This window comes from Oratosquilla oratoria, chromosome 6 (genome assembly GCF_046742065.1).
Source record: "Oratosquilla oratoria isolate Oo_2021 chromosome 6, ASM4674206v1, whole genome shotgun sequence".
Taxonomy (NCBI): Eukaryota; Metazoa; Arthropoda; class Malacostraca; order Stomatopoda; family Squillidae; genus Oratosquilla; species Oratosquilla oratoria.
In genome coordinates this window covers 37,029,840-37,092,779 of record NC_134782.1, presented here as the reverse complement: position 1 = coordinate 37,092,779, position 62,940 = coordinate 37,029,840, and the positions used below count along the sequence as shown (strand labels likewise).

At 42.1% G+C, this 62,940-nt stretch overlaps 2 protein-coding genes across 4 annotated transcripts; both read left to right on the top strand.

Moving 5' to 3' along the window:
* The first annotated feature begins 15,803 nt into the window (after positions 1-15,803).
* LOC143025993 (uncharacterized) lies at positions 15,804-16,337 on the top strand. Its single transcript, XM_076185977.1, has one exon. The coding sequence runs from the start codon at positions 15,804-15,806 to the stop codon at positions 16,335-16,337; it is 534 nt and encodes a 177-aa protein (XP_076042092.1).
* Positions 16,338-18,810: 2,473 nt separating this feature from the next.
* LOC143026397 (serine/threonine-protein kinase Chk2-like) lies at positions 18,811-51,366 on the top strand. 3 transcript variants are annotated; one of them, XM_076186698.1, is made up of 12 exons: positions 18,811-18,998; positions 19,333-19,442; positions 22,040-22,133; positions 25,125-25,233; positions 29,222-29,376; positions 29,660-29,781; positions 30,642-30,767; positions 33,254-33,457; positions 39,607-39,821; positions 39,926-40,124; positions 44,374-44,629; positions 49,715-51,366. In XM_076186698.1, the coding sequence occupies exons 2-11, from the start codon at positions 19,404-19,406 to the stop codon at positions 44,617-44,619; spliced, it is 1,509 nt and encodes a 502-aa protein (XP_076042813.1). In that variant the 5' UTR covers positions 18,811-18,998; positions 19,333-19,403; the 3' UTR covers positions 44,620-44,629; positions 49,715-51,366. The 3 variants fall into 3 exon arrangements, with proteins under 3 accessions (XP_076042813.1, XP_076042812.1, XP_076042811.1); XM_076186697.1 differs by having other exon boundaries at positions 18,811-19,189; XM_076186696.1 differs by having other exon boundaries at positions 18,812-19,442.
* The last annotated feature ends 11,574 nt before the right edge of the window (positions 51,367-62,940 follow it).

The window sequence follows — 62,940 nt, the reverse complement described above, 5'->3', positions numbered from 1 at the left end:
GAATAAAGCATTCTTTACATACTAACATTCACATGTGGTTTGGTTCGGTATGGACAAGCCAGGAAAATGAGACTCACAATAACACTAACACTAAGGTTTAATGGTTAATAGGCTCGGAGGTCACGGACGAGGGCTCGTAGTGGGAAGGTCCGGAGTGAGAAAATTCCCCCTTCTTGTGGAATCTCACTCTGGCAGGATTATGTACCGGATAACTCTCCACGTACGATCGGCATAGCCCATGTGGTTCTTTTAAAATTTGCCTTTACGACGGGAGAGAAAAGCCCGGTCTCGCGCGTCTAGGAGCAATCGGGCCTCGCATTCTCGTATTCGTTGACTGCTTGCGAGGTAGACGGAATTCGTACATTAAGCGACTCAGTGCCAACGCGCTCGTAAGCGCCCGCGCTCCCTGCCCCCTTAGATTTACGTTTTTTTTCTCTCGCGTTAACACCGTATAGCGACTACAGTTCAGTGTTATCAGTACCGCCATGGCGGCTACTGATAACTTGGCTGGCGTGCCGAAACGACGGCGCTGCGCTCCAGGTTCTGAGCCTTCATCTGACGTTGAAGCTGCCGTGGTAGTGGCCCCTCCTCGTAGTAAGGGTGGCAAGCTCCCCACATTCAAGGTCGTACCCTCGGCAGGATACGACACTGCGTTTGAGGTGGTAAGAGCTCTGGAGAAAGGCCCCCTCCATGGCAAGCTGATATCCCTCCAACCCCTTGGCGATGGTAACTTCTGTTACCAAGCAGTTACCAACTCGTTGAGGAGCTGGAGGCGATCACGTCGTTAGATGGTAAGCCTCTGAACCTGGAGCGTCTCAGTCCTGAGGACAGAAAACACAGACTCGTGGTTCACGATTACCCGACCTCTTATATGACCGAGGCCATTGAAGACCATGCTCAGGTAATCGGGGCCACGAGAATACGTCGTTGGGACAAAACGCCCACACGTCAGGTTCTGATTACCATCAAAGGTGAACCTTCTGGGAATGTATGGCAGATATGATGTACGAACGTACATCCCTGATCCTCTCTGTTGCTTCAAATGTCAACGCTATGGTCATCACCAGGCGCGGTGCACAGCGAAGCAACAAATGCGGCATTTACAGCATGCCACTGAGACTTGCCTTAACAAGTTCAAGGCTGACACCGAGACTATTGCCAAGTGCCCCAATTGTGGCAAGAAGCACCACGCCTGGAATACCTCTTGCTCAGTACGTAAAGTCCAGGCCATTGCCTGTAAGGAGAGGACAGAGAAGCGACAGGACTTCATACCTGCCCCCCCAGGAACATTTGTATGGGGCAGCAGGAAGCACTCTCCTACCGTACCACAGCCACCGGCACCTAGTGCTCCTGATCTGAACAATCAAGAACACTTCCCCGCACTCAACTCCGCTACAACACACACACACACACACACACACACACACACACACACACACACACACACACACACACACACACACACACACACACACACACACACACACACACACGAACACAGCCAGCTCCCAAAAAAGTCCCCACACCTAAACCTACGCCCAAACCCACGCCCGCCCCAAGCCCACGGCCACGCCCCCAGCACCAACCCCACGAGCACGAGAACGACAGCCCCCCTCCATCTCAATATCCGTTTGATATCATCCCACTGCGGAAAGATGATATCAGTCTGATTGTGACTGGCGTCGTCGCTGGGATTACAAGTATCCTAGGGGAAAATGATGCAGAGAAGACACTAGACATGGTGAATAAGGCTGTCACGAATGTGCTCAAGCTATTAAAAGAGAAGAGGAACCCTTCCAAAAATCCTAGGCGAAAGGAGAGGACTCCCTCCCCCTCCACCTCTTTATCTCCCACCTCCTCCTCCTCCCCCGCCTCTGCCTCCTCCTCCTCCCCTTCCACTTCCCCCAAGCCAGCCACACCCACTTTTACCATTGGGAAAGCGACACCCACATTATCGAAGACGAGGAAAGTGCTTGCTGCTAAGTCCCAACGCCAATGTGCTCTTCGGCTTGAAGACTCCTCTTCTGATGAGGAGGAAAATGTTACCACTGTTAAAGAGTCGCAACCCATCTTGTCTTCTGACCGGGGAGGACAAGATGAGAACGTAATGGACTCGACAGGGAAGAAAGTCGCCCTGTTCAATAGTCAATTAAGGTTGCTACAGTGGAACATAAACGGGTTCCGCAGTAAAAGCTCGTATCTCCTTGCGCTTGCGCAAGAGTATGATTACGATATCATACTTCTCCAAGAGACATTGGTGAGTGATGAGGTGCGATTTCCGGGATATTGCATCTTCACCTTCCTTCGCATACCCACTACTAGGGGGTGCATGATCTTAATCAAATCATCTATCCCCTGTAGTGAAATCATGGACCCTGTATCGTGTAGAGATGGTGTAGAAGTTCTTGCGGTTAGACTCCATCGAGCCCACGAAACGTACACCATCTATAACATATACAGGGGCCATAGTGCAGAACTGGACCTTGGAGAAGTGTGTGCTCTTGTTGCGGACAGGCTCCTCATCGTAGGAGGGGACTTCAACGCCCACCATACAATGTTGATGTCGCCCCAAAGGCCCAATGTCGCTGGGCGCCACTTAAATTACGTGTTAGATGAATGCCTTGACATTGCGTTGTTGAATAATGGTAATCCGACGCACGTGCAAGGTGGACGACTTGATCTGACCTTGGCGACGGCCACTCTCCTCCCTAGGGTAACCTGGGAGGTGCATCCTATTGTCACTAGTGATCACTTCGGTGTCTCTGTGCACATACGGGATGCACCACCCATACCGGCTGTATTACCTGTTCCCAGGTGGAAGACTGCTCTGACAAACTGGCCGGCCTTTGAGAGATCTGTTGAAGAATGGGCAGCGTCCTACCTTCCACCACAGGACGTGGAAACGTTAGAAGCTGACTTTTCTGGAGCCCTTCAGGTGGCTGCCAACAGAGCCATCCCAAAGACTTGCCAGTCCCCCAGGGAACATAAGAACAGTTGGTATTATACCCCCAAGGTGAGAGAGGCCAACCATCGGGTCAACATGCTTAGGCGTGTTTTCCGACGGCGCCGAACTTAGACCAATTTGGCCAACTTGCGCGCTGCAGTCCGTGACGCACATGTCACGGCTGCAGATGCCAGACGAGCAAAGTTTCTTGAATGGTGTGAGGGCTTTAACGCTCACACCTCCCTAGCAGAGCTGTGGTCCAAGCTCCGTAGAGCAACTGGCAGGACTCAACCGCGACGCACTTATCATGTCCCTGATGCTGAGGCGCAGCGGCTGGTGCAGGAGTTTGTCTCTCGTCCCAGCGGCACCTCACTCCCGCAGTGTGTTCAAGACACACTGCAGGAGCTCCAAGGAGTGAGGCGCCATGGTGTTGAGGACATGATGAGTCGGTCGGATGATACTGACACTAGCTTTACGCTTCAGGAGCTACGGGTCACACACAAGACCAGCTCAGACACGGCACCTGGAGAGGACCTCGTCACCTATTCCATGCTGACCCATCTTGGGCCAGCGGATGACAAGGCACTTCTAAGGGTGATAAACGCGTCTTGGAGGACTGGCTCGCTACCAACAACCTGGAAGACGGCAATCATAACGCCAATTCCAAAGCCAAAAGAAGCTGGTGCCTATCGCCCCATCAGCCTGACAAGCTGCATGGGGAAGACAGCGGAGAGGATGGTGCTAAACAGGCTGCTGTGGAAACTGGGCCCAATGCATGAGCATATACATGCTTACTGCAAGGGCACTGGCACAGCAAACAGTATAGCAACACTCCTCAATACTGTCAGTGGCACACCGTCCATCGTGGTCTTTTTGGATTTGGAAAAGGCGTTCGGGCTGGCCAATCCACTTGTGAAATTAGACACCCTTGCTCGCAAGGGTGTAAAAGGCAAGCTGCTTTATTGGATTGCTGACTATCTCAGTCACCGGTCTGCGAAAGTAAGATTTCAGGGTCACATATCAGAGGCAAGAATGCTGGAGAATGGCACTCGTCTCCAACATTCTGGAACTACCTCTCATAATTACTGGAAGGCGGCGGTGCTTCAGCAGGGCCCAACGCCCTGCCATACATTCCCAGGTCAATTTTGTTAAAAGGTTCACCTTTGATGGTAATCAGAACCTGACGTGTGGGCGTTTTGTCCCAACGACGTATTCTCGTGGCCCCGATTACCTGAGCATGGTCTTCAATGGCCTCGGTCATATAAGAGGTCGGGTAATCGTGAACCACGAGTCTGTGTTTTCTGTCCTCAGGATTGAGACGCTCCAGGTTCAGAGGCTTACCATCTAACGACGTGATCGCCTCCAGCTCCTCAACGAGTTGGTAACTACTTGGTAACAGAAGTAAGTTACCATCGCCAAGGGGTTGGAGGGATATCAGCTTGCCATGGAAGGGGCCTTTCTCCAGAGCTCTTACCACCTCAAACGCAGTGTCGTATCCTGCCGAGGGTACGACCTTGAATGTGGGGAGCTTGCCACCCTTACTACGAGGAGGGGCCACTACCACGGCAGCTTCAACGTCAGATGAAGGCTCAGAACCTGGAGCGCAGCGCCGTCGTTTCGGCACGCCAGCCAAGTTATCAGTAGCCGCCATGGCGGTACTGATAACACTGAACTGTAGTCGCTATACGGTGATAACGCGAGAAAAAAACAACGTAAATCTAAGGGGGCAGGGAGCGCGGGCGCTCACGAGCGCGTTGGCACTAAGTCGCTTAATGTACGAATTCTTTGGTGTTATATGAGAACTTCCCCGTTGTTTATCTAATCGAATCCAACGCCATTTTCTGACTTCTTTTGTTGAGGCAGGCGGGGGAAGGAACTGGCACAGAATATGGTGGTTAAAAGATATTCTTGAGATTTTGTCTCTCGCCAAAATGTTAAAGAGGAGCGGAGGGTTACCAGGAATATCCACTGCAACGTATGAAGGTTGGCCACTTCTAGCTAAGTTGATCAGCAAGACCGCTCCCAGCAGGGCTAAAAGCATACCGGTCATCCCTGACGCCATGTCGTAAATTTTCACGAATATACACTATTCACGGCAGGATACAAAGCACCGATTGCGAACTCTTGAACTGGATACACTTAAAAACCGCGTACTCGCAACAAAAACTTCGGCCCCACTTGGTGTTTAAACAAATCATTTAAGATCACTTCCCTGTACCAGGTTTATCCTTTCCGCCCTTTCCACGATGAGCAGTGATCTCAGGGTGATTAAAAATTCGGAAAAGAAATTGGAAAGAGTAGAATACGAAGGAGGAAAGAGCAGGGAGGGGGAGAGCAGGGATGAGGAGGAGAGAGGGAGGAGGAGGAGGAGGCCTCAGTCGTCCATAGCCGTTTACTCGTCGTGCGAGGTAGGTCTGGGGTGATTTTTTTTTTTTTTTTTTTTTTTTTTTTTGGGGGGGGGGGGTGAAATGTCACTCCCACGGGCTTTGTTTGAGCCAGTGCGGTGGTGTTTATGTAAGACACACCTTGTGGAGAGGAGGTGGGATAGTGTAGCTAGTCAGAGGAGCATAGGGGCAGTGGAAAAGAGAGGCTGCAGCTGTTAGAGCGGCGGTGGACGCTCTAGTAGCTGACGGAGCTCATAGGGGCTTTGGAGGCGGCAGAGGCGGCTCACAAGACCTTCAGGGGGTGCCGGTGGTCCTCGTCTGAGGAAAGAAGTGGCGGGGCAATCGCTCAGTTAGTGGAGGAGGTCGGCATTTTCCGCGCGGCAGTGTTTGCACCGGAGGTCTTCTGTGGTGCTCTACGGATTAAGTTCCCAGAAACAACGGTCCTCGAGACACAGCCTGAAGAGCAGCTTTTCTACCCTTCTGGGGGTGGAGCGGGGCAGGACTAGAGGTTCATATGCTGTCACCTTTTTCTACCACCCCGCCCGTTGGGAGATCTGTGCCTCCAGACTGTGTTGGAGGTGCAATTGCGTGCGTGCTGATGCCCTGGTTTGAAGTTTGAGCTGGCTCCTGCTGGGAGGGGCCTGGACGTCGACCCTGGGGCGCTTGTGAGTAGCCGCTGCTGTCGCATCGGCAAGGTCGTTTCCATGCATACCGACGTGAGTGGGCACCCAGTTGATAATGACATTTCGTCTAAAACTTTGTAATTTGTGCAGGAGCGCAATGATATTGGTGAGGAGATGGACATTATCTTCGGGCTTCGCGCGTTGCAAGCAGCTCATCAGGTTCAGGTAGTCGGTGTGGATAACCACAGAATTGGAGTGGGATACGAGGGCATGTTCTAGGGCCCCCTGCATCGCCACGGCCTCGGCTTGGAGAGAGGACTCTCCTGCCGAAGGTGCATCCATCAGTGACGAAGGCAGCTCCGGCCTTGTGTGGGCTATTTGTTTCTACTGAGCCGTCCGTAAAATACGTCGTATGACCAGGTCGCGTCAGTGCCCGGATGGTGTTGTTTGCCGACACGCGTGCATCGTCTGGGTGGCATGCGCCCTTTTTCCCCGGGAGTGACGTAATTTTGAAGGTCACAGGAGCCGGTGCCCACGGCGGCGGACATTTAAAGTCCGGATGGGATTTTGGTATGCTCTTCTCGAGGAGAGGTTGACGCATTGAAAGGAACCAGAAGCTTGGCCGCGTGAGAGAGCCAGGTGTTGGGGCGATGCGGTGTGGCTGCACGCTGTAGGGAGGTGTAGATGGCCCGACGTAGGCCTGTCTCCTCGCGGGGGTGGAGTGCACAGGCAACAAAGTCCGCCCCGACCATTTTGATCCTAAGTTGGAGAGGGGGAAGCGAGGCTTCACGCTGGAGGTTGAGAATTTTGTACCACCGTTGTGCTCCCAGGATGATTCTAGCAGCTTCGTTGTGGCTTGTCTCAGGCTGCTGGAGTTTTTCCGCGGTCACAGTAAGGAGAGCCGGGGCTGCGTAGTCGGCGATATAGCGCACAGCTTGTACATAGTACGTGCGTAGGACTTGATGTGTGGCACTAAGTGTCCTTCCACACATGGCCCTCATCACTGTGGTTCTGACCGTTATTCTCTCTCTGAGGTGGAATATTTCCCTGTTGAAGGTGAGGCCCTTGTCAAGCCATACGCACAGGTACTGGAAATGGGAGACCCAGTCCAGCACGAACTCCTGAGTAACGAGGGGTTTCTCTCCCCGCCCGAGAACGAATGCCATGGCTTTGGACTTCCGAGGGGTTATTTTGAGCCCGATCCTGACTCATTCCGCTGCGACGGCGTCGAGGCAGCGCTGTGCCCTGTTTTAGCATTGCTGCCTGAACCCCCTTGATAACTGTGGAGAGAATGCCTTTGAGGTTACTCTCTTCCATGACAATGGCAGTGGGTGAAAGCTCCACAGTGGTCGTGGGTGTGGGAGCGGGCATGGGTGCGGGAGTGGTTGTGAGCTGGTGTGACCCTGGGGTGTGTGTGGCGGCATTGTTGGGAGTCGAGGAAGCAGAGGTTGTAGGTGACCGGCGGTGGACGTCCATTTTAGCGGGGTTCACGGCCGAACGACGTGTTGCGGTCACTTGCTGTCTGTGAGATAAGGGAGCCGTGGTCGGAATGGGATTGGCCGTGGGAGGGCGGGGTGCGGGTAGGTCGGGGAAGGTTCCTTTGTCATCAATGTTGGGCGCAGGAGTAGGGGTTTGTTTGACCTGAGGTGGGGGGGCTGGTGCTTCTTGCTCCCCCATATGAAGGTTTATGGTGGTGCTGGGATGAAATCCACCCGTCCCGCAGCCCTCTGATAGCACTGCGTGGCCCCAGTCTTCCTCACCGTGCACCGAGTATTCCATGCATGGTGTTTCTTGGCGTAGTTTGGGCATCTGGCTTGGAGGTCAGTGTCCCCTCTCTTGAATTTTACGAGGCACATGTCTGTCAAATGAAGGCGACTGCAGATGCCGAATCGGGGAAGACGTGCTCGACAGTGATTCCGATGACCATATTTTTGGCACTTGAAACACCCGAGGGGATCGGAAGTGTACATGCCAACGTGAAACTTTACCCACCCCCCTAATTCTAAAGTGCTGATGGGATCCCCCTTGACGTCAATAATCACGTGAGGGGGTTCCTTTTTGTATTGGTCGAGTAACCACCTAGCGTTGGTGATCATGGGCTGACGTGTGATTAGCCCCAATCTAGCTGCGAAATTGTAGACCACCATTTTGGTCACGCTATCTTCCGGGAGGAACTTCGTGATGTTCAGACGATGTCCTTGGATCTCTTTTGCCGCGTCGAGAATATCGACTACATTTTGGTGGCCGAGGGTAAGGAGGACCGTGTCATCCCTGTCACGTACCACAAAGTGTGACGTGATTTCTTTCGTGATGTGGATGGTCGCACACAGTCCACATGCACGTCACGTCACCCCCCCCCCGCACACACCTGGTCAAAGTTGACCCAGGCAGGGTCAGAACAAGGTCAGGTCTTGGCTAATCCCTTTCCTTTGGGTCAAGACGGGCCATAGCATAGCCGTCTGCGTCGTCGCAGCACTTATTGCCAAGTTGAATATTTTCTTTTATTTTTAATTTGAAATGTCCCTTCTTTCTGGGTGTAACCCAAATCACTTGTAGCGGGTCATTGGTGTATTCAAATATGTACTTCTGTAATTAATATCCATTTTGACAAGACATACGTTGCGTCGCTGTCTTGATATTTTCAAATAATAATTTGTAAACTTAATTTGACCGCGTATGGCAACACTCGATCGCCCGGCCGTCCGACTGGGTCACATAATTATGTCAGTGTGTTGCCATTACAATTGTATATTGTATACTTTTTATTATGTTAGAATTAAGAATATTTTGTATGTTTGTACTTGCATTTTGTTTGTGTTTTGGTTTGGGTTCCTTAAAAAGGTTCTTGTATATGGGTTTTTCTTACCGTTTTCGAATAGAATATGGAAAATCTTCCTGTTCTGTACTTTTGGCATTCTGACCACCTTAGGTCATGGCGCCTTTATAAGCAGGACCCTCTTGTCTCTCGTGGCTTGTCTTTTTCTTTCGCCTCGGCACTTGGTCGAGATTCGGCCGCTCTCGTCTCCTTGAGGGAGACTTTTCCCCGATACCTAAAGGTGTGCAAGGCACCTAGGTAGTATAGTGAGTATATTTTTAGTGGGTGAGAAGTAGGATCCCCTTTTAGAGATACCAATCCTGGACCTGGCGTGTCGGAAGGCTTTTGCCAGTGTTCCTTTTATTAATCCCTGTTGGAATTTTCCTTTTCCTTTTTGGGTTAAGTTAGATTAGGTTTTCTTGTGGGCGATCAAACTACTATTTGTTTCCTATTTCCCGTGGTTGGAATACCTTTTGGGATAGGTTTTTGGAGTTGAACGTGTCAATTAGACTTTTGTTCTTCCCTGTTTTTCTCTCCACCTTTTTATTTTAATATTTTCACTTACGTTTCATTTTTATTAAGGGGTTTTATCATTTTTTCTATAGATCGCATTTTGGGTCTTTCTGGCTTATCCTTTTCTCACCCGTATGTGTCTATTTTAGTTTCCTTTATTTAACTTCATTAAGTATTATTTTTCCTACCTCTGTCTTGTATAGTTTTGAATTCAAATCAATTCTTATTCGGGTTTTCTCTTCTTATATCTCACGTGAATTTTAATCTAAATTTGAATTTGTAAAATCTTCATCTTTAGAATTATCTTTAATATTAATCTAATGTTCATTGATATTTCATACAAGTGATAGTCAAAGTCAGATGTGTATAATATATTGGGGGTTTGTTTGTTCTTGTTTTTGTTTATTTTATTTACTTCTTGTTGTAATAAATAAATTTAGAAAACTTATCCCTCTTTAAAAGAACCTGGATACGATTGGCATAGGGGTTTGGGGATTACTAGAAACCAATTCCCATTTAATCATCAAAGATCTAAATATCCTCATATCCGCCTAATGCCAATATATGACAGTACAGTAGCCTAAAGCAGAGGTTCTCAAAGTGGGGGTCCCGACCCCCAGAGGGGTCGCGAAATAATTTTGAGGGGTCGCGATTGAGATCGAGATCCATACAAGCTTACATAAGTACATGCATATATACATACATACATAAATACATGCATACATAGACAGGCAAGTAGATACACGGAGACAGGGAAATGCGTTATAATGATTGTCAGAAATTCGTTGTTGTTGGGGAAGTGGGTCGCGACTCTATCGAAGTAATTTGTAGGGGGTCGCAGCCAAAAAAGTTTGAGAACCCCTGGCCTAAAGGAGGCTAGCTTTTCTTGTAGGAGGCCGGTCTCGAGGGATCGGACGACGTCGAAGGGCGAGTCGAAGCCGTCCGAGGGGTAGACCTTGTAGGTGGGGAGCCTGGAGATTTTAGTGTTGTGAGTTAGATCCGGTGCTCCTTCCTCGTCGTCAGAACCAGGAGGTGAGCCTGGGTCGACTCGGCGTTTCTTTCTACTTGGAGACAGGGAGACCGCCATGGCCTTTGTCCCGGTGGGGGTGGGTTTACCACAGTCTTGCGATGCCCTATGAGCTCAACCTATGCCGGTGCGCTAGGGTGCACGAAAAAGTAATCAGGAATGTGAGTTCCCCACGAATGCAGTTCCAACAATTAAAAAAATAAATAAATAAAAAAAAAGGGGCTATGTTGTAGTGCAAGCGCGTTATGTGAGGACAAGGGTTGGCAGTGGTGCCAGAGTACAGAACCCGCGTCCTGCTCTTACAAGAGTGAGCGGGAGACTGGAGGGGGAAAGAGGGGTAGGTTGGTTTATGACCCTCAAACACTGGCACCCTTCTTCAAATTGTAAACAAGCTCGAGCCTCTGGCGTATCGATTCTTCATTTCAAATTTGTTTTCCTAATTGTAGCTACCACTGGCTCAGCTAGTCACTGCAACTGTGAGCGATGCATAGATTATCTATTCACAAATCACTTAGAAACCTATCCCCTCCTTTGGCACTCACCCCACGCGATAAAACCCCCAAAAACACGAGAGCCACGTGCACACCGTGCCAAATGCTTTATAGTTTCGGTCACACAAGCTACCAAAATTTTTCTACAATTGTATTATCCTATAGGTTTAATCATAATATTGGATTTCGTTCCAAATACCTGTGTTCAATTATGAATGGTCTTATTCTATCTATCCATTTGCAATGAAAATATAAGTGAATAAATAAAGAGTATTGACAAATAAATCTGATTTCATTTAAATAATATATATATATATATATATATATATATATATATATATATATATATATATATACACACACACACACACACACACACAGAGTAGGGTTAACACCACCACTTTACCTTGCATAAAATTAATGATAATGAAATTTATGGTATCACATAATGATAATATAACAATAATAACAACATATCATATACACAAACCCAATAAAAACACAATAAATACATAGTAATTCATACCCGGCACTACACCTTCATAATGTCTCTACAACATAATCCATATAGTAGCAGTGTTTAGTGGGTGGCATTTTGAAAAGTAAAACGAAGTCGGATCCCGTCAATAGTCGATAAATGTGGATATTTTTCACAAAATAATAATAATAATAATAATAATAATAATAATAATAATAATAATAATAATAATAATAATAATAATAATAATAATAATAATAATAATAATAATAATAATAATTGTCACAAAATCCCTGGACAGTGGAAGGAGGAGGTGGTGGTTATGGGGGCGTGGGAAATACCTACCTTGGCTGAGATGAAGGGGATGGATAACTGCAGTGGGAAGCCGAAGTCCAGGAGATTTGAGTCACCGACCGGGACCACGCGCGCTCCCTTCTCGGCGCGCGTGTACATAAGTCAAAGAGGTGGGCGGGGGGACAACTCATTAAGTAGACCGTCCTAGGCTAATCAAACAGATCATCCTATTGTGAGGTTTAATGATCTAGATTAGTTCTACAATCAAAAATTGTAACCATGCTACTCAATACTTAGTAGGATATTTTAACAGATAACCTAATTTCACTTATGTATCCTACCTAATCCCTGCGCAAGCCTAAGACATCTAACTAATACTTAACCACTAAGTCGACATTTTCTTTGCTTCTCTTAGCGTCTTCTGCTGTTTGCGGGGATGTCTTCCAATAGGCGCGGGTTCCTCGTTCCGGCAGGATGCATCTGGGGTGCGGATGCCTTTGTGGTTGAGCTCGGCGGGAACTGACTGACCTCGTGAGGTAGCACTTCACGGTGGGAGTTGGGATCGGTACGCAGGCGTCTCTCCGTAATTATGCCAGTTCCTTTTCGGGCAGGATGTCCCGAAAGGGAGCGCTTCTGCACCTTCTAGTGGCGATACGGCAGAACGATTAGGTTGGGCAATCACTGAAGGCGACACTTCACCGACATGTTCCTGGTCACGGTGGCGCTGAATGTCGTAGCACTGATATTCACGAGTTCTCCGGGCACTAGTCACTTATAATTAATCAGCCGTGTATGATTGACGGTGATTAAACAGTTCGTATTAATGAGTGGAATTCGTAGTGACCACTCTACGAGAGAATGATGCACATTTGGACCTTCCGAGGACACGTGTGTCCCACCTCACTCTGTGTGAACCCAAGCCGCACTCCTGGTCAAGCACTGACCTCTCAACTGCCTCCCATACTGTATGGCATACACCGCTGCCGTTTTTCGCAATGTCAACTCAATAGTTCCGTAGGGGGCGCTGTGCAATGTTTATGTGGAATTTGAAATAGTTCCAATTGTTCCTTGTGGATAGTCACTACTCACGAGAGCGGAAGATATGATCCTAACTAGTCTAATTAAAACTAGACTAAACAATAAATGACAAGCGCGCAGGGGGGGGGCGAAACCGTCAGAACTAATTCGAACGGTAACTCTTGAATGTAATACACTAATTCTATTCACAAAATAGCAACTTACAACTGCAAGAAGGAATAGTAAACATAAAAGGATGTGAAATCCCACACTTAATATTAAACATTCGTGTCTTTGCTCGCAGGCATATGTAGACACCTGGAACTAAAGGGGGGGAAGGGTTTCCCTGAGCAACTAGAAGTCTCTCTCAAATTCGTTAAGGCACTGTAATTGATTGCCAAATTGGCACAATAGTTAATGAGGATAAGGAGAAGGAAAAATATCAAGAAGTAGTTGCTAGAGGCCTTAAGAGTTCCAGAGATTCCAAGGAGTAGAGGGAATTGATAGACGAAAAGGGCTGAAAGAAGACGAAAAACTGTGGAGCTTGCGTCGGCTAGGCCCTTGAGCGAAAGTATTTGGTAACTGTGGTTTGAGAACAGACGTAAGAAAACGAGAAGGAATAGGCCGTGTGTCACAACCCAAAGTTGTGACAATAATTAATAGTAATAATTGTGTAGCGAGGCATACATAATCATTTGTCCACATGGAACTTCCTTGCGCAACTACTACTACTAGTCTACAGAGCATGATAGGTAAGGTGGAGGAGAAGTAGGAGGGGAGGAGGGTTTAGTGTAGAATAAAGAATTAAATAGAAGGAAGTTGAAGTTACAATAATAGGTGTGAGGCAGGCCCACTTGCTACATGTGAGTCGTGACGTTATAGCAATGTTTGTTTCTAATTTTAGGGAACTGTGCGGAGCTATAGGGATCTATAGTACCTAAACCGTATGCTCCCCCCCCCCCTATGTAGGGCATTTACCCACGATACCGTAACTCCGTTTTATTTTTAACATAATCATATTGATTACCTAAATAAATCAACATAGAGCAAATAAAAATTGATTATATGTCGGCGGCTCTACATCGTACACTGATTAAAAAAAAAAAGAAGTCTGGATCGAGCATCTATTGTTTCAAAAGTGAAGTCACTGAGAATTCGCTGCGGCCATCTTGATGGGACCAGTTTTGAGACCTCAAGACATTGTTTAAAATGAGTCATTTGGGTAAAAAGTCACTCAAATATCTGTTTTTCCTTTATCGATTGAAAAAGTTTCGTGAACTGTTAATGAGTAGCTTCATGAACCATTACGAGATATCATAGACAGGGCCGTAGGCTGACCAAAATGCCGGGGAGGGGAGGGGGGGCGGCGGCAGTAAACAGAGGAAAGTCTGGAATGTGAGGTATCACAACCAAAATATAACAGGCATTCAATTCTGTATTCTAGTCAAGATGTAACATATTAGAACTTAACATATAGCAAAGTTGTCTGTTATGCATTGTGCATACATCAATGTGCAACAGAAGAGTATGAGACAAGGGGCTTCTCTGTTGCAAAAGCTATGGGGTCCTCTCTCCCCACCCCTAAAAAATGGAAGTTAGTATTGTGGTATGAATGTGGTGCGAGAATGGGTGTGCAGCCGGCACGGGGACAAGAGTCACCCTGTTAAGGCCCGGTCCCACAGGCCTTGCGGGTGAATTGCAACTGAATTACGCACGAAATTGGTAGGCAATCGCCAAACATACTCAGTATTCGTGATTCATGCTGAAATCAGTTGGCCAACCTCCGCACATGTTCCCAATGCATTTGCACTGGGTGGTTCTTCCGCTCCCAGATTTTTTAGCTGCACAAAATTTTGGTTGCGAATGAGATTTCGTAATACATTCGCAATACGTACGCAATACATACACAATCCATACGCAATACATCCACTGGTATTCGCTATGTTCGGCCTTTATCCGCAACTCACGGGTAATTGCGTGTTGGAATGGGAGCGTAGGTATCGTGTATGTATACCGAATGTATAGCGCAAGGTAAAACTAATACTATAAGGTACGTTGAGCACCCCCACTCCGCGCACCTCCACCGTGACGTCATAGGAAATTCAGAGGGGGAGAGAGTGACAGGTGAAAGAAAATGTAAACTTTAAAGAAAACCATCTGTATGTATGGTAAACTTTAAAATTACACTATGATGTTCACATAATACTGAAATTACGCAGTATCACTTTCTTATCCTCAAATTATCAGTATCTGAGATATGACCGCCAGATAAGCTATAAAAATGTTTTCCATGCTTTCATATTAGGTGGATATTAATATGACGAGTTATTAGATGGGATGACATGTCAACTTATATGTAGACCTTTATCTCCACCAAGCTCAGTTATGTTTTAACCGGATTCTTTAGTCTGTTTATTTGCAATTGAATGAAAATTTCAGGAAATGTTGCTAATAAATAGTTACTTTCAAAATGACGGCTGCATACATATCCAGATGACCGAGTGTTGTGTGTGCCACATAATTCAATCCATTTCTAAGTTCTTTATCTTTGGGTAGTGAAAAGAAATGTATATTTTAATCACCTTTTAGTCTAACGGCATTGCACTTCTGCACTATACAAACTGTTGGCATTTTTATATGTTATTTGTCTGCCTTAGCTACCCCTTTAATCAGAAGATGGAGCTTCGCTCTACACACTGGTGTGTGAGTGACTGACAGCTCTCGAGTCTCGACCCGCGGAACCCTGGTCTCGATATTTCCGTTGACGTCATCATCTACCTGCGCAGTGGAGAGGTTTTCTGGCTCTCCCTCACCCGCCCGCTAACGTACCTTATAGTATTCATTTCACCTTGGTATAGCGTACCTATCATATCCATACTACGAATTATAAGAATGCATTCCAAATACATAGCGTATACAAAGTGTATAATTTGCGAACCAATAGCGATTGGATAACGATAACCCAAGATTGTATATAAAGTGAGCCAGAACTGAACTCACGTCGATTGTTATCTGGTTCTGGAGGGGTATATACTTATATACCATGGACTCTCAAAGATGCCGTCTGATTGTTGCTTTCACCCAACAACATAACAGTCAAATTGCACAACTCTTGCTAGTGCTCCAGGAAAGAAGAAGACGAAGAAGACGGTCAAGATCGGTCTGGGTCAGACCCTAGATTGGCAGAAGACTGGAGCTGGGGATCTACGATAGGCTGATGGTGGAGCTGCGACATGAGGATCCAAGTTCCTTCCAGAACTTCATGAGGATGTCTCCAGCCATGTTTGATGAATTGCTAAACAGGCTAACTCCAAGACTCACCAGGCCAAGCACCAACTACAGAGCAAACTTGGAGGCTGGACTCAAGTTGGCAGTTACCCTGCGGCACTTGGCCTCTGGAACCAAATACAGGGACATGGCGTATGGCTGGAGGGTGCCACACAACACCATCAGCAAAGTTGTAAGAGAAGTCTGTCAGTCTGTCAGTCTGAAGAAGGATGGCGCCAACTCTCCAATGAATGAATGCAGAGATGGAAATTCCCCCACACCATTGGGGCCATCGATGGCAAGCATGTCGCATGAAAATTCCCCCAAGACAGGCTCTGAATACTACAACTATAAGGGCTTCTTCAGCATCATACTGTTGGCCATGGTCAGTTCAGACTATAAGTTCCTGTGGGCAGACGTGTCTGGGAATGGTTCACCATTGGATGCCCAGATGTTCAACCACAGAGCTGAAGGAAAGCCTTGAGAACGACAACATCACGGGTTGGCCACGTCCTGACCCCGCCCAATGACACACAAGATGTTCCCTATTTCATCGTGGGTGATGACGCTTTCTCCCTTAGGACATACCTGATGAAGCCTTACAGTGGCAGAAACATGACCAAGGAGGAGCGCATCTACAACTACAGGTTGTCAAGGGCCAGGAGAGTGGTGGAGAATGCCTTTGGCATTATGGTGAACAGGTTTCAGGACATCTTCCTCCTTCCAAGTTGGCTGGCGTACTGGTGAGAAACGGAGCGCCCGCCCTGTTTTAAACCTCCGCAACCCAAATGCCACACATGCGCAGTGCATCCGCAATCTCCGGAATACATCCGCTCTACATCATCCATGCTTCCGCGACGCGTTCGCTATTCTTTCGCTTTGTTTGCAATGAATCCGTTCTGCTTTCGCAATACATATGCAAAAAATACGCTATTTTCCGCATTGTATCCGTTTTATACTCGCAATACATCCGGCCTGATATAACGGTATTTTTCACCCCCAGACGGCTTCCGCAATGCTTTCCGCTTTTGTTCGTAATACATCAACGACATATTCTCAATACATGTGTAATTCATACGGTTCATATCCGCACAGTATTGCGGAAAAAGTCCAATTTTGCTGCGTATGATTGCGGACGGCTGGAATCCAGCAAAATTGTCATCCTCGATTCATTCGTATTTCATCCATAATTCTGTGGGACCGGGCCAATAGAAGGGCGTGTGTCGTCGGCGGAGTGGGACGCGTCAGCATCAAGTGAACGAAGGGGAGAGAAAGAAATGAGTGAGAAAAAGTGCTGTGGAAGAAGATATAGAGAATAATTAGCTAAGATAGTATTTATAGGCGTTATTAGTGAAAGATAGACTAGCTCGAAGAGCCTTGATCATCGGGTCCTGCGACGATGCAGAAAGAACGAAGAACAGCGCTAAGTAAAATTCGCACCTCATTACACAGGTTTCATGTGCATTCTGACAATGTTCCAGGCCTTCAGATGGAAGTACAGGGTTTAGGGGTAGATTTAAGGTCCAGAAAAAACATTAATTATGAAACAAAAAAAGATAGGAGGCCCATTGGTTTTCAGAAGTGAGAACGTTATTTTTCCTATCATACATTATTTTGTTAAATGTTGCATACATTATACATTTGTAATCTCTCTCAAGGCACGTGCCCTCTAAATACCAGTACCCAAATGCGAAAAAAATAAAATAAAATAAAATCCAGGGGGTGAGCTACAAACGCCCTCCCCCCGTTAGATTTCTGCTCTCGCCAGCCGAAACTGTGTCGGATCATATTCTACTGCTAGTATGCAAACGGAGGGTAGGCCAAGTTAGGCTTTCAATTACGTTTATTTTTATGCCGTCATGTATTTCTTTGAGTATTTTTGTCAGATCGATGAAAGGTGCTCTGAGATGTCCAAAAATGGATTATATGAACAGTATTCAACAATAACCCTTACCCAGCAATTCACATCAGCGTGCATATGATACCTTGGTCACTAAATATGCTACTACAGCCTGCTTATAAATGAAAAGTACATATAAATTGTCATTTTGACTTTGACTCTTCACCTGCGCTGCATTCACTATTACTTTGATTATTCTACTGTTATCACAAGCGCGAATGGTCCCATCAATCTGGCGCCGATTAAAACACACGGGCTTCTCACTTTGCGGACGGACAACGCTAGGATGCTCGATCCATTTTTTTTTTTTTTTTTAGATCCATGTAATCGTGCGGCAGGCAGAACCATGCAAAAATTAACAGTTTGGTTAAGATTTTTTGAAGTGAGATTTATGTAGGCCGAAATCCTGACTTTTATGAAGATAGACTTATTTTTCATATTTCCAACACAATTGTATAGGACCAAGGCATGATACTGATTCTAAATTATAATTTTATTTCCTTCCATGAAATAAACTATGGTGCTACGAAACACTGTAACTCTGAAATTGCATAAAATATTAAAATATAATTACCTTCACTTTGCTACAATAGTAAAACGACAAACAACTAATCTTCGAAACTACTTTGAAGTTTGCGGAAATAATTTTGAAGTTTTATAACGGCCTCATCAAAGCTACTTTACTAAAGAAAAAATGATATGAATGAGACTGGCAAAAAATAGAAATATTAGGTTTCATGAACATATGAAATAATTTAATTTGGTAACATCAATCGGAATGATAAAAGACTTCGTTGACCAGTACACAGTATTCCTATGTTACTATGTACAACAACTCGTTTAACAATTAAAACCAAAATAACACTAAAGAACAACTTCTACTGTGTACTAAAGCTTAACCTAAGAAAAAATCGTAGTTTTTTATGCAGCATATAACCTTGAGAACAATGTGAAATAAAGAAAAGCAAGATATGATCTCGTAAAGAAGCGCGCGAAAAAAACCCCGAATGCCAACATATAATATATTTTGTAATAAGACAAATGAAATAAACGGTACAAGAACTGCATTAAAATATTTTACTTTTCAAATGCAGAGTTAGAAGAAGGATTTTACATGAGCTGTGGACATAAACAACGCAACAACTCTTGTCAACAACGTGAAGTCAAGATAACTAATCTCAAGACAGTTTATATTCCTCACATTGTACCAACTCTTGAAACTCAATGAAACCAGGTCGTGTCTAAGTAATAAACATTGTTATTGCAACAAGAAAGTGGCAACGTAATTTCAACTACTTGAAATTGTTACTATTTTGCAAATATTACAGAACTGATGTCCAACATTTTGAACATGCAATAACACTGAGATGAACATGAAGTCAAACAGATTTAAGCAACAGTTTTTCTCATAGATATACAAACTAGTTGCATTTACTGTAAGTGTATGTCAATAATTATGATAAGAAGTACGAGGGAAATAAGGTCTCGTGGAACCGTCACCAACTTTATTTAGTGCTACAGCTGAGGATAAGAACGATATCGAATGCAACCTTGATGTATAACTTGGATTAATTTTCAGTTAAAGTGTGAAATATAGGCAAGGACATTTATATTTTTGCTGGAATTTGGTGTTGCCAATGTAGAAAGACCATGACTGATTCTTTTCCTCAGAGTCAAGCAAGTACACAGGTGAGAAGAGTCTTGTTCAAATTTTCTACAATCGTGTATTATCATAATTATGTATAGTACAGTACAGTATACCTACAATTATGAAATTAATTTCACAATATCTAAGATTTATGTAATTTTATTTTGATATTCATTTTTGTTGCAAACCTACGTTCTCTTCATCCCCACTGAACAAAGGAAGAGAGAAATTTGAAATGGGGGAAGGAACAATAAGATTTACTGTAATGGCATGAACATCTACTACTGTATTACATAAGTTTTATCAGTACCCCAGGAGTAAATGGACCCTGTCCAGCAATGTTATTTGTTCCATCACCCCTCCAGTGCTAAGTGCGGCAAAATAAATTAACAATCTATTATGTATTCATACAAGAATAATTTGAGCATTTGGTAATAAAATTTAATATTTTCTTCTGTGTATTGCTATGGAGGAGTTAGGGGAACAAATTGTGTTGTGTCATTGGACCACTATATTTTAGAATTATTGGTAAACTTTAAACCTAAATGATATAGTAATAGAAAAATATTAGTTTTGCAAATTACAGTATATCAATATACGGTTCTCTTGGCGAAACTTTATAAAAAAAAAAAAAATTTGCTTAAAGCGATACACTTCCGAACGGAGCCATGACAAGTACTTCCAGATACCAAGTTTGTTTTCATAGATGGAGAAGACAAAGAAATTAAAGTATGAGTAATTGTTCTGTCCTAACCTAACATAACTTGCATTTAGTAATGTGATACTAAAACTAATAATGCTAGAGGTCATCAGGGTCATTGTCGTCAATAGGGATGGTGATGGCCAATTTTGGCATCCGATCAGATGGGGGATGGGTGTAGAGGTATTTCATTGCCTTAAGAAAAGCATGAAGCTTATCTCTGTAGCAGTGTTTAAAAAAAAATGTAGTTTGCGATGTATTGGTAGAGGCACTAAAGGCACAAGGTAGCCATTGCCATTGTCAAACTGACAGTGACAGGACTAGGCAGGTGACACAAATGTGGTTCCTCAAACCTGTTGTTGCAGCTCCATTTGGTATTGTATTTGCTTTTAGCAGTTGTTTTTTTCTGCCAAGAAAAAAAGATATTACTTTGATGTATTTTGATTTACCAAATTATTATTTAATTTTGTGTTGATATATCGCTTAGGTGTACACTTTCTTAATGATATTGCACTATTTTATCTAAAATGAATTGGAGTGTGAAAAATCAGTGAACTTCAATATTTGTTCTGGAAGTTTATCTTTTTTTTTTTTCCAATAGTGTTTTGCAGGCCTTTCTTTATAAAACATATTCTTTCAGTAATGTTCGTAGTGATTAAATGAATCAGAATTTTTTGTTTAAGTACCATGTCAGGATACTAATCTAAGATGGATGCTAAGAGGAGACTGTATGAAGGAGTGATTGTGCCAACAGCACACAGAAACATGGAACATAAGAGAGGAAGGGAGAAGGAGTTTGAGATGAGGTGTCTGAGAAGTATGATGGGGGTTACTAGGCTGGATAGAGTGAGAAAAGAAATGAGAAGATAAGGAGGAGAACAGGGGTGGTAGGGGAGTTGGGAGATAGGGTTGATGAAAGAGTATTAGGATGGTTTGGACACATGGAAAGAATGAGTGAAGAAAGACTAGTAAAAGAGGTATGGAAGGCAGATGTGGAGGGAATGAACATGAGGGGTCGTCCTAGGATGAGATGGATGGATGGGGTGAAGGGGGCTTTGGGGAAGAGGGGAATGTCTGTTGAGGAAGGACGGGAGAGGACAGAAGACAGGGGTGAATGGAGAATGGTTGTATATGGATGATGCTGTGATGCATGAGGTGGAATGGGTGGGGGTTAGGGGTGAGGTAGTATGTGTGAGAAAAATTTGATGCAGCCCGAAGGGATTTCTCCCCGTCTTCTCCTTTTCTGCATGGGGGAACGGAGAGGGGGGTCGCCAATTTAATGAAGCGGCCTTGCTGTGGATGTGCTGTGTCTTGCGACACTGCTTCTGTCCCAAGGCAGTGGACAAGGTGCAGGGATGACCCATCATCCAGGAGGTGCTAAGATAAGAGGGAGGGTGGAGGTGAGTGGAGTGTATTTAGGGATGGAATGGGTGGGAGTGGTTTTATGCCTTTTCTTTTTGGCTACCTCCCTTGTAAGGGGGAAAAGCCTTGGTATATGTATGTATGTATGTACCATGTCAGAAAATTGGGGGGTTTGGATGGTAAAATATGCACAACAATAGAAATGAGTGTCTTGAATTTTTATAGGAGAAAAATACACAGTGGGGCATTCCTAGTCCCCTCACAGTCACTCCACCCCATTTACTTGTCTTTTGCAAGAAGCATTAGGACAATATTAGAATTGTTCCACAACATAATAGAGGATCAGGAAGAGATAGATTCATAGAAGTAGTATGGAATAGGTTTAAGGAAACAGCTTAAATGATGGACAGCAATAGGGGAGAAATATCACCATTTCTTTATGAGTAAAGATTTTATAATGAAACATAGATAAATAATGTGTCTATAAGGGTGGCCCAAAACAGTTTCTAAGGATTGATGTACCAGTATTTTGTTATAAGCACCATAGATTACTACAAAGATACATTTATTTTTCAGGGCTTGTCAGAAACACAAGAAGCAGTTGCTTCACCTGAAAAAATTGGAGTATGGGGAAGACTTTTGCCTCTTAGGGGGAATATCCCCTCTTTTGGTAAGTGTGTTGAGCCAGACATTCTATTTAGGCCCATTTGAAAGTTTAGTTATGAGTGTACTCCCATGATTTATCAAGTTGATCTGGGTTTATATAGTGTGCTTAGAGGAGATTTTTGCAATGTGGTGTGCACTAGATTGTTTCACATCAATTGATCACACCCTTAATGGAAAAAATTATAAGTCCTCACAAATGTTTGTGATACATGTCTCATGAAGCTACTTTGGTATGCAATCTATACTTTATTTTGCATACCAATGTATATTATATTTGCTTAAAAGTGGCAGTTTGCCGACAAGATTGACGAGATAAACACCATATGAGGACGGAGCCTTTATTTGTACGACGTTTCGCTTATTACAGCTTTTTCAAGTACATTTGTATCTGAACTTGTACTTGAAAAAGCTGTAATAAGTGAAACGTCGTACAAATAAAGGCTCCGTCCTCATATGGTGTTTATATTATATTTCTATAATTTTGGGGGGGACAGAGAGGGGGGTTGCCGATTTAATGAAGCAGCCTTGCTGTGGATGTGCTGTGCCTTGCAACACTGCCTCTGACCCAGGGCAGTGGACAAGGTGCAGGGATGACCCATCATCCAGGAGGTGCTAAGATGGGAGGGAGGGTGGAGGGAAGTGGAGTGTATTTAGGGATGGAATGGGTGGGAGTGATTTTATGCCTTTTCCTTTTTGGCTACCTCCCTTGTAAGGGGGAAAAAGCCTTGGTATATGTATGTATAATTTTTGTCTTCATTCTCAATATTTATTCTTATGTAATAGATTTATTAACATTCCCAGGTGTTGCCATGCAAGTTATACATAGATCATGATGGCTATGTAGATTGCATACCAAAGTATATTATATAATGTATAATTTTGTCTTGATTCTCAATATTCATTCTTATGCAATAAATTTACATTCCCTGGTGTCATCCACACAGATTATATGTAGACCACATTGGCTTTGTAGTCCATATACTGAAGTATATTATATTTATATAAATTTTGTCTTCATTCTCAATATTTATTCTTGTGCAGTAAATTTATTGACATTACCTGGTGGTATCCACACAAGTTATACGTAGATCACATTAGCTGTGTAGATCATATACCAAAGTATGTTATATTTATATAATTTTTTTTTTCAATAGAAATAATACAAGAGAAGGATGGTTTGGCAGACTGTGCCTTTCTAGACCTACAAAAAGCTTTTGATAAGGTACCACACAAGAAACTAATAAGAAAAATAGAATCAATAGGTGGCATCAGAGGAAAATTATTGGAATAGATGGAAGACTTCCTGACTGGGAGAAAAATGAGGGTAGTAATTAGAGATAAATACTCAAATTGGGAAGAAATGATAAGTGTTGTCCCTTAAGGTTCAGCACTGGCTCCAATCATGTTTGCCATATATAATAACATGGATGAAGGAGTAGTGTCATATGAATTTCTTCACAGATGACACAAAAATACTAAAGAAAGTAAGAACAGAGGAGGATTGCAAATCATTAGTTAGACCTGGACAAAATCTGGAAATGGATGCAAAAATGGGAAATGAACTTCAATATCAAGAAATGTAGTATAATGGAGTGTGGAAAAAGTAAAAACAGAATATCAAAAAATTATAAAATTGGTGAAGAAGTCAAAAAAGTGAACTCGGAAAGAGACCTTAAAGTAATAATTAGCAAAGACATGACACCGGACAAACATATCAGTAAAATAGTCGGAGAAACCTTCAACCTATCAAGGTCAATAAAAGTGGCATTTGACTTCTTGGATGAGGAAATTATTTAAAAAATATTAATTACACTAATAAGACCAAAACTGGAGTATGCAGCAACACTATGGACACCCAGTACTAAAAAGAATATAAAGAAATTAGAAAGAATACAAAGAGCAACGACAAAGTTGGCACCAACTCTTTCCAAATTAACATACGAACAAAGATTGTCCAAATTGGAATTACCAACTCTGGAACAAAGAGATAGAATCATGACTATAGAATCATGAAAGGAATGGAAATCCTAGATATGAATGATTTACTAAAATGGGACAATGGAAAAACAAGGACACAAAAAAAAAAGCACAAAAAGGATAACTATAGAAAAGATCTGGAAAAAAATAGCCTCCCACACAGAATAATGGATACCTGGAATAATTTAGATAAAGAAACTGTGTAAGCACTATTCAAGATTTTAAGAAATAACTTGATGCTGAAAGATGCAAAGATGGGTCACCACGAGCATAGCTCCCTTCCCATATAATACAACTAGGTAAACAGCATAATGATAAGAAAATTTTGTCCCTTGTCCTCATTATTCAAACTTTATCCAAAAGGGTATACAAGTTATCTACTTATCTCTATACCTGCCACCAATATTGATCTCTCTTTGGTCTGAGAATTTCATGGTGTATACTCTGCTTGATATTTTTATGAGAATGGTGAAGTCATCTCTTGTTTGGTTGTCACCTGAGCCTTTTGAAGTGTCGCCAATACGGAAGACACAGAATACTGTGCAACACTCATTCATTTCAAATAACACTAGTTTCCTCTCTTGAGTAATTGGTGGATCAACCCAGTAGCCATGGTTACTTTACTTGGGACAGTAAATCTCAGAAGAGATCTAAAGCTGCTTAAATAAAGGAAGGGGAAGATAACCTCAAATGTGCCTTGAGCAAATTCATTTATTTATTTTGTTTTATTTTATTTCATTTAATAATTTATTTATGTATTCATTTATTTATTTGTTATCATAATTATTTTTTATAATTATATTTTGTTTTTACAGAAAATTTACATTCCTTTTTTTTTTTTTTTTTTTTTTATAAATAATTAAGAAATGTCATATTAACTGTTGTATTAAATGTCATATTACAATGCCATTATAACCATTTCTTTTATCACAATATTTAATATAGGAAAGTTTATGATGTGGACTGCATTAACCTGGTAATCTATTCAATCTAATGGCTGACATTGTTTTTGTTGTAGATATGATGAAGGATTCCTACAGTTTTGGGCGGGGCTGTACAGACTACAGAATCAATGAAGACTGCATGCCTGGAAAGCTACTGTTAGCCATATCCAAGACACATTTTATGTAAGTATGATGAGTACCTGCAAGTGGTCCTTAACCTCTTCAGTACGAGTCAAACATTTGCACCCCCACCAGGTTGCCTGATGTACAATGATGCATCACAATACAAGCATTATACAAAATATAAAGTTACTGCTGTTATACTTGTTCTTTTTCACCCGGAATATGATTTTGGAAAATGTGATCAAACCTGTTCACATAATATGGGGGGGGCACTCAGCCACAACAAAATAAATATAACTAGGATGCTGACACCAGCATTCTCATATGCCTGACTCACGGCTAATGATGCATACATTAGCATCATCGTATTCAAGAGGTTAACGATGGATGTCAGAGAGAGTCATCTCCCTGATGCTCATCTTGAAAACTTGTTAATACTCGTATGTGGAGTATAATGTGCATAATGTTTTGTTTCCAAACCAAACCCATGATTTCCCTTCGTCTTAACTTCAACTGTATTTCTTATACCTAAGGAGACTTGACAAGTGATTCCTCCCATTCTACTACTATAAGGGGATGTAGAAACTGCCCCCCCCCCTTCCCACCCCAACTGGGGCTATAGGTTTCCAGTGAGTGAAAAAATAGTCTTAACAGGATTCAAGACCAGTTACATTGTAGGATATTGAATATCTTGGGGCTGGATACAGGAGATATTTTGTATTTCATAATATTGAATGATAAAAGTTTTGACCTTTTTGCTGTGTTTAACTTTTTATCCATCAAGCTGTTAAGGAAGGATGTTGTAGATATTTGACATCACTGACACTGGGATACAATTTGATGGTTCTGAAGGGTTCAATCAACTAGTAGATTTGTACATCTTGTTGCAGGGGACCTAAGTCCTAAGGAATTCAGCCATGACCATCAATTTTGCTCACAGGTCACTTAAGACTTTGTACATAGATTATAATGTTTTGGCTCTGAATCCTTTGAGAATCTATATCTCACTGCTCTCCATCCTGATACATTATCCTTTATTGTTGTCCTCATGTACTTGCCCTTAACCTCTTCAATATGAGTTAAATTCTCATGCACAGCATTGGATGCCTAATGTACAATGCATCACTCTACTTATGATAAGTCACTGCTGTATTACTTGTTCTCTTTCACTCTGAGTAATAATAAACACAGAAAACATGATCAGACCAGTTCACAGAATTTGGGGGTCACTCAGCCACAACTACAAAATAAATATACTCAAGACGCTGATGCTGGCATCCTCATATACCCGCTCGTGCCTCACAATGCCTACGTAGGCATCATCGTATCAAAGAGGTTATGAAAATCTTTCATTTTGTTTACCTTTAAGTCCTGTAGTGTGCTCCAGTTTCCACATACACCCAGGACAGAAAGTCTGTTCACAAGATGAATAACATTGTTAACAATCACAAAATTAATACTTATCACCCTTCAGTTACTTCATGCCATTGCCTCGTTATTTTATATGCTCATCCAGCCTCCTTAGGACAGAATCAGCCAGATTTTGTGGAGTTGTTCACCAAGAAATTTTGTCCAAACACGACATCCTTAACTTGGGGAGTGATGGAAGTGTCAGTGTCACAGAGGCAATGTTTGATTACACTGGGTAACAATTTTTTTTTTTTTTTTTAAATCGTCCAGGGTTTTCCAGCGGAATTAGACTAATTGTGATGCTCTGAGTCCGAAAATGCCCTTGGTTTTTCTCAATCAGGTCAGGATTGTTCGCTACAGACATTTAAGTATAAACGATTTTTCGTCCAAAAACCCAATTTCTGCGGATCATAAAAAATCGGTTTTTCCGTTTTCCTGGGGAAATAAAAGTCAACGTATCCAAATTCATTCATTTTTTATATACTCGATTACATTTGATAAGCTTAATACATGTACATGAGCGTTACGTGACACAAAAGTTCGGAGTTCACGGCGTAAATCGCCGTTTCCTCGAATTCCGTGTGTGAGCAGCTGCTGGGTTGTCTCTCTTCAGCGACCAGCAGTAGTCCGCGAGCATGACTGCGTCCCACCTCCCCTGGTACCTCTCCTCCATTTGACGCATGTCCTGATGGAACCTTTCTCCCTGCTCGTCGCTGACCGCACCAAGGTTTTCAGGAAACTTCTCCATGTGTGAGAACAGGAAATGCATCTTTATATTCATCAAACACCCGAGGTTTTGGAAGTTCTTTATCATGCTGTTGATGAGTGTGGCGTGGTTTGCTGCCTTCTTGTTCCCCAGGAAGTTGTTCACCACCTGCACAAACGACCTCCAGGCGGCGCACTCTAGCGTGTTCTTGGAGTTTTCAAACTCTGTGTCCTTGATGAGCTGCCGTATCTGTGGGCCATCGAAAATGCCGGCCTTCAGCTTCTCAATGGTCACTCCAGGGAAGGCTCGCCACAGGTAGTTGAAGCACCTCCCATCCTTGTCCAGAGCACGCGTGAACTGTTTCATTAACCCAAGCTTGATGTGAAGCGGTGGGAACAAAATCTTTTCCCGGTCAACAAGAGGTTCGTTTATGATGTTGCTCGCCCCAGGTACTAACTGCTCTCGCGCCGGCCACTCTTTCTTCACATAGTGCTGGGCTCTGTCTCGACTGTCCCACTTACATATAAAGCATGGGTACTTTGTGTACCCGGACTGCTGACCAAGTAGAAAGTTCACCATCTTAAGGTCGACGCAGATGAGCCATTGGTGCTGCTCATATTGGATTTTGTCGAGCACGTACTTGACTGCTTCATATTTCTCTTTGAGAGTTGTGGAGTGTGCAAGAGGAATTGAGGCGAACTCGTTCCCGTTGTGGATGAGCACACTCTTCAAAGAGCGCTTGCTACTGTCTATGAAGAGTCGCCAATCTCTCGGATCATATTGAGGAGCGCCGAGTTTAACAAGAAGACCGGCGACATCTCGGCAGTACACGAGGTCTTCCTCCTGGCAGAAGTAGCCCATGTAGTCCTGATGCCTTCTACGAAAGAACGTGATACGCGCATCCTCGCCGAGTAAATTTTTCTCTTTGAGTCTGGAGGCCAACAGCTCGGCGGAAGTCTTCGACAAGCTGAGATCCCGAACCAGATCATTAAGCTCACATTGTGAAAAGGGCTGCGGACCATCTTGTGTTTCATACTCTTCTTCTGTATCTCCTCCCTCATATGCAGTGGTGGCCTCGTCGTCGCTATCAGGAAGCTCTCTGCACGCTGGTACAGGAAGTTCTTCGCAGTGAGCAACTGGACGGCGGGCAGATGGAAGGTCGGGGTACTGGAGGCTGCTCCGATTCTTCCGGTTGATGCCAGTAGTATTGATGGCGCAGAAGTAACAATCTGATTCATGGTCAGACGGCTCCCTCCAAACCATCGGAATCCCAAACTTCAGTGAAGTTTTCGTGCCCTTCGTCCACCGCCGGAGGTATTCCACGCACGTCATGCACACCGTGTGCGGTGCCCAGGACTTATCTTGGTCACCCAGCTTGACTTGAAAGTAAGCCTAGTATGCGCGCTTCACAAGGCTTGTGATGCTCTTCCTGTGCATTGACAGCGTGTATTCTCCGCAAATGTAGCAGAAAATGTCAGGATTATTCCTGCATGACCGTCGCGCCGAAGCCATATCAATACCCTGAAAAGAAAGAAATAAGTCAATTAGTCAATTTCAAACAGAAACACACCAGAAGCAACCATTTATATATGAATAATTCGCCATATTCTTCAAGAAAAATAGGATTGAACTCAAAACCCTTCAAATTATCATATGTATAGCTCGTCAGGTAGGCCTATGGCTGTATCTCAAAAAGTTGACCTGATTGAGCAAAACCAATGTGATATTGGGACTCAGAACACCAAAATTAGTTTAAATCAGCTGAGAAACCCCTGACGATTTTTTGGCTGTTACCCAGTGTTATTGATCACAGGTTTTCAATTGGATTGAAATTTTGGCAATTACAATTAGAACCCATTTAACACCCCTCCCATCACATAGATATTATTTTATTTATTTATTTAGTTTTTCTTTCTCTTATTTGATTCCCAGAATTTGCAGAGAAATGATGCCTTCGGGTCCTGTGGTTTATGTAACAGACACGTCATCTAATGGCACATTCATTAATGGAGAGCGTGTGGGCAAGGGCAAAAAACAGGTGCTCCAGAGTAATGATGAAATTTCTCTTGCACTTCCTCATAAAAAAGGTAAAATTGAGATATGTGTTTTATTTGATCATTGTTAAAGCTTGTGCTCTCTTTCTGTCTGTATTTCTCTTTTCTCTCTCTCTCTCTCTGTCTCTCTCTTTCTTCTTTTTTTTCCTTTCCTTTCTATCTTTCTTAAGTCTTTTCCTGCTCACCATACCAAACTCACTCCCCATATTATGCAAGTCTTCCTCTGACCTTGCCAGTAGGACATTAACAAGTTTTATATACAATGATGTTTATAATGCATTCTTGCCATATTCCTAATAACTGATTTCTTCCTCAGTTTATGTGTTCCATGACCTGACAAAGACTGAAAATTATCCATCACTGGTAACAGGAAAATATACAATAACCAAAGTACTTGGTAAAGGAGCATTTGGTGAAGTTCGATTAGCATTCACTAAGGTAAGATCTGGGAAGAAACTATGGACTGTTGTCTGTGTTCTATTAGTGTGGGACTATTTCCATGTCGCCAATCGAAAATTGTATGCAGAGGAAAGGGGTTGACTTGTTGTCAGTTCTCCATGTGTGAAAAAGTGCAAGAAATACACAAGAGTTACAAGAGATCTTGGGTCCAGTCCAGAGACCAAGTGTCAGCCCTCAGGGCTGCACCTCCTGATGGAGGTAAGGGGGTTGATGGGTTTTGAAAATAGGCAATTTTGCAGGACCACCATATGCAGGTACCTAGATAAATGGTATAAAGAAGGTATTGTATGCAAGAGGAATGTCTTTTTAGTAATGAAGTGAGATTGCAAAAGGTAGAAGTGAATGAAGAATGGTCATAAATGGATGATGAAACAATATGGCCTGAAAGGAGTCTGGCTCAGATATATTGAGTGGATGAAAAGAGGTTAGGTTGTCACTATGTAATGAAGTGGTGAAGAACCAGCTCTGACTTTTGGGCCCTGCATTGCATTTGACCTGTGTGGTGTAGTAGGGAACAAGGATGACCCTTCATCCATGAGGTGCTAAGATGGTAGGGGTGATGTGTTTCGGATGGGTGTGGTGTGGTACATGCTTTGAGTTGGCCAGACCCATTATAAGGGGGGAAAGACCCTTTGGTATGTATGTTGTATCTTGGCAGTGCTTAAGAATCTGGTAGGAAAGATGATTTTCTTATATTAATTAATTTAATATTATGCTATACTTTATATATTTTACCAAGTCCAAAGATATACAATTGTATGCTGCTGAAATACGTAATGGATGAAAATTTTATACATTTCTCATGAATGTATTACATATTTTGTATTTATCTTTTGCAGGGCTCTTGTGAGAGATATGCTGTCAAAATAATGCAGAAAAAACACTTCACAGTCAAGGGTCGTCTTTGTTTGAATCAAATTGACCAAATGCAGAATGAAGTAAAACTCTTGCAATCTGTCCATCATGTATGTTCTCATGTATAATTATATTTTTAATAGAGTTGTTCTTATTACTGCTATAGTTCATAGCATACCTGTGATCAAATCATTGCCTAGCTCTAAAATTGTACCATTACACATTTGGTCAGGCACCAGACACCAAATGTCCCACATGCAATGACAACACACAAGACATAGACCATGTTATACAATGCCCTTCACTCACTCCCTTTAGCCAATTCCTTAATATCCATTGACTGAATGACCTATAAGTTAACTGAATAGACATCACAAAATTACATATATATTATATATATATATTATATATATATACACATACACACACACCAAGGGCTTCTTCACCCATATATGGAAGGTAGCCATCTAATTCCACACCCATTTATCACCCATATCCCTCTCATCTTAGCTCCTCATGGATGAAGTAGTCATAAATGTAGATGGTCATAAATTGCATCAGTTTTAAACCAATGACTACCTTTATAATGGGGCTGTTTGAGTTAAAGCACATACCAACTTCATATACAAGGAAAGCCCATTTATCACCCACCACACTGCTTTGTCAGTGAGTCTGTTGCCCCAAGTCAGTCTTGCAGGAGACCCAGAGCTCCCAAGTATCCAACAGTGGCCACTGGATACTTGTTTGGCTCAAGAGCAAGGCAGTGAGATACAGTATTTCCACAGCAAGGTCTAATTTACCACTATAGTGTAACAAGCTTTAGTAAACTAAGTTGTTGTCATTCCCTAGACTGTCCGGCCAAGCAGTCCTATCTCCCTGAGGAATGCCATGGCAGGAACAGGGTTTTCCCCAAATCCTTTATAGTCTATATTGTGTTGTTGGCATGCATGATTATGTACAATGCAGTCTTCCATAATGTATTGTATAGTATAGGGTGAAGTGTTACATCCTGGGCAGTTGTCTACAGTGCTGTTATCTAGCCTCTTCTGGTAGCTTAGAAGGGCCGGATGGTGACTGCATCACAGTCTGGTCAGGTGGACTCTGTCCTTTTGGGGGAGAGAGGATTAAAGAGAAGGATATTAGGGGGTCTGGCATGCAGCAATGTATTGTCTATCAGTTTGTGGATCAAACATAAGGACTAAATGAACACCTAGACTTAATGCACTTGAATCAGTTGCAGGAACAGCATTTGGACAAATATAGAAACTAGTACTACAGTATACAAACAATGCATATACTCAGTGATGAATTATGCGAGCCCCTCATGGGCCCCTAATCTCACTAAGACACACCACAACACTCCTCAGACTATACAAAACAAATCCCTAAAGGCTGCACAAATACAATACCTACAGACCTTTACAACATAAAACAAGTTCTCAAAGTCAAGGATCATTTTGATATGAGAGGCACACAAACATTTGCCACAACCTCCATAAATGCAGCACACCCACAACACTACATAGAAGAACACCCATAGACACACACTGAGAAACATCAAAACAACACTCAAATACCTATATCACACAAATACTCTCTTCTCTTTCTCCACAATCACCAAATACCAACCTCTGGAAACGTATTCACAATCATATCACTCACTCCTCCATCAACAAACTAACTTCATTGATATCCATCAGTTTGATATTTGTACATAGATATACCAAGGGCTTTTTCCCTCTTACAAGATAGGTAGCCAAAGTCAAAAGTCCCACCCATTTCATCTATACCCATTCCACTCCCATACACCACCCCTCCCTCCCTCTCATTTTGGCACCATGGATGACTGGTCATCCCTGGATCTCGCCCATCACCCTGGGTCAGAACCAATGCAGCAAGACACAGCACATCCAACAGCAAAACCACTTTGTTTGATTGGCAGTCCCCCCTCCCTCTCCATCCCCTCATGCAGAAACATTGAAAACAAGAAGAAATCCCTTTGGGTTGCATCAAAATATTCATGCATAGCCACTTTTTAACTATCCCCCATCCCCCACCCATTCCCATCCATGCATCACAGTATCATCTATACATAGCCATTCTCCACACACTCCTATCTTCAGCCTTCTCCCTTCCTTCCTCAACAGACATCCACCTCTTGCTCAAAGACCCTATCATCCCATCCATCTATCTCGTCCTTGGTTGACCTCATGTTCACTCCATCCACCTCTGCCTTCCACACTTCTTTTACTAATCTTTCTTCACTCATTCTTTCCCTGTCTCAAAACCATCCCAATTCTCTTTTTTGTCAACCGTATCTCCCATCTACTTTCCACCCCCATTCTTCTCCTCATCTCATCGAACCTTGTAATCCCTGTCATATTTCGTAGACATTTCACCTCAAACACATTTAAACACTTCCTCTCTTATGTTCCATGTCTCTACCTCATACAGTGCTGTCAGCACAATCACCCCTTCATACAATCTCCTCTTAGCATCCATTCCCAAATGTCTATTTGTCATTACACTTAGTATATTTGTGAAATAGTGTAGTTGTACAACTTTATCACTATTACATAAACTTTTCCTTTTTCAGCCATGTGTAATCAGTATAAAGGATGTCATAGAGACTGAGGAGTGTATTTTTATTGTTATGGAATTAGCAGATGGAGGAGAACTGTTTGATCGTGTAGTCAAGATGAAGCAAATCACTGAATCAAACACAAAACTGTTCTTCTATCAGATGGTGCAAGCCATAAAGTATTTACATTCCAGAAATATCACTCATAGGGATTTAAAGGTAAGACATGCATTAAATCATTCTGTAAAAAATTTTGTTTAGCAAATAGAATATTTTTATCTGGTAGTTAGATTGTGTAGATTTCCATAGGATTGATTTTGTAAGCCCAATTCGTGTAGCCATGTTGCCAGAGTCTATAGAGGAGATAGTATTGAATTTTTGCATGTGGTCCAAATCACTATGATCTCCTTTACTTGTATAACTGATTGTCTAAATATATATACGAGATAAAACCTTGGTTGGCAGCAGAGGTCACCAGATTTATACATACATACATATACCAAGGCTTTTTCCCCCTTCCAAGGGAGGTAGCCAAAAAGGGAAAGGCATAAAAGCACTCCCACCCATTTCATCCCTAAATACACTCCACACCCCTCCCACCCTTCCTCTCATCTGAGCACCTCCTGGATGACGGGTCATCCCTGCACCCTGCCCACCGCCCTGGGTCAGAAGCAGTGTCGCAAGACACAGTACATCCACAGCGAGGCCGCTTCATTTAATCGGCGACCCCCCCTCTCCGTCCCCCTTTGCATATAAGGCGAGGACGGGGAGAAATCCCTTCGGGCTGCGTCAAAATTTACTCACACATACTACCCCACCCCCCACTTCCCCGCCCATTCCTCCTCATGCAGTCACAACATCATCCATATACAACCATTCTCCACTCACCTCTGTCTTCCGTCCTCTCCCTTCCTTCCTCAACAGACATTCCCCTCTTCCCCAAAGCCCCCTTCACCCCATCCATCCACCTCATCCTAGGACGTCCCCTCATGTTCACTCCCTCCACATCTGCCTTCCATACCTCTTTTACTAGTCTTTCTTCACTCATTCTTTCCATGTGTCCAAACCATCCTAATATTCTTTCACCAACCCTATCTCCCAAATCCTTTTTCACCCCTGTTCTCCTCCTCACCTCCTCATTTCTCACTCTATCTAGCCTAGTAACCCCCACCATACTTCTCAGACACCTCATCTCAAACACATTCAAACTCCTTCTCTCTTCTTCTCTTATGTTCCACGTTTCTGCCCCACACAGTGCTGTTGGCACAATCACTCCTTCATACAGTCTCCTCTTCGCATCCATTCCCAAATGTCTATTCCTCATTACACTCTTTAAACCACCAAGGCATTTACTCGCTTCTCTCAATCTACATTCTACCTCCACCTTCACTCCACCCTTTCCTGCTACACTTGCACCCAAGTGTCCAAAACTATCCACTTCCTCCAGTCGCTCTCCCTTAACCCCTTCCATACGGTGCCGCACACGTAGGCGTCATGGGGAGCGAGTGTATTCGCGAGGCTGCCATATCGGCGTCTTGATTATATTTATTGTAGTCGCCCCTCCATAATGACATTCTTTCTAATTCTTTTGTAATCGCATTTTCTATGGTTATCAAAATTCACGGGTGAAGAGAGAACGATCGATATAAGCGGTGACTATATTTTATGATGCGAGTATTATTACGACACGTCGTACGGCTGGCATTGGCTGCTGCCACCGAGATCTAAGTCCATGACGCCTACGTGTGCGGCACCGTATGGAAGGGGTTAATGTTCACTTCCAGTCTACTGCCACTTTCACCCCTTGTACATCTCATCACCTTACTTTTACCCACATTTATCTTTAGCTTTCTTCTATCACATACTCTCCCAAACTCTGCCACCAGCTTCCTCAATCCCTCCTCTGACCCTGCCACAAGCGCAGTGTCGTCCGCAAACAACAGCTGGCTCACCTCCCACTTTTCTCCATTTTCTTTAACCATCTCCAATCCCTGACTCACCACCCCAGCATTCACCTCTCGCACCACCCCATCCATGTATAAGTTGAACAGCCAGGGCGACATAACGCATCCTTGACGAAGTCCCACCTTTACGTCAAACCACTCACTCTCTCCATTTCTAATCCTAACACATGCTCTACTACTCTCATAAAAACTCTTGACAGCTCCCAAAAGCTTTCCTCCTATCCCATAAATCTGCATAACCTCCCACAGTGCCTTTCTGTCTACCCTATCATAAGCCTTTTCCAGATCCATGAAAGCCCAAAAAACATCCTTCCCCTTTCCTATAGCCTTCTCACATATCTGTCTTACCACAAAGATCTGATCTACACAACCTCTACCTGTCCTAAATCCACACTGTTCCTCACCAATTACTCCCTCTGTTCCTCTCCTAATCCTCTCAATTAAGATCCTCCCATAAGCTTTCCCTACTACACTCAACAGGCTAATCCCTCTGCAATTACTACATTCACACTTGTCCCCTTTTCCCTTGTAAAGAGGAACTATACAGGCACTACTCCAGTCCTCCGGTACTCTACCCTCTCTCCAGCAAACCTTAAATAACCTCACCAACCAGTCCACCATCACTGCACCTCCCTTTTTCAGACATTCTGCATGACATCCCATCCAGACCAGGTGCCTTACCTGCTTTCATCATCTTTACAGCTGCCTTCACCTCATCCTTCCTTATTTCTCCTCCATTCTCCTCACTCATCACTCTCATTTTCTTCGCATTTCCCACTGCAGCTATCTTTCCTTCCCTATCCTCCTTCACATTCAGCAACTCCCTAAAATATTCTGCCCATCTTCCCCTCACTGCCATCTCTTCCATTATCAACTCTCCATCTGTACCTTTTACCTTTTCTTCCCTACTTGATTCGCCTCCTCTTCCTCTCTTAATTTCTTTCCAAAACATCTTTTTATTACTTTCAAAATATTCTGTCATACTCCTACCCCATTTCACATCTGCTCTCCTCTTTGCCTCCTTTACCTTGTGCTTTACTTCTCTTTTCTTTTCTTTGTACGTCTCATATGACTCCCCTGTCCTCTTTTGTAACCAATCTGTGAATGCTCGCTTCTTCTCTTCTACAGCCTTCTTTGTTTCCTCATCCCACCATTCACTACCCTTTCTTCTATTTCCCCCTGTCCTTCTTGTTCCACACACCATCCTTGCACACTTTAAGACTCCCTCCTTGAACCATCCCCATTCCTCCTCCACACCCATCTCTGCTCTATCCTTTACTCCCTCCCACTCCTCCTTCAGCTTCTTTTCGTACTCCTTCTCCTTTTCCTTTTCATTCAAGGAGTTCACTCTAAGAACCTCCCTACCTTTTGTCCCTTTCCTCCTTCTCCATCTATCCTCCACTCTCAGCTTACCTTCCACCAAAAAATGATTGATATTCCCCCACCCTCTCCCCTTAGCACATGTACATCCTTAACTCTTCCTATCATAATCCTATTTACCACTACATAATCCATTAGCGCTCTATCTACCACCCTTCCCTCCACCACCCTCTCCCATGTGTACTTATGCTTGACTTTCTTCCGAAACACTGTATTTGCTATCATCAACTCTCTTTCTAGACACATTTCCACCATCAACTCTCCACTACGATTCTTTCCTGGAACTCCACACTTCCCAACCACTCCATCGATTGGACCATTTCCCACCCTAGCATTAAGGTCTCCCAGTACTATTACATTGACATTTCTTCCTAAACCCTCTATGCACTCATTTAAATCTATCCAAAAGGCCTCCCTTTCTTCCATGTTCTTCTCACTGCCCGGCCCATATGCACTTACAAAGACCCACATCTCCTTTCCCAGTTTCACCTTCATCCACATTATCCTTGAGGAAACCTCCTTCCACTCCACTACCCCTTTACCTATCTCCTCACTTACTAGAATAGCCACCCCTTCCCTCCCTCGCCCTCTCTTCACTCCTGATAACCTCCCACTTACACTCCCAAACTTACACTCACCCTTCCCTTTCAACTTAGTTTCACTCAAAGCCAACACATCCAACTTTCTTCTCACAAACATACTACCTATCTCTTCCCTTTTACTCTCATCTGTACCACATCCACGCACATTAAAAGACCCAAACCTTAGGGTGCTGGCCCGAGGCCCTCCAGCACCCCTTATGCCTCTCCTTTGATTTTTAGGAATTTGCCCCTTGGGGCTACAGGGAGAAGGATGCCTAGTCCCTCTCCCCGTCCCTTTCTTCTCGCCTCTTACGATCCAAGTGGGAAAACTTGGTGGCAGTATTCTTTTCCCCCACCACAGGGAATTCCCCCAATCAGAAAGAGAATACTCAGAGAAATGGTACAGGACAGCAACAAGGGGTTGGGGGACAGCATAACGGAGGGACAGTCGTAGTATAAAAGTGTCATCATTTCTCTATGAACAGAATTTCTTCTATCATAGACAAAATGATGTGTGGCTCTGGTCCGTAGGGGCGCCCCATATAGACCCTAAAGTATCGACTGCATGCTACTTTGCCACAATAACAAGCAACCAATACCCCAGACGGATATATTTTTTTATACATCCAACTAAGGGCTTTTTCCCCCTTACAAGGGAAAAAAAGCCCTTGGTGTATGTGTATGTATTTACCTAGTTTTACCTGGTTGTATTTTGCAAGAGAAGAGCTATGCTTGTAGTGACCTGCAGTTGTATCTTCCCGCATCCAGTTCTTTCTTAAAATCATGTAAAGTTTTAGCACTCACTGTTTTCTCTTTCAATTTATTCCATGTATCTATTACTCTATGGAAAGCTGTTCTTTTTCAAATCTCTTCTGTAACTGTCCTTCTTAAGTTTCTTCTCGTGTCCTCTTGTATTTCTTCTGTCCCATTTAAGTAGATCATCCCTATCAAGGATTTCCATCCCTTTCATAATTCTGTAGATGGTTATCAAATTGCCTCTTTCTCTTCTTTGCTCCAGAGTTAGTAAGTTTAGTTTGTCCAATCTTTGTTCGTATGTCAACTTGCTAAGTGTTGGTGCCATCTTTGTCAATGCTCTTTGAATTCTTTCTAGTTTCTTTATGTTTTTTATTGTACTGGGTGTCCATAGTGATGCTGCATATTCTAATTTTGGTCTTATCAGTGTAACTAGTATTCTCTTTACCATTTCCTTGTTTATGTATGTATGCATAAAGAAATATACAGTACATCCACAACTTATTCTTTCTGTATATATTTATTTTTATACTAGATCATTATGTTGCAGATGCTCCTCTGTTTTAAAACAGTTGATAATCTAGTCCTGTAAATACTACCTTAATGTACCAAGCAGTCAGTCTGTTGCCCATGTTCTATCTTGCTGGAGACCTACAGCTCTCAGGAAACTGACTACAGTCATCAGTTTAGGCCATAAATCACTCAATGAAGGGATTTTGTGTTGCCTTGAATGAGTGGGTGTAGACAAGTGTATAAAGTGCCCTTGTGTTTTCTGTGTAGTTGTATTTAGGGCAATTGACATCTCTTTGTGGGCCATTTCTTTATTGGTGCTGTTTTAGTGTATGGTTAGAATTAGTGTCATTTATGGGTATAAGTTGCTTTGGAGTTGCATGAAAATAGATTATATATTAATTTAATTTTTTTTAGTTTCACTTGTTGCATTAACCAAGTCCTATCCTTTTCAAGGGGGTGCCACTGTGATGGGCAAGATGCAGGGATGACCCATCATTCAAGAAGAGCCAAGATAAGAGGAAGAGAGGGGGGTGAATAGGAGTGGAGTATGTGGGGATGGAATGGGTGGGTGTGGATTTTATGTCATTGTTTTTTGGCTGCCTCCCTTGTAAGGTGGAAAAAGCCTTTGGTATATATATGTATATATGCCACTGTGATGGGGGCAGTACACAGGAGACAAGGATTACTCTTCATCCATGAAGAGCTAAGATGAGAGAAACAGTGGGTGGTGTGATGGATGGGTTTGGGTGGCTACCCCCCTTTATGGGGGATAGAGATGGTCACTGAGATAAAAGGGAAATAAATTGGTGTAGAATGGGTGAAGGGTATGCACATGTTTTGGCTGGCTACCTCCCTTAGAAAGTGGAAGAGGCCTTTTGGTACAGTACTACCTCTCATTAACGGACTAATAGGGGGGTAACGGTGTCCGTTGATGTGAATAATCCGTTAATTTGGAGTGGTTTTTGGGTGGCATAGTGATTGCACGCACTAAATAACAACAAAAACACCGAAAACATTGCAAACACAGCTAATTAACGTCCGTTAATGAGAGGTCTCACTGCATATAGATAGATAGCCACTGCTTTCTGGCAGCTAAAACTAAAGAAAAGTGTCGTAATGAATGGATAAGCTGTTGCAGTTGTGGCACTTGAAACTGCAATTCTTCTTTACATTTCAGCCTGAAAACATTTTACTTGCATCTGATGAAGATTCAACATGTATCAAGATAGCAGATTTTGGTCTTTCTAAATTGCTTATTGAGGAATCATTGATGCACACATTCTGTGGAACACTTCTTTATCAAGCCCCTGAACTCATCGCTGTTCAAGCATGCAGAAATCCTTATACTAAAGCTGTAGATCTTTGGAGTTTGGGCATCATACTCTTTATATGGTTAGTAGGGTTGAAATGATTATTATTTTTAGAGGCTTTGTGATAAGCCAGTTTCACTTGATGTAGATAATTTTTTGTATACATTTGCTCCTTTTTGCCCACAGCTTGGGTGGATATCCTCCATTTTCTGATACTGAAAAGGGTTCAGCAGCAAGGCAAATACTGGAAGCCAAATTTTCTTTTCATCCAAAAATTTTTGCAAATGTTAGTGATGAAGCTAAGGACCTTATCACCAAATTGCTTGTTGTCGATCCTAAAGAAAGGTATACTATTGACCAAGTTCTCAACCATCGTTGGATGCAGGTAGGGATCCCACTAAAGTTAATTAATAGATTAGATAGTAATAGATAATCATGATTAAATTCTCTCTCTCTGTATGTTTCTCTCTTTCTATTTCTATGTTTCTCTCTTTTTCTATGTTTCTCTCTCCTCTCTATCTCTCTCTCTCTCTCATGGATTATATATCTTGTAATGGATTTGCTTTCCAAGGAATAGTTCACTGATAGTCATTTTGAGCTATTGCCCATTTCTATTACTTATTTACTTATTTATTTATTTTGTTTTTATTTATTTTTTGAAGCTCCTGGTGAATTGTGTCTTGATCATTTTGCTACAGCTGGTAGTCCTCCTTGTTTTTTACTCTTCTCATGATCTTTGCATCATCTATAGTAGAATAGCTATTTGTCATGTTTAGATAGATAAGAAACATTATAGATGCTAGCATTCAAGTGTGCTCTCTTTAAGTCCAATGTTTTCCAAATTCCACATTAAACTTCTGTGCAGCACCTTGTCAAAAGCCTTTTTCAGGCCCAGCAAACAACAACTGGCTTATTTCCCACTTTTCTCCATTTTCTTTAACCGTCTCCAACCCCGACCCACTACCCTTGCATTCACCTCTTGCACCACCCCATCCATGTATAGATTGAACAGCCAGGGTGACATAACACATCCCACTTTTACCTCATACCATTCACTCTCTCCATTTCTAACCCTAACACAAGCTCTACTACTCTCATAAAAACTCTTGACTGCTCTTAACAGCTTTCTTCCTATCCCATATATTTGCAATACCTCCCACAGTGCTTTCCTGTCTACCCTGTTGTAAGCCTTTTCCAAATCCATAAAAGCCCAAAAAACATCTTTACCTTTTCCTATAGCTTTCTCACATATCTGTCTTACCACAAAAATCTGATCTACACAACCCCTACCTGTCCTAAAACCACACTGTTCCTCACCAATTACTCCCTCTGTTCCTCTCCTAATCCTTTCAATCAAGACCCTCCCATAAGCCTTCCCAACTACACTCAACAAGCTGAGCCCGCTGAAACTACTACAAGCACACTTGTCCCCTTTTCCCTTGCAAAGTGGAACTATACAGGCACTCCTCCAGTCCTCCGGCACTCTACCCTCTCTTAAACAAACATTAAATAACCTCACCAGCCAGTCCACCATAACTGTACCTCCTTTTTTCAGACATTCTGCATGGCATCCATCCAACCCAGATGCCTTACCTGCTCTCATCATTTTAACAGCTGCTTTCACTTCATCTTTCCCTATTTCTCCTCTATTTTCCTCACTCATCACTCTCATTTTCTTAGTGCTTCCCACTGCAACTACCTTTCCCTCCCTATCCTCCTTCACATTTAGCAACTCCCTAAAATACTCTGCCTACCTTCCTGTCACTGCCTTCTCTTCCATTATCATCTCTCCATCTGCACCTTTTACCTTTTCCTCTCCACTTGATTCGCCTCCTCTTCCTCTTTTAATTTCTTTCCAAAACATCTTTTTATTACTTTCAAAATTTTCTGTCATGCTCTTACCCCATTTCATATCTGCTCTCCTCTTTGCCTCCTTTAACCTAAGCTTGACTTCCTTTCTCTTTACTTTGTACCTCTCATACAATTCCCTCATTGTAATTTGTAGCCAATCTATGAAGGCCTGCTTCTTCTCTTCTACACCCTTCTTTGCTTCCTCATCCCACCATTCACTACCCTTCTTTCTATTTCCTCCCACCCTCCTTGTTCCACATACCATCTTTGCACACCTTATGACTCCCTCCTTGAACCATCCCCATTCCTCCTCCATTCCTAGTTCTACTCTATCCTTCACTCCCTCCCACTCCTCTCTCAGCTTCTTATACTCATTCTCCTTTTCTTTCTCATTTAAGCAGTTCACTCTAAGTACCTCCCTACCTTCTGCCCTTTTCCTCTTTCTCCACCTATTCTCCGCTCTTGATTTACCTTCCACCAGGAAATGATCTGATATTCCCCCACTCTCTCCCCTTAAAACATGTACAATCTTAACTCTTCCTACCATACTCCTGTTCACCACTATATAGTCCATTAACCACTTCACTCCAGGCCAAAATCTCGTGGGCAGCATTAGCTGCCAGACGTACGATGTTGCGTCATAATACTCGCACCATAAAAAATAGTCACCGCTTATATTGATCGTTCTCTCTTTCACCCATGAATTTTGATAACCATAGAAAATGTGATGAAGCCAGTTTAGAGAGTATGTCAGTTACGCAGGGACAACTACAATAAATATAATCAAGACGCCGATATGGCAGCCTCGTGTATCCACTTGCTCCTCATGCCGCCTACGTAGGCGGCACCGTATGGAAGAGGTTAACGTTCTATCCACCACCCTCTCCCATGTGTACTTATGCTTGAATTTCTTCTTAAACACTGTATTTGCTATCATCGACTCTCTTTCGAGGCATATCTCCACCATCAATTCTCCACTATGATTTTTACCTGGAACTCCATACTTCCCAACCACCCCATCTATTGGTTCATTTCCTACCCTAGCATTAAGGTCTCCCAATACAACTACATTGACATTTCTCCCTAATCCCTCTATGCACTCCTGTAAATGTACCCAAATGCCCCCCTTTGCTCTACACTCTTCTCACTACCAGGCCCATACACACTTACAAAAAGCCACATCTCCCTTCCTAGCTTCACCTTCATCTACATTTATCTTGAAGAAACTCCCCTCCACTCCACTACACGCTTACCTATCTCTTCACTTACTAGTATAGCCACCCCTTCTCTCCCTCTTCCCCTCTTGACTTCTGAGAACCTCCCAACTACACTCCCAAACTCACACTCACCCCTCCCTTTCAATTTAGTTTCACTCGAAGGCAACACATCCATCTTTCTTCTCACAAACATACTGCCTATTTCTTCCCATTTACTCTCGTCTGTACCACATCCATGTACATTTAAAGGACCTAAACCTTAGGGTACTGGTTGGAAAACTCCTAGACCCTCTTATGCCTTTACCTCTCTCTTTTTTTTTTTTTTTTTCCCAGGGGGCAGGAATCCTGATCCTAACCCCCGTCCTGTTTTTTGTTGCCTTTTACGACTCAAGTGGGAAGACTTGGTGGCAGCATTCTTTTCCCCCACCACAGGGTAGGCAAAAAAAGGAAATGAATATTCAGAGAAATTGTACAAGACAGTATCAAGGGGTTGGGGGACAGCATAACAGGGACAGTCGTAGTATAATAAAAGTGGCATCATTTCTCTATGAACAGAGTCTTCCTCGATCACAGACAAAATGATGTGTGGCCTGGTCCGTAGGGGCACCCCATATAGACCCAAAGTATCAACTGCATGCTACTTTGCCACAATAACATGCAGCCAATACCCCAGACAGGGTACTGGCTAATCTATTTTTCTTTTATACATTCACACTTCAGATCACAAATCAAGCACTCCAAGACTGAACACCCACCATCATATTCCATCAGGCATTAGCCCCACAGAAAAATCTCTCCTGAGAGAAACAAGAATTACACAAACCTGACTATGTTCAGGTTACCATCTAGCTCATAACCTTTTCAATACAAGCCAAATTCTCGTGTTCTGCATCAGATGCCTGATGCACAATGATTTACTTATCTCTTTTGCTCTGAGTAATAATAAACACAGAAAACGTGATCAAGCCAGTTCACAGAATCTTGGGGTCACTCAATTACAACCACTAAATAAATATAATCAGGATGCCAACACCTGTATCCTTGTATACCTACTCATGCCTCATGATGCCTATGTAGGCATCCTCATATGGAAGAGGTTAAGACAATACCAATGCAAAATGGGTTTGACCACAGAAACAAACTGCACCAGATGCAAACATCACATAGAAGACACTGAAACCTCACCTTACACTACCCTATCCTAACCATATCCAGACAAGAACATGATATGTCTTCCTTGAGTGACTTAGACGCTAATCTTGTGGCTGCTGCTGCTTACCTAGGGACCATGGATCTCTACAAGAGAGATCTGGGGTAACATTGATGTATGATTAAATGACCCTACCTATGGGCTTTGAGCTCTAGGCTGGCCGCTGGCATCATGAGGCTAGGACACTCCCAGCTACACAGTATCCTAGCCACTTGAGGCATAGCCTATGATTCAAATCCTGTAGGGAGTTGTTTATGCAAACTATTAAAACAGTTATATGGGATTGATATATGTATATATATATATATATAGTATATGATTCATTTTTTCCTTGTCTCCCTTTTCCATCTTGACAGGATGATAATATTATCCAGCAAGCTAATGATATTATGAATGGATGTAATAGCCAGTCATCATGCAGTGTGACTTCAAATGAATTTAGTGATGCACCTACCACGCCACCAAACTGTCCAAATTTTATGTTTGATAACAACACTGGTATAAAGCGGAAGAATAGGGAAGAATTGGATACACCATACATTACAGGCAATCTACAGAAATATATTGCAACAGAAGGAAGACGTGAAATGGATCAAAGCTAAATGATCTGAGGTATGTTTATATTGTATGGTATTTTTCTTCATAACTATATTGAAACATACATACACATACCAAGCGCTTTTTCCCCTGTACAATGGAGGTAGCCAAAGTCAAAAGCATAAATCCACTCCCACTCATTTCATCCCCACATATTCCACTCCCATTCACCACCCCTCCCTCCCTCTTTTCTTGGCTCCTCCTGGGTGATGGGTCATCCCTTCATCTCTCCCACTGCCCTGGGTCAGAAGCAATGTAGCAAGTACATCCACAACAAGGCTGCTTCATTTAATCGGTGACCCCACTTGTCCATCTTCTCATACAGAAAAAGAGAAGATGGGGAGAAATCCCTTTAGGCTGCCTCAAAATATCATTCACACATACTCCCTCACCCCCCCATCCCCCCCATACACCACAACTATATTGATATTAATGTTAAATTGGATCATCAAATATCATTGTAGTTTTACAAGATTGAAGTTAATGATATGGTATCCTGTCTTTTCAATGTAATTGTAACCAGTGACAGGTATCTGCATGTGGTGGTCTTGCAAAATGGACAGCAAACCTGTTCTTTTTCAAAACCTATCAACCCCCTCACCTCCATCTGAAGGCCTGCATCTCAGTCTCTGGACTGGGTCCAAGTTCTCTCTATTAGCTTTAATTATATTTCTTACATTTTTTCACACATGGAGAGCTGGTAACTGGCAACTGCTTTCCTCTCCCTAACACTTTGAGCTGGTGACATTGAAACAGTCCCACATTGATACAACACAGACAGTAGTCAAGTTTTTTTCCACAAAGATTTGTGAGAGGTTCTAAGGACAGTTGTTAGCCAGTGGGGCTGCAGGTTTTCCACTTAGTGAAACTTGAGGCAAGAATTGGTTGAATGCGTTATTGCGTTTAATTATTTTGAATAGCATTATCATTTATTGAAATATTATACTCTTTGAACATCTGCCACAGGACTGAATAACTAAATTTTATTAACATGCACTCCTTACACCTTATTTCGTTTGTTCCACCCTAATGTATATTATCTATTCTGGATATGTAGTTCCCATGTCCACCTTCAAATGTATGCATGCTTGGAGTAAATTTGCAATTATCGGCCTTGATACCTTTGAAAAGCAACCAATCCTACACATTGACCTTGCATGCTTTTAACCCTTGCAATATGAGGCCCAGTCTCTGGCTTGGTAAGATTAGAATTAGCCAAAATAAAATCAGCAATAATTTGAGCTCTTTATCAGGTTCAAATATATATTTTCCACCTTTTCACATGTGGAGAACTGACAACCAGCAACCTTTCCTACTACTTTCAACCATTGAGGTAGAAACAGTCAAACAACAGTCGAAAGTTTCTTCACAAAGAGTTGTAATAAAGATATAAAGACCATTACCAACTGTGGTGGGGAAAAAGAATACTGCCACCAAGTAATCCCACTTGGATCATAAGAGGCGAGAAGAAAGGGACGGGGATTGGGACTAGGCATCCTTCTCCTTGTAGCCCCACAGGGGACATTCCTAAAAGAAAAAGCAAAGGCATAAGAGGGTCTGGGAGTTTTCCGACCAGCACCCTAAGGTTTGGGTCTTTTAATGTGCATGGATGTGGCACAGATGAGAGTAAAAGGGAAGAGATAGGTAGTATGTTTGTGAGAAGAAAGATGGATGTGTTGGCTTTGAGTGAAACTAAGCTGAAAGGGAAGGGCGAGTGTAAGATTGGGAATGTAAGTGGGAGGTTATCAGGAGTGAAGAGAGGGCGAGGGAGGGAAGGGGTGGCTGTACTAGTAAGTGAAGAGATAGGTAAAAGTGTATTGGAGTGGAAGGAGGTTTCCTCAAGGATAATGTGGATGAAGGTGAAGCTAGGAAAGGAGATGTGGGTTTTTGTAAGTGCATATGGGCCTGGCAGTGAGAAGAGTGTAGAAGAAAGGGAGGCTTTTTGGATAGATTTAAATGAGTGCATAGAGGAATTAGGGAGAAATATCAATGTAATAGTACTGGGAGACCTTAATGCTAGAGTAGGAAATAATCCAATTGATGGAGAGGTTGGGAAATGTGGAGTTCAAGGAAAGAATGGTAGTGGAGAGTTGATGGTGGAAATATATCTAGAAAGAGAGTTTATGATAGCAAATACAGTGTATCAGAAGAAAGTCAAGCATAAGTACACATGGGAGAGGGTGGTGGAGGGAAGGGTGGTAGATAGAGCATTAATTAACTATGTAGTGGTAAATAGGATTATGATAGGAAGAGTTAAGGAGGTACATGTGCTAAGGGGAGAGGGTAGGGGAATATCAGATAATTTTTTGGTGGAAGGTAAGTTGAGAGTGGAGGATAGATGGAGGAAGAGGAAAGGAACAAAAGGTAGGGAGGTGCTTAGAGTGAACTCTTTAAATGAAAAGGAGAAGGAGTACAAGAAGAAGCTGAAGGAGGAGTGGGAGGGAGTGAAGGATAGAGTAGAGCTAGGTGTGGAGAAGGAATGGGGATGGTTCAAGGAGGGAGTCACAAAGTGTGCAAAGATGGTGTGTGAAACAAGAAGGACAGGAGGAAATAGACGGAAGGGTAGTGAATGGTGGGATGAGGAAACAAAGAAGGTTGTAGATGAGAAGAAGCGAGCTTTCACAGATTGGTTACAAAATAGGACGAGGGAGTCATATGAGAGGTACAAAGAAAAGAAAAGAGAAGTAAAGCACAAGGTAAAGGAGGCAAAGAGGAGAGCAGATGTGAAATGGGGTAAGAGTATGACAGAAAATTTTGAAAGTAATAAAAAGATGTTTTGGAAAGAAATTAAGAGAGGAAGAGGAGGCGAATCAAGTAGAGAAGAAAAGGTAAAAGGTGCAGATGGAGAGATGATAATGGAAGAGAAGGCAGTAAGAGGAAGATGGGCAGAATATTTTAGGGAGTTGCTAAATGTGAAGGAGTATAGGGGGGGAAAGATAGTTGCAGTGGGAAATGCTAAGAAAATTACCGTGATGAGTGAGGAAAATGGAGGAGAAATAAGGAAGAATTAAGTGAAGACAGTTGTTAAGATGATGAAAGCAGGAAAGGCACCTGGTCTGGATGGATGCCATGCAGAATGTCTAAAAAAAGGAGGTACAGTGATGGTGGACTGGCTGGTGAGGTTATTTAATGTTTGCTGGAGAGAGGGTAGAGTGCTGGAGGACTGGAGGAGTGCCTGTATAGTTCCACTTTACAAGGGAAAAGGGGACAAGTGTGAATGTAGTAGTTTCAGAGGGATTAGCTTGTTAAGTGTAGTTGGGAAGGCTTATGGGAGGATCTTGATTGAGAGGATTAGGAGAGGAACAGAAGGAGTAATTGGTGAGGAACAGTGTGGATTTAGGATGGGTAGAGGTTGTGTAGATCAGATTTTTGTGGTAAGACAGATATGTGAGAAAGCTATAGGAAAGGGGAAGGATGTTTTTTGGGCCTTTATGGACCTGGAAAAGGCACTGTAGGAGGTTTTGCAGATATACGGGATAGAAGGAAAGCTTCTAGGAGCAGTCAAGAGTTTTTATGAGAGTAGTAGAGCATGTGTCAGGATTAGAAATGGAGAGAGTGAGTGGTTCGAGGTAAAGGTGGGACTTCATCAAGGATGCATTATGTCGCCCTGGCTGTTCAACTTATACATGGATGGGGTAGTGCGAGAGGTAAATGCAAGGGTAGTGGGCAAGGGATTGGAGATGGTTAAAGAAAATGGAGAAAAGTGGGAGGTGAGCCAGCTGTTACTTGCAGACGACACTGTGCTTGTGGCAGGATCAGAGGAGGGATTGAGGAAGTTGGTGACAGAGTTTGGGAGAGTGTGTGATAGAAGAAAGCTGAAGATAAATGTGGGTAAAAATAAGGTGATGAGATGTACAAGGGGTGCAAGTGGCAGTAGACTGGAAGTGAGCATTAAGGGAGAGCAACTGGAGGAAGTGAATTGTTTTAGATACTTGGGTGCAAATGTGGCAGGAAAAGGTGGAGTGAAGGTGGAGGTAGAATGTAGATTGAGAGAAGCGAGTAAATGCCTTGGTGGATTGAAGAGTGTAATGAGGAATAGACATTTGGGAATGGATGCTAAGAGGAGACTATATGAAGGAGTGATTGTGCCAACAGCTGTATGGGGCAGAAACATGGAACATAAGAGAGGAATAGAGAAGGAGTTTGAATGTGTTTGAGATGAGGTGTCTGAGAAGTACGATGGGGGTTACTAGGCTGAATAGAGTGAGGAATGAGGAGGTGAGGAGGAGAACAGGGGTGGAAAGGGAGTTGGGAGATAGGGTTGATGAAAGAGTATTAGGATGGTTTGGACACATGGAAAGAATGAGTGAAGAAAGACTAGTAAAAGAGGTATGGAAGGCAGATGTGGAGGGAGTGAACATGAGGGGACGTCCTAGGATGAGATGGATGGATGGGGTGAAGGGGGCTTTGGGGAAGAGGGGAATGTCTGTTGAGGAAGGACGGGAGAGGACAGAAGACAGGGGTGAATGGAGAATAGTTGTTTATGGATGATGTTGTGATGCATGAGGTGGAATTGGCGGGGGGATGGGGGGTGAGGTAGTATGGGTGAGCAAATTTTGACGCAGCCCGAAGGGATTTCTCCCCGTCTTCTCCTTTTATGCATGGGGGGACGGAGAGGGGGGGGGTCGCCGATTCAATGAAGCTGCCTTGCTGTGGATGTGCTGTGTCTTGCAACACTGCTTCTGACCCAGGACAGTGGACAAGGTGCAGGGATGACCTGTCATCCAGGAGGTGCTAAGATGAGAGGGAGGATGGAGGGGTGTGGAGTGTATTCAGGGATGGAATGGGTGGGAATGATTTTATGCCATTTCCTTTTTGGCTACCTCCCTTGTATGGGGGAAAAAGCCTTGGTATATGTATGTATACCACATATTTCCAGTCAGTGATACTCAAGGCAGTAATTATTGTCTGTAAAGTGATTACCACAATTGAAAAAGACTCGACACATTGGCATGAGCCCTATCTTTACCTGAATATGATTGGCTGACATTTGGTGAAACAGAATCTATGAAGGTGTCATCATGAGAAAGGGTTGGTCAGTAAGTTGCTGTACCACACCAGAATTACACTCTTTTTCATCATATTCTTCTACATTTTCAGGTTTTCTCTCCAGTTTCCTGCCCCAGAATGATTTAAGAACAACAACAATGTCTGCATTCATATATTATGAGATGAGTACATATAGTAAAGTTAGGAAAGTTTATCATTAAAAGAAGACATCTTGTGAATCATTAAAAGCTTTAATCACCTGGCCACTGATTGGTAATTATATACTTTTTTCATTGTTTCCTTTTGATTGACATGTGTCAACAGAACTAAGAAGTTGGAGGTGGTAAGTAAGTTCGTCATATTGGTGCACACTGACTAATTTTTACAGTTTGCATTCGTTGGAGAGTTCTTGACCCATGTATTTGACATAGATTCAGACCTAGGCTGGGAATAAAAATTATTCTGGGCAGTAACAGTGATGTGAGAGCTGTGTACAGTCCCAGAATTCATTCCAGTGCCTCTTATGAGACTGGAGGTTTGGATGAAAACTATATGTGAATGTGTGTGTGTATACATATACATATATATATAATGTGGGAGTAAGAGGCAAAGGGAAAAGACACAAATAGAACAAATAAGTGTTTATTCTTGGACTAGTTTAGTCAAAGAATAAACTCTTGTTCTATTTATGTGTTTTCCCTCTGTCAGGATGTCTTCACACACACACACACGCATATATATGTGTGTGTATAAAAAAAATTCTCCTTTCCTCCATGCCTTTCTCTTCTTGTTGTTCTCCATGCAACTAATTATAAACATTTTCAAGCCTTCATGCTTAATGGAGTCTAGGTGAATATGTAGATGATTTTGAATATGTACAAAGTAAGCTACTCGTAAACTAAATTACTTTAGTGGTGTTTTGCATAGTATGGAGTTCATTACCAGACAAATTTATTTGTACAGTTCAGGAGCAGATTCTGGCTAGATTAACAAGTTATTTATGAAGACCCTATTCAGGTCAGTATCCACCCTGCATCTGAATGAAATTGTACTATATTTGCATTATGTGCAGTGCTTAATCCTTTCTAAACAGTGACATATTTTGTGTCAAAGATCATATGATTTTGTTCAGCTGTGGGGTGAATTTGTGACAGGTGTCTTAATAATATTGTCTCAAGATTAACCTTCAATTGAATAAAAGTGTCTTGTCTTGAACTCAGTAGAAGAAAAATGCATCATGTTGGGATAAGAGATATGGTATTAGTTTTGTGAATATTATCCTGGTGTATAGGTTTGATTAATAAGACAAAGTGACTTAGTTTTTTCTTTATATTAAAGATTAATTTAAATTCTATTACTGTTCATAAAATTAACTTTTGTCTTGTTCAAAATACACATATACAGATAATCTACTCAAATACAGCTAGTAGATATTTAAATGTGTATGTACTTAATTGTATTTACCTACCATATTTTCAGGCATATAAAATGTAATTAGTTCATGATGATTCAGTTTTATGTTGCAAAGTCCCCCCAATCAGTGGGCTAGGGTTTTACACTTAAAAAAACTACCCTGTACCTTACATGCTCAAAGTTAGGCATTGTGTAGGCCGCTCAGGTGAGTGGTAGTTTCAGCACTGAAGGAGTCCTGGTACTGTAAATAGACCTCCAAACATCTTTTATACAACATATTGAAAGAAAATGGGAAAATATGAGAGATGAGCTAGTTGTTGTTTGCTGATGACACTATGCTTGTAGTAAGATCAGAGGAGATATTAAGGAAGTTAGTGATGGAGTTTGGGAAGGTGTGCTAGAGGAGAAAATTGAAGGTAAAAGTAAAGTGATGTGATATGCAAGGGGAGAGGATGGCAGCAGTTTGGAAGTGAGTATTAAAGGAGAGAGGCTGGAGAAAGTGGATAACTTTAGACACTTGGGAGCACATGTGGTGGGCAAGGGAGGAGTAGAGGTGGAGGTAGACGTAGATTGAGAGTAGCAAGTAAATGCCTTGGGGGATTAAAAAGTGTAGTAAGAAATAGCTAAGAGGAGATTGTATGAAGGGTGATTGTGCCGACAGCACTGTATGGTGCAGAAACATGGAACATAAGAGGGGAAGATTTTAAATGTGTTTGAGACGAAATGTCTGAAAAGTATGGTAGGGGTTCCTAGGCTGAATAGAATGAGAAATGAGGTGAGGAGAGCAGGGATGGAAAAAGAGATGGGAGATAGGGTTGATGAAAGAGTATTGGAATGGTTTGGACATATGGAAAGTATGAGTGAAGAAAGGTTAGTAAAAGAAGTATGGAAGGCAGAAGTGGATGGAGTGAACATGAGGGGGTAACTGAGGATGAGATCGATGGATGGGGTAAAAGTGGCATTGAGAAAGAGGGGAATGTCTGTTGAGGAAGGAAGGAAGAAGACAAGATAGGGGTGAATGGAGAATGGTTGTATATGGATGATGCTGTGATGCATGGAAGGGAGTGGATGGGGGGGTTAGGGAGTGGTTGTGTGTGAATGATATTTTGATATAGCCCAAAGGGATTTCTCCCTATCTGAAATGGGTTGGAATGGAATTATGCCTTTTGACTTTGGCTACCTATCTTGTATGTTTGTATTTTTTTTACATACATACATATACCAAGGGCTTTTTCTCCCATACAAAGGAGGCAGCCAAAAAACAAAACAAAAAACAAACACATACTCCACCCCTATCCACCCCCCTCCCTCCCCATTCTCTTGGCTCCTCCTGGATGATGGGTCATCCCTGCATCTTGCCCACTGTCCTGGGTATTTTTTTAGCATATGAAAAGCAAACCTGTGTTAGAATGGTGTGGATGCTATAGTGACAAACACATTATCTTTGTAGTTTAAATGTGCAGTGGTCCTTTTTGGCAAAATGATTTGTTCTCCCCCACCCCTCCCCTGGTAAACACAGCAAAATAAAAGGTTAATATACCTTGGTTTAATTATAAAGGGGTTGTTGGTAATCAATTTTGCTGTATTTAGAACTGGAGAAGTAAGGGAGCCCATGCAGCTCTTGTTTCCTTCCTACTTCTCCCATGCTAAACATGGCAAAATAAAGTTTGAAATAACCTTAGTTTGAACATAGAAGAGATTATTGATAATTCAGTGTGCCATATTTAGCATGGGCGGGGCTGGAGATTAAAGTGTGATGCTGGCCAAGAGCATTACACGTGCATACTACAAAAATTATGTGAATGTCATTAATTGCATGTTGCAGCTCTGGGATTATGATTGTTGATATCACAGAGAGTCCAGCAAGTAACTGGTAGGCCACAATTGTTTTGGCAGCCATTGCCATTAATTTGTTTATATATCTGTTTAGCACATTATATGCCTAAAAATATGGTAAATGTAATATACAGGAAAAGAACTGTAGGGTCCTGTCTCATAACCTGTAATTATTATACCTCATTTAAAATTCATGTATGGGTTCAGCTTGTGTTGAAATAGATAGCTATGCAAACCTGTTTGTAAATGATGCCAAGATCATGAAGGAAGTGAAGGAGAATTGTAAATGGCTGCCAAAAGAACTAGATAAGGTTTATAAATGGTTTATAAATTCAAATGCAAAGAAATATAAAGTCTTGGAACTAGACCAAGCTTTATATATATATATACACATATTAAAGGCTTTTTCCCCCTTACAAGGGAGGTAGCCAAAACATAAAGGCTTTAAAACTTCTCACCCATTCCATCCCCACACACTCCACCCTCATCCACCCTCTCCCTCCCTATCCCTCCCTCTCCCTCCCTCTTTTCTTGCTCCTCCTGAATGACTCTTTATATATCACTGGATCACTGTTTATATATCTGCCATTTATATATGTATATACAAAATTATATATATAAACAGTTGTCATATATTACTGGATTACGGTTTATATATCTGTCATTGATATATATATAAATACAAAATTATGTATTTATATAAATGGTGGATATATAAACTGTGAGTTGTCACTGTTTATATATAGAAAATACAGTTGAAGTTGAAATGACATGATAGTAATATTTAGGTCAGAGAAAATAATAGAACAATTTGACAAATAATTTGCTGGTATTGGATGAAAGATCAACAAGAGGCCACAAAAATACAAAAATATATATAAGTAAAAGATTTATAAAATAACAGTTTGAAGGATGAAAACTTTCTACAGAAATGACTTTGGAAGATTTAAGCTTAAGCCCTAAAAAAAATTTTAGTCAAAGATTTATGGGTGAAGGCAGAGATGGGACCCTTTAAGCATAGCTTCAACCCTGTATAGAATCACACAAATACAGTCACTTATATATTTGAATATCTTTTTCACAATACTGTATATAGGTTATAACTGTATCAGAACAAAATATTGTAATATTTGTTTTTGTATTCATGCTTTCCTGTTGACTTGTAAAACCAAAGTTAAGTTGGAAATGCAATTTAGTTTCTAATAAAAGTGAAAGCAAATGTTTTTATTTTCTCACATACCCGCGAAGATTGGAATTCCGAAGAAAAAGTGAAATTTTCGTGGATCTCAAAGTCAAGGAAGTACCTTATTGTATTTACAGGGAAGGGGAAAGCTCGTGGTGTAGTGGGAAGGTGAGGAAAAAGAAGGGGAGGGATTACTGAGGGAAATGGAAGGAAATGAGGAAGGGGAGGACTTGGTCCAGGAGGCCAGGCGTCTTGTAAACAAGCGAAGGACCGATGATTTTGGAGAAGAAGGGATTAACAAAAATGTAAAGATTAGAAATATAGATAAGAGCAGCACAATGGAAGGTGAGGATAATAATGTCCAGGGATTCAATGAGTGGGGGGGGGGGATACCAACCTCCCCCAATTAGAAAGACTAGAGGAAAAACTTGATAAAATGACCGAACATTGGGAGAGTAGGTTTGGTAAAATGGCAGAGATTGTGCAGAGAGTTGAATAATTGGAAGAATTAGAGGTGAACAAAAACCTAACTAAAGAAATAGAAGAATTAAAAAGACAGTAAAAAAGAAGTAAAAGATGAGAATGAGGAATTAAAGAAAAAGAACAAAGAGAATAAAGAGTCCATACCAAAAGAAGCACAGGGTTGGAAAAAAATCCAAGAGAACAGTAAAGTTGCATTTACTGACATAATAAAACAGCAAATGAAAGAAACTGAAGACTCAGTTATTAAAGTGATGAGACAGGAGAATATAGTAAGAGACTTAGCAGATAAAAAGAAATGTATAATTATATTAGGAATGGAAGAGAAGTATAATCTTAATAGAACCACAAGAATCAAAGAGGAAAAAGAAAAAGGAAGCAGTTTACTAGAATTAGTTCAGGAAGATGAACCTGAAATCATTAAACAAATTAAAGAGATGTATAGACTCGGAAAATATAGTACAGATAAGACCAGACCAATTAAGATTGAATTCAGATCACAAATGACAGCGGAGAATATCTTGGCAAAAACAGGGAAACTAGCAAACAGTGAACAATATAAAAAGGTATGGATTAAAAGAGAAATGAATAGAGAGGAAAGAAAAAACGAGAACAGAACAGAGACAGAAAAAGAGAAATTCTATTGGAGAGTAGTGAATATGAAAGTGAGGAGATGGACCATACCAAAGAAAAACAAAAGGGAAACAGAAAACACAATGGAAGTAGCAGAAAATTAAGAGTGTCTTACACAAATATAGATAGATTAATAACAGGATTGAATGAACTGAATGATTATCTGAAGGAAAAAGAACCGGACATAATGGGAATTGTAGAAAGAAAATTTAAAGGTCCACTACCACCCAACAGTGTAGGACATGATGCATATAATTATTGGATTAGAAACGGAGACAAAACAAGGGGGTGGAGTTATATTCCTGACTAAGAAAGATATAAACATGACTGTCGCATATGGAAAGAATACAGTAGAGATGATTATGATCAAAGTGGAAGACAGATAAGAAGAGCAGAAAGTTTGGATAAATTATGTGCCTCCAAAAACAGCCTCGTGGGAAGAGAGTGAACATAAAAGTATGTTAGAAGACACAAGGATAACATTAAATAAGATAATGGAAGATGGAGGAAGAATAGTTATGATGGGTGACTTTAATTGCAAAGAAATCTGCTGGGAAGAGATGACAGTAAAGGGTGGAGACAACTCATGGGAAATGTTCTACTCGAGATGATTATTGACCATACAATGACACAATGTATACAAGAGAACACTAGGTATAGAAATGAAGAAGAACCATCAAGACTAGACCTAATAATCACATCTGAACCTAAAATAGTGGAAAAGATTGAATATAAGACACCAATAAGTTAAAGTGACCACATATTGATTGAACTGGAACTAAACGAGGAAAAATACATGAAAAGAAATTAACAATATAGAAAAGGAAGAATGATTTTTTTTTTTTTTTTTTTTTTTTTTAAATAAGAGAATTCTTTCAAAAAGAAAACTGGGGAAGGATATACAAAGAAGAAACAACAGTGGAAGAGAAATGGAATATTTTGACAAAATTTATAAAAAAGGAGTGGAAAAGTATGTCCCAAGACAAAAACAAGAACAAGAATATGTAAAGTGCTGGTACAAGAAAAGTTGTAGGGAGTTAAAAGACAAAAGAGATGAAGCCTGGACCAAATGGAAGAAATCCAAAGACCTGAAAAATTGAAAATATATACTTGTTATAGAAATGAGTATGTAGAAGTGTGCAGAGAGAAAAAGAGAAAATATGAAAAAGATGTCATAGGAAAATGTAAAGATAAACCAAAACTATTTTACAGATTTGTAAACAAACTGAAAAACAAACAAGATTTAGAGAAATTAAGACAAGGAGGAGTTGAATACACAGAGGAAATAGAAATAGCAGAAATTATGAACAAGCATAGACAAACAAGACAGTGTTTACAAGGGAGAATATCACATAATGGAAGACTGCATTATACACAATCATGCACGCAAACAACACAACATACACTCTATAAAGGATTTGTGGGAAAACCCAGTTTCGGCTGTGGCCTTCCTTGGGGAGACGGGACTGCTCGGACAGACAGTCTAGGGAACGACAACAACAACAACAACAACTTGGAGAGATTGAATGGGAAGAGAAAGTCCCCCCTATGAAAGAAATAGAAGTAACAAAGAATGAAATAATAAAACAATTGAGTATTCTTGATGTCAGAAAATCGCATGGACCAGATGAAATAGCAAACTGGATTTTGAAAGAATACAGGAATGAACTGGCAGACAAAATACATAGCATAATAAACAGTTCCTTGAAAGAAGGAGAAGTTCCAAAATATTGGAAAAAAGCAAATATAGTACCTATATATAAAGGGCGTAATAAAGAGGACCCTACCAACTATAGACCAGTCTCTCTAACAAGTACAATAGCTAAAATTTGTGAAAGAATTTTCAAAAGTAGATGGGTAAAGTATTTGGAAAAAAACAATGTGCTAAATCCAAGGCAATTTGGATTCAGACAAGGACGATCATGCATCACCAATTTCATATGTTTCTATTCAAGGCTAATAGATATAATACAAGAAAGAGATGGATGGGCTGATTGTGCATTTCTAGACCTAAAAAAAGCTTTTGACTAAGTACCACATAAGAAGTTCTTTAAGAAATTAGAAACTGAAGGAGGAATAAGGGCAAACTGCTTAAATGTATGGAAGACTTTTTGCAAGAAAGAAAAATGAGAGTAGTGATAAGAGACAAACACTCAAATTGGGATGAAGTAATGTGTTCCACAAGGAACAGTTCTGGCCCCAATAATGTTTGCTATATATATTAATGATGTGGATGAAGAAATTGAAAGTTATATGAGATTCTTTGCAGATGATGCAAAACTGTAAAAAGTAAACACGGAAGAAGATTGTGAGTCACTACAGAGTGATCTCAATAAAGTATGAGAATGGAGTAGGAAGTGGGAGATGGAGTTCAATACTAAAAAGTGTAGTATAATGGAATTTGGAAACAGCAAAAAAAAGAATAGTAGGATCATATAAATTGGGAGAAGAAGGAATAGAAAAAGTTGAAAATGAGAAGGACCTGGGAGTCATTATTATGAATAATATGTCACCTGAGAAACATATAAATAAGATTTTTGGAGAAACTTATGATTTAATAAGAACAATCAAAGTGGCATTTACATACCTGGATGAAGAAATGGCGAAGAAAATACTAATCACTTTGATAAGAGCAAGATTGGAATATGCACCAACGATGTGGTCACCAAGTACAAAAAAAATGTAGAAACAAAACTTGAAAGAATACAAAGAGCAATTACAAGATTAGCACCAACACTCTCAAAACTATCATATGAAGAGAGACTAGCAAAACTTGAGCTACAGACACTAGAGCAAAGAAGAGAGAGGAGATTTGATAACTATTTACAGAATCATGAAAGGCATAGAAATTATTGATAGGGAGGATCTAATAAAATGGGATAGAAATACAAGAGGACACGGAAAGAAAATCAAGAAAGACAGCTATAGAAGAGATCTGAAAAAGAACAGCTTTCCTCACAGAGTAATAGACATTTGGAACAAGTTAGATGAGAAAGTGGTGTGTGCAAAAACAATATATGAATTTAAAAATAGTTTAGATAAAATGAGATATGAAGACGGGACACCACGAGTATATCTCCCCTTCCCGTAAAATACAAATAGGTAAATTCAAGGTCTATATATATACCAGGTCTAACCACTTCCGACCAAATTTCTAGAGAGTTGGCGCAACGGGCCCGTGACGTCACCTGGCTGCTCAAAGTGGGGTTCGCGCGTCCCGTCGCTGTTAGTTGTAGCTGGTTCGTTGTACGGGCATGCTGCTGCCTCCGCTCGCACCGCTCCACGCAATTAGTTATATTCTGACAATGAAGATGTATATATATACCGGTATATATAGATCTTGACAATATGGCTTATTGTGCCATTAAGGGTTGTGGCTCAAACCAAAGAGAAATTAAGCCAAATGTTAATTTTCATCGTTTCCCTGCAAATACACGCACATATGAACGTGTACACATATAAGCACACACGACGATATCTCCCTTTCCCGTAAAATACAAGTATATAAACACACACACATACATGTGAACGTGTACACATATAAGCACACACGACGATATCTCCCCCTCCCGTAAAATACAAGTATATAAATACACACACACACCCTTGTTCATATTTGACTCGGTGGCGCGATTGGTTGAGAGTCGGACTAATAATGCCGAAGTAATGGCGATACATGGTTCGAATCCTGCCCATGGTTGAATTTTTTCAGTCTCGCTACGCTTCGAGTCGTTACTCCAACTCTCGTAGGCGGGGAGTTGGAGATGTGTGTGCGTGTAAGTTCATAGATCGGACATACGAGCTCTGAGCTCTCTTCCGGAGGGAAATAGCTGTCGATCACGAGTCCAATACGTGATCCAAAAGACCAAGATGAATCACACACACATGTGAACATGTACGCATATAAGCACACACGACGATATATCCCCTTCCCGTAAAATACAAGTTATATAAATACACACACACACGCACGCACACACACATACACATATGTGAACGTGTACACATATAAGCACACGACGATATCTCCCCTTCCCGTAAAATACAAGTATATAAACACACACACAGAGCGCTGGACTGCCAGCACGGTGGTGCTCGTAGTACCTGGTTCGAATCCTGCACAGGGCCGAAATTATTTCGGTATCGCTGCACTTCGGGTCGTTCCTCTGACTCGTGGGCGGGGAGTTGGGTGTGTGTGTGTGTAAGGCCATAGCATTACCCATAGATCGGTCATACGAGCTCCGAGCTCTCTTCTGGGAGGGAAATAGCTGGCGATCACGAGTCCAACACGTGATCCAAAGACCATGGTGAATACACACACACACACACTGAGATATAAAGACGGGACACCACGAGCATAGCTCCCCTTCCCGTAAAATACAACTAGGTAAGTACACATGTAGCCTTTATAGATTTGGGGGATACATTAGGCAGGATTTAGTGCGGCAAGATAAACTCTAAAGCACACCTTTTCCTTTTCTTTATTAAAAGTTGCACTTCATCACAATTTCCTTTATACACAAGAAAATACCATTTAGTTTCTAAGTCACCACGTACACCTTATCTTCTAAGCACTTCACCTAGTTTCTGACTATCTCTCAAAACTTTAGTTCCAGACTACCTCACACCTTTTTTGTTGAGTTTCTACTACGCTGTTACACCAGGGCACGTCTCTCAAAAACCGACCTGGTCGGCTGGTGCGATCCAGTTTTAATCTCTGGAAGTGATAAGGTCATCACTTCTCGAGTTGCCTTCCATCGTGGTGTTCACAATAATCTCATGAAAGTCCGTTGTCTCACATGGGTGGGGTAACTGCATTTATTACCTACTGGTCTCTTGTACAATAATTACTAATTATATATCCAGGGGGGTGGCTTGTTAATATGTAATGTTTCCGTGTGTTATGTCTGGTGGTATCCACTATGTGTGTGTGTTTGTATGTCCGTAGCGTGCCAGTGGTGGTGGGACGGACGTGAAAGTGCTGAGTTGTTAGACTGTCTATTCAGCAATTGAACGGATGGACTGGCGCCAAGGAGTCGGGTGTGGTGGTGTGGTAATGGTCATCATGGGTATGGTGACGTATACACACATACATGTGAACGTGTACACACATAAGCACACACGACGATATCTCCCCTTCCCGTAAAATACAAGTATATAGATACACACCTCCACGTATAAATAATACTCGGTGGGGCGATTAGTAGACTTTCAGCCTTTAGTATGCCGAGGTATCGGCGGCACCAGGTTCGAATCCTGCCCAGGGTTGGATTTTTTTCAGTATCGCTGCGCTTCGAGTCGTTACTCCAACTCTCGTGGGAGGAGAGTTGGAGATGCGTGTGCGTGTAAGTTCATAGATCGGACATACGAGCTCTGAGCTCTCTTCCGGGAGGGAGATAGCTGTCGATCACGAGTCCAATACGTGATCCAAAAGACCAAGATGAATCACACACACGTGAACATGTACACATAAGCACACACGACGATATATCCCTTTCCTGTAAAATACAAGTATATAAATACACACATATGTGAACGTGTACACATATAAGCACACACGACGGTATCTCCCCTTCCCGTAAAATACAAGTATATAAATACACACACACACACACATTGATAATAGCAATGAGCTAGAGAGAGAGATAACGGGGGGAAATGTAATAATTCCAGTCTTCCTTAGCGTTTCACAGTTTTCTTCAGTGTTTCACAAAAAGAAAACGGAAGCAGCCAAATGACGTCAGAAGCTGCGCAGAACGGCTCAAACGGTTAGACCTGGTGTATATAGATCTTGCGTACAGCCATACCAGAGAGTTTGAACTCGGTACTCCACAAGGAGGAGTACTCAGTCCATTTTTATTTAACATCCTTATGCATCACTTTCTCTCTCTGCTTCCTGACATCGACGGTACAACAATCACTTGCTATGCAGACGACATATGCATTCATTTAAGATCACCACAAGACATGCAACGTTTCCTTCAATCATTTCATTTGTCATCCTCATGCGGGCTGGTCATCTCACCAGAAAAGAGCAAAATTTTATCTTTTCGCCCAGCAAGAACTTTGCCAGAATTCACTATTGGCAACACCATCATGCCATTGTGCTCACAGTACCTTTACCTGGGGGCACCAGTTCGTATCACATCTTCCATCCCAGCAAGACAACGCGTACATCCAATTGTTCAAGACCTGCTAACCCGGCTACAGAGACGACTGACTCCTCTTAGGTGGTTAACCAACAATATTGCTGGAGTGTCCATCCCTGTCGCCAGAACTATATACATCACGTTCATTCGATCAGTGGTTGATTACCTCTCTCCCGCACTTAGTCAGCTTTCCAAAACTACTTTGCAACCACTTGAAAAATTCCAAAACCAGGCAATGAGGCTCATCTTAGGCTGCCCTACCTCAACCAGGATCGTCAATATGCAGCAAGAACTTCGTCTACCACCAATTGTAGAGAGAATATACTCAAATGTTACCTACTTCACTATCAAGTGCCTGCACTACCCCCACTTATCTCCCCACTTTTGTCACACAATCCAGACCTCGATTGATTTGACAGAGCCTCGACCTCAGCTTCGTCCCGGTGGCTGCTCACTGGTCCTTAACATCAGTTCAAACATTCGGAGGCTTAACATAAACATTTTAACAGAGAACGAGGACCCTGGCCTCCCACCTTGGCAGACACCCATGCCAACAGTCACCTATACTCCAACTACCAAGTCCGACCTACCACAGCTCCAGAAACAACTAGCCTTAGAAACTATCGCCGGTCTGTCATCTTCTCTAAATGCGGCCCATCATCTCTTCACTGACGGTTCTTTGCAGGAGGACGGTAGTGCTGGATGTGCTGTGTATTCCCCCAGCATAGAGCCACCACTAGGGGGCTGGGCAGGCCGTCGACTCCCTAATTCGTCAAGCTCCACGTATTGTGAGTTGCATGGGCTCCTGGACGCTGTTACTTTGCTGACACGGACTGGAGAAAACGGCTTGATCATCTGCGACTCTCAGTCAGCCCTCCGCGCGCTCTCATCTACCAAGCCTGAACACCAACAAGTGGTAACACAAATAATGCGACAACTGGCCACAACTCACGAAAACTCACAGATGGTACACTTCCTGTGGATTCCATCCCATATTGAACTCCTAGGCAATGACACCGCTGATCGGCTAGCAAGGACAGCTTGTAGTATGGATCCACCAGCTGCCACTTCTACTACTGCCTTCCTACCTTCTTACAAGCGAATGGTAAGACAAGCTGCCTGCTCCCCTACACGCTACCGTAGCAATGCTGAGAGGGCTACAAGTGTATCCATCCAACACTACGAGAATTTTCTTCCTCTTCCCTATAAGTATAGACGTAATGGACTTATTGTGAGAAGACACAATGTTGTGAGTGCCCGACTCAGGCTCGGCTACAGACCAGTGTGGCAAGTGGGTGAGACCGAAGGTGTACCGAGGTACTCTTCGTGCAGGCTGTGCGACATCCCTAATGCTAACAGTCTACAGTATAGCACTACTGCATTGATTGCCCCACGATAGCCCCTTTAATACCTCATCGACAATCAGTTCTTGATGTCTGTAAATATTTGCTTGGAAGGTGATAAATTAGAATTAATCCTATTGCAACACCCTCACTTTGGTGGATGTTAAACTGTACATAAATAAATCAGTCAGTTATGATTCGTAAATATTTTAAGTATCACTAATAATCTGTATATAGTTATCTTTTGCACTAGGTTTGTTGTTCCCTGGACATAATAACAAGGAATGTCTGTAGTATGGA

Coding starts and splice junctions, on each gene's coding strand:
- LOC143026397 (XM_076186698.1), top strand. CDS start 19,404: ATGACTGATTCTTTTCCTCAGAGTCAAGCAAGTACACAG. Junction 19,443..22,039: donor AGAGTCAAGCAAGTACACAG/GTGAGAAGAGTC, acceptor TTTATTTTTCAG/GGCTTGTCAGAAACACAAGA. Junction 33,458..39,606: donor TCACTCATAGGGATTTAAAG/GTAAGACATGCA, acceptor TTTACATTTCAG/CCTGAAAACATTTTACTTGC.
- LOC143025993 (XM_076185977.1), top strand. CDS start 15,804: ATGGTGGAGCTGCGACATGAGGATCCAAGTTCCTTCCAGAACTTCATG.